Source organism: Leptosomus discolor, unplaced genomic scaffold (genome assembly GCF_034619465.1).
Source record: "Leptosomus discolor isolate bLepDis1 unplaced genomic scaffold, bLepDis1.hap2 HAP2_SCAFFOLD_29, whole genome shotgun sequence".
In the NCBI taxonomy this organism is placed as follows: domain Eukaryota; kingdom Metazoa; phylum Chordata; class Aves; order Leptosomiformes; family Leptosomidae; genus Leptosomus; species Leptosomus discolor.
Window position 1 is genome coordinate 220,300 of NW_028237772.1, and position 69,749 is coordinate 290,048.

At 51.8% G+C, this 69,749-nt stretch overlaps 2 protein-coding genes and 1 pseudogene across 2 annotated transcripts in view; 1 reads left to right on the top strand and 2 right to left on the bottom strand.

The window, feature by feature from the left end:
- Positions 1 to 22,958: 22,958 nt before the first annotated feature.
- On the bottom strand, positions 22,959 to 32,185 carry LOC147412835 (structure-specific endonuclease subunit EME1-like; annotated as a pseudogene).
- Positions 32,186 to 47,593: 15,408 nt separating this feature from the next.
- LOC147412836 (glutamine-rich protein 2-like) lies at positions 47,594 to 51,346 on the top strand. The gene is made up of 9 exons (XM_086480945.1): positions 47,594 to 47,653; positions 47,824 to 47,980; positions 48,236 to 48,408; positions 48,634 to 48,708; positions 49,018 to 49,182; positions 49,341 to 49,443; positions 50,032 to 50,077; positions 50,886 to 50,942; positions 51,241 to 51,346. Exons 1-9 carry the CDS (start codon positions 47,594 to 47,596, stop codon positions 51,344 to 51,346), a joined length of 942 nt encoding a protein of 313 aa, XP_086337071.1.
- Positions 51,347 to 69,238: 17,892 nt separating this feature from the next.
- LOC147412837 (structure-specific endonuclease subunit EME1-like) overlaps positions 69,239 to 69,749 on the bottom strand; it is a 4,227-nt gene continuing 3,716 nt past the window's right edge. The window contains exon 9 of the mRNA XM_086480946.1: positions 69,239 to 69,415. Within this exon, the coding sequence (XP_086337072.1) occupies positions 69,239 to 69,415 (177 nt within the window). The remainder of the gene's footprint in view (positions 69,416 to 69,749) is intronic.

Here is a 69,749-nt window from a genome sequence, read left to right on the forward strand (position 1 = left end):
CCTTCTCCTGCTCCGAAAAGCATCTGCTATAGGCCTAAAAGCAACACAAAGGAACAGTGGTGTCATCCAGTTGCATCCGTTGCTCAAAAAAATAATCCAAGCTCTGCGCCTGTCACCGCTCCACCCTTTCACAACGGACGCTCCTTTTTCACCCTGTCTCTCCCCAGCTCTCATTTGGGAGCTCACAGGCCGACGTAGAACCGATACTGCTCCCTCAGTAGCCTGTTCTGTAAGGCCAAAGCAATGGGTGCCGTGGCACCAGTTCCCTCACTGCCTTACTAAACAGCTCGCACAGAACTGTTGTGTCCAATTTAATACCAATGAAATGATTTCTTCCCCTCCTTACGTTAGCTGGCTGCCTGCACACAGTCCTCAGTATTCCTGAGGCATCCTCACCCGGTACAGAAGCTGAGGAGAAGGGTAGACGGACACGATAGCCTCAGTCGTCTCGAGGCTGACCCGGTTAAATTGTTGTATCTGTCTCTTCCAAGCTTCTAAGAGACCCTTTTGAGAAGGAGCTGCCTTCACCCCTCTGCACTGCTCCTTCTCTAAGTTGAAAGGGAGCCCCGTCTTCTCTCGCTCTTGCCTGGGGAGAACAAAGGATGGGAAAGAAAATGAGGCAATGAGGCTACGAAGAAAATCCTATCCCTGCACCTGTTGTCACACGGCCAGAGAAGGAGAGCCACCTCTCACTCGGTGCTGTTACAGACACCGCTGGCATCAAAATAAATGCTAAAAACTGGGCCCGATTTTCTTTACATCCAATTTCCTACTGAAAAAGAAACAATCCTGTACTTGGGAGCAATCCTGACACAAGGCAACACACATACAAAGGGGTAAACAAGAATTCACTTTCTCAATGTCCACCGTAATGAAACACTTCTACGTGTCACTGTTAATGGCATCTCACCTCTTCTCACGGCCGTGATGTGACATACAGCAGCTGCTGTGACAGGAATGCTACGATCGTGTGGGACAGCACAAGGGGGCTTGCTTAGCCACTGCTGTGCAACCTGCTGCTGTTCTTCCTTATCCATGGCAGCAGTTAAGCAGCTCCGCCTCAGTAATGTCTCTCTTGGCTACACACCGAAGAAAAGCTGGTGCTGTAAAAGCCCAGCTCTACTTGCATTCCCTTCCCACTCCTAAAATCAGACTGACAACAAGAGCTTTGCTCGATGTCAAGTGAGACTCCAATGTGAAAACAGAGTCTGTCCCCACCCCTCCCCGGGCAGGACCTCCGTTTCCAAGAACCAACCCTGTGCTGAATGAGCAGCTGCTCTGTGTCGCCTGGTCTTTCAAAATCGTCACACCGTGTTGCCCTGAAGTGCAGCCCCGTACCTGCTGTTCCCCCCCAGTCCCTGTGAAAGTGCAGCCTCTCCAAAGAAGACATGACCAAACCTCGTCTGCTTGCTCACTTGAATGGTGCTTCAGCTACAGCTTTTTGAACACGGTGGCGTATGCTCCGAACTCCCCCCAGGTCTCAAAAAACCTGACTTGGATTTGTTTCCTCATCTGCACATCGAGCAAGGCCTGTAAAGATCATTGGAAACAAGAGACGGAACAGTGGATCTTCTCACATCCAACTCCACTCTTGGTTGAAAGGGTCACAGCATCTTGCTCGAGGACAAGAACATCGAAGCTCTCCCCGTTTGGGGAACAGCTCATTTAAGGCACTGAAGTATTATGGGGCAGCCTGTCTCCTGCCAGTTAAGAGCAGCTGAGTGCCATTTCAGCTGCTGCAGCTCCTCAGTGGCAGGCGCTTGTTCCATGCAGGCCAGCCAGCCCAAGGCAGCGCTGACATGCTTTGCCAGCGGGCCACGAAGGGCGAGAGATGCTGAGGGAGACGGACGTCAGGATGGAGGTGAACGAGACACGTCGGTCCGTGGCAGAGCAGGGACGTCCCTGAGTAGGGGGGAGCTGAGCCCAAAGAGCTCTGTCCACAGACACACGGACTAACGGGGGCTGAATCCCCCCCGTCCAAAAAGTGTGGGACTGGGTCAAATGCTCAAGCAATGGCAGACAACAAGAGCTGGTGGCTGCGTGCCATCAGTTTGAAAAGGACTCACCTCTTCCATTCTGGTTACCACTGGGCCAGAGTCCTCAGCTTTCCTTTTTCTCCCTTTTCGCTGTCCCTCCTTTTGGTCTCCATTCACCGCTGCCTGTCCCAGTCTGGTTTTTGACGGAAATAGGAAAGACCTAAGAAGAGTAAAGCAAGGCTGGGAGCTCATGCTCTTCCCCAGGTCATTGTGGTGACAGGCTGGATGGACCTTTGCTTCTGTTTCTATACCACAAAGCGTGGAGCAGTTCTGGGTGGGAACACCTCTTACGCTCCAGTCTTTGCTAGAAGGAGTTAATGTAAGCGCTGATGGTGTTTTTCAAGGGCAGAGACAACAGAGAAACATTTGGAGGGAAAAGAGTTTAACCTGAAACAATTTTGTGCTCCAACTACGGCCAGCGCCAGAGTTTTCCCGGGCATTTTCTCCATCGCACGAGCTACGTAGCTCTGGAGGGTCTCCTGTCCTTCTGCACAGCCCTGGGCCTCCTGCAAAGATCAACAGAGAAAAGGAGTTAAACCCTTCTGAGGTGCACATGCAAGCGCAGCAACCTATGGCTCTGATTCTGCAGCTGGATCTGCAGATGAGAAAATCTGTTTGCGATGCTCCTCAGGGGCAAGCAGGCAATACTTGATGCAGCACAAAGTTACGGCAGTGGCCTCACTGCCCTTTATTTCCTGCCCTAACCCGTGACAGGCAGAAGGAAATCAAAAATAATCTCACTTCATCTGCCAATCTTACCTCCTCAAAAATCTGTGACAAGTTGTAACTGGGAACGAAAGCTTGTCAGAACTTTGCATTGTACAACCCTAGTGGTTTTGACCCATTAATGGCTTCTAAAACCAGATTTCTGGTTTACTGAAACTGTGGCTCCAACCCCCATCAAAACCTTCCTGCCGTGAAGGGGGATGACAACCACCACCTTCACAGCAAGGCGTGTCTGGGGGCACAGAACTCATCAGCACTCTCACTTGTACGCAGTTGTGAACCATGGACAAAAGCTCCTCCAAGTGAAGCACAGCCAGGACATTGGGATCTTCTGCCCATTCGTCTTCTTCTTCCATCTGTCCAGACAGGAAAACAAACAGCCAGACCAACAGTCTGCTTCTGAGTCGCTCCAACCAGCGCTGCCACTCAGAGCTCTGAGGCAGGGAGATTCGAGGGTTTTTACTTGGGTTGCTAAATACAATTGCTAACGAGTGCAAGTAACAGAGGAAGGAAAGGGCAAGAACAGGGAGATTTTGCTCACAAACCTGAGATGACACAATCTTCCTCCTCCAGGTGATGCTCAATTCTATCTCAATCATTTTTAGCAGAGAGGAGGTCATGAGAGGGTCAGCTTTCTTGATAGGAAAACCAGTGTTTTCTGTCCGTGTCTTTTGTTGCTTTGTTTAAGGAGGAATTCTGTGGCGTGAAAGGTAGTTTGTGTTCCAGAGAAAGTCAGTGTCTACAACAACTGATTATTTTTTTTTCCTTCTTGCCCTGGTTGTAACTCGAGAATTTGCACAAAATGCTTCACTGAGCGTGTTCAGGGTAGGAATTCTATGTACGCCGGTGTGTAGTCCTGGCTTGGAGTCTTCTCGTCTGTAAGAGTTCAGAGTACGACTGTGTAAGGAACCGCCCCGCGGCCGAGGAGGAAGCTGAAAGGGAGATCACAGCTTGTCTGTTCTCCAGGCCAAGTCAGGCCCATCCCAGCAACCAGCAGTGCCTGTGCCTCATGTGACGAGGCCTGGCTGGAACAGGAATTTGTGCCAGGCCTTCGGCATCGCTGCCGAGAGTTTTATTCCTCCCTGGGCAGCAGCAGCAGCAGCATCAGCACTTGAGATGGGGCCTCTTTGCAGGGGCCTTAGGTTGTGGGGGTCTTGTTGCAAATCTGCAGTGGGTAAGAAAAACTCCTCTACCCACAGTGAGATCAGTAGAGACGTCCTTTAATAACGATGCGCCCCGGGGACATGGGATCCTTCCCCAAGATGTCCGCCTGCACATTGCAATCAACAGAGATTTAGACAGTAAATTGATACATAGTTCATTTATACAATACAGATTTAATTTCATCCTCTCGATGATTGGTTCTTCTTTTCTCACTTCTGATGCAAATTAGCGCGCAGCCTCTGTCGTAGTCTTCTATTGTTCTCTTTTGAGTAGGGGGTGTAATTTGGGTAGGTGGACCGTGGGTCGGAGGTCTCGACCACTCCTCGAATGGACCGTGTTTGGTCAAGGAACATGTCCTTGGCCAGGGAACATGTCCTTGGCTCGCAGGCTCTTGGCTCGTCCCTGCTTTGGTCACGATTCAAAGATTATACACAACGAGTACCATCCTAAATCCTGTCTTGCTGACATCTTGGACTACAACACACTGTCCTTGTTTCTTACCACTAAGAGATTATTGGTTACTGAATACCTTGGGTCTGGAATTTTACAGAGGCGTGCTAGCAGCATAAGCAATACAGATTTTATTTTGTATTTAATCATTTATTCTCTTTGAGACTGATCTACCTAAAATTATCACTAGTCATCCTTATTAATATCTACTAATTAGAGTTCTTGATATTCAAACCAGAATAAGAGGGGTAAGGGGTTTTCCAACAGCATTACTGGTGCATAAGAGGTTTCAAGTTTCTCTAGTTTCTAAACCGCAACCAGCTGGTGAGTTTTCTATGCTTACAGGTTTCAAAACACGCATACAGGGCTAAAATTTTAGATCTAATGATTTTATGCAACACCCTGCCTTTCTGGACTGTGCCTTCAACAGGCCGGAACAATCAGAGAGGTTCTGGGATCCACGGAGAAGGCAGGCATCGAACTCCTCTTCAAGAAATGCAGGGGTGAGGCTTGGGAGAATTACAGGTGTCTCAGCCTACCTCAGCTTCCAGGGAGGCGATGGGGGAAGTCCTGCTGCAGCCATTTCCAGGCACTTGAAGGACAAGAAAGGGTGAGCTGAAACAGAAGGTGAGGAGAAAGAATGGCATTTTTTTTGTGGGCTTGGCCTTTTGCAAGGCCTTCGACATGTTCTGCCACAGTCTCCTTCAAGCCAGACCGGTGCTCTCTGCGCTGAAGAAGTGGACGCTATGGTGGGTGGGAAGCTGGCTGGCTGATCAGGCCCGAATGTCACCAGTGGTCCCAAGCCCTCCTAGAAGCCAGTCCCTGTTGGAATCCCTCAGCGACCAGCACTTGGGCCGACACTCTTGAACGTCTTTACTATTGCTGTGTGTGCTGGGGCTTAGCTACGGGCTGTCGTGTCCCTTCCTCTGGAGTACCTGATGGGACATGGCTTGGTTGTGTCTACCCGAGAAGCTGAAAGGCCAGCAGCAGTCACATGGTTCAGAAGATCATGCTGAGATCCCTTCTGTCTGGTCAGGTGAAAGGCTCCAAGGAGGCTGGTGGGTTGGGTCGCCTTCTTGGAAGGTGTCTTCTGAGACGGCGGAGCTTTTCTTGGTTGTGGGAAACGGCAGGAGAGAGAGGAGAATGTCCCAAAGCGCAGCTTGGAAAGCAGAGAGTGGACACAAGGAGGAAGAAAAGTCACTTGAAGGGCAGTTCTGTGTGGCCAGAGGTCACAAGGGGAGAGCTGGGGATCAGCCCATGGCTTTGTGTTCCAAGAAACAGCCGGTGAGGGAGGGAGACACAGCAGAGAAGGTGCAGAAATGTTGGGGTGAGAGCAAGGTGGGGAAAAGGGATGGGTGCCTACAGCCTGCAGGGAAACAGGGGCAGGTGTGGGACAGCCTGCAGTGGAAAGTGCCAAGGGTGCTGGCAGGAGGGCACAGAACCGGGTCCTTGTCCCCTTGGTTACGGCAGTTGTCTCGGCCACTGAGGCCTATGAGAAGAGACGTCGTCCTCAAGGCACTGGAGCCCTGTTGCCTCCTTGTAACGCCACGGGGAAGCTGGGAGTGTGATGCCGTTGTCCCACGTTGGGGATTGCACAGCCACGTTCCGTGGTCCTTCTGGAGAGCCCTGGGCCGCGTGTGTGGGAAGGGATCCCCTTCCCATCGGCTGGAGGTCAGGGCTTGGCCTTTCTGCTCCGGGAAGCAAAGCACCAGAGCCGCCTGCACCGTGGCTGGGCCTCCCTGCCATCACACCTCCCGCGGGCCGCTCTAACGAGGCCCTGGGGAGCCCCTGTCAGCAATGGCCCTCAGCAGGGCCCATTAATGCTTTGATGAACTTCGGGGTTTTGCTTCTGACTGTGATTTCTCGAGGGCTTTTGGTCTCAGCACCTGAGGTTCGTGGATTCAGCACGACGTACGGCACGGGCTCCTTACGCTGCAGAAAGCCCCAGGGAGCCATGTCTCTTCCATGGTTTTCTTCAAGTCTTAAGGACCTGTGGAGCTAATTGGAGGAAGTGGTCAACGAGCACGTTGGGGAAGTGACGGGAGACTTCTCCAGCTGACATCGATGCCGCGTCTCGCAAGGAGGTGTGGACAGGCAGGAAAAGCAGTCCCTGGAGGCCAGACACTCTGTGGCCAACCTTGCTCCTCACCTCTCCAACCCCACTATTTCTGTCGTCACACTACATGGGACGTGTGTCACTGTTCCTCACACCACACCTGTCCACTGAGCTCTGCAGATGGATGTCGCAGCTCCTCTGCACTAACTCCCGCCGCCTTTCCGTAGAGAACTGGGGGCAAACAAGCAGGCACGGAGGTTTGGTTGTTGGAAAACCCCAGTAACACATGACACAACTCAACGAACAATGAAACACACTTCTCAGCTGTACGGCTGGTTCGAGAAGGTTCCACCGACGTTCGTCTTCACCAGTGAAGAGTTGGCTGGAGGCAACAGGAGGGAGATGCTGAAAGACAGTCCAGCTTCACCTGCCTGAAGCCCAGCCAGAAAAGGAAATATGTGAGAGGGGTTTGGGTGGTCGAAGAAAAAGAGGAGAACAATGGGAAGGGCCTATGTCCAGACAGGCTTCTGAGGAGGTGACTTGAGACGCAGTGAGTTTAGTCAGGGCAGGCTGAAGCGCTGGGAAGATCAGGGAGATTAAATACAGACCGCGATAGACAGAGCGCTGGCAATGCACACACAGGGGGGGAGGTCAAGATTTCTTCTCCAAAAATAACAAACAATCTGAAAATTCACATCTGGGAGGAGAGAAATTCCACGGAGAGTGATGAAAACCTGCTGCTTTTTTTTTTTTTTAAATTTTTTTGGCCTTTTTATTTTTAGATCCTGCGAGTATTTCTCAGGTTTTCAGGCAGAGCTGCGTGGCTGGCCAGTGCCACCTCTAGTGGCCCCAGTCCATCTAAGGTACTTGATGGAACTGGCAGTTGTAAGACTGGGCCTGGGGGATACAAGAGCCCCTGGGAGCTGCAGCTGGAGCCCTGGCAGAGGGTCCCAGGGCATCGACAGCGGCACCAGGCGTCCCTGTCCTGGTAACCGCACCCCACCCCAGCACACAAAAGCCCCCTCCTGACTTGAACTGGTGAGGAGCTCGTTCAAGCTCCTCTCAGGACCTGAGGTTTCGCGGACTCGGTGCCAAACGCACCCTGGGCCAATGACGCTGTGGAGAGCCCCAGCGAGCTGCGCCACGCACAGCCGCTCTCGGAGACCTGCGCGGTTCCTTGGACAGGTTTCAGGAGTGTGGGTAAAGAGGGAGATTTCAAGGAGCACTTGATAGAAAAGCAGTTTTGCTTTTCCTGAGGGTATTTTCCATTCCTTTTCCGTTTCCAGAAGCGGTGATAGCAGCCATTCTCCAGCTGACGTCCATCCAGTTTGTGTCTTAAGGAGGTCTGGACAGCTTGGGAGAGCACTCTTCTGCGGGTCCATCCCTGTGTGGACAACCTTGCTCCACACTGCTCCCCAACCCTGCCATTGCTGTCTGCCCCGTTGGCTCTGGGAGCGGAAAATCTCTGTCCCTGTGACACAGCCGGGGTACAGACCCCTCCCAGAGCAGCTCTTAGTCCCGCAGTCTGCCCAGGAGTTGGCTTTGATCCCCTCATCTCCCCACTTACCCCAGAAACAGACAAATACACACACCCAGAGGGGTGCAGGGTGGACTGCTCTTGGCCTTGAAGACGAGATCCTTGAACATCCACCTCTTCTCTCCAGGGCCATACGCCTTGGGATTCTTCCCGGCAGATCCCGCCACAGGCCCAAGTCTGCTCTCAGGATCCTGAACTCCGTCTCCTCGCATTTGCTGCAGCCAAGGCTGCCCCCGACTTTGACGCCCCGGAGCAGCTCTCACCTTCTTTGCAAGCCTAAAGTCCCAGAGGGAGCCTCACCTCACTGGTTCCTCAGTCACTTGTGCCGGGAAATGGCCACCAACGTTCTCCAAACACCTCCTGGATGCCTTGTGCCTTGCTCGGTTGCCTCTCCAGCAGGTATCAGGTAGCTCAAGTCCCCCGTGAGGCCCAGGACCTGCAGAAGCCCAGAGGTTGGTGAGGAGTGGCCCAAAGTCCAGCTTTGGAGGCCAGCATATGCGTGGTGCGGCCCAGGGGTCAATGCCCGTCCAGTTCAGTTTAACATCTTCATTGATGCTCTGGGCTACGGCGCAGAGCGAAGCCTCAGCAAGCGTGCAGCCGCCCCAGAGCTGGGAGGAGCGGCTGACTGCAGAGAGGGAGCGTTGCTTCCCTGGCTCTCAAAGGAGGCTGCAGCTCCTGAACTGCTGGGGAGCTGGGAAATGCCTCGGCCAAGGCCGGCCTTTCCCCATCGCTCTGAGGGGTTGGAACGTCGGCTCAGGCTTGGCTAGAAAAGAGACGGAGACCTTAGGGCTCGGCCAAAGTCATGGCACAACCCCAGACGGGTCCCCCAAGAACAAGATCCCTGACACCTCCCCGCAGCCCACGTTGAAAAACCCCTCTCGCCGCTCTACTGGCTTTTCAAAACCAGTTTTAAAGGAGCAAAAATTGCTCAAAACCACTGAGAGCCAAGCAAGAAAGAGAGAAGAAAAAGAAGTGCCGCTGTATTGTCCATATTCCCAGGCTCTCTGTCAGCACCTACAAAGACAGACCCTGATTGTCCTCCGGGCACCGCCAATGGAATCAGTTTTTCCAAGGCAGGCCCCGCAAGGAGGATGTGGGGAACTACAGGCCCGTCAGCCTGACCTCGGTGCCGGGGAAGACTCTGAAAATGAGGCTTTGGAGCCTGGAAGTGAGACTTTGCAAAGGAAATCCGACCCTTTGGAGCCAAACATGAGGCCTTGGGAGCTCAAACTGAGACTTTGAGCCCTAAAAGAGGACCCTGGACCCTCCCAATGAGGGTTTGGGCACTCACGATGCGGCTTGGCCCCTAAAGATGCCTGGCAGGATCCCCAAAACGAGGCTTTGCACCTTGAAAGTGAGACTTTGAGAAGGAAACCTGAATCTTTAGACCCTAAAAATGAGGCTTTGGAGACTAAAGTAAAGCTTTAGTAGCAAAAATGAAGACACTGGAAAGTAAAACTGAGGCTGTGGTCACCATCATTTAGGCTTTGGAGTCTGGAAATGAGGTTTTGGGATGTCAAAATGAGACTTTTTGGCATCAAAATGACGCTCAAGGCCCTTCAAATGAATCTTTGCTCCTTTAGAAGTGTAAATTCTGGAAGGTAGAAATGAGGCTTTGGAGCCTAACACTGAGGGTCTGGAGACTAAAAATGGAGATGTGGGAACCAAGAAGAGGTTTTGAGTGTGAAAGACAGCCTTGGATGCTAAAGATGAGGATTTTGGCCCTAAATTCACGCTTTCCAGCCTGAAAATGGGTCTTTGGGTGCTGAGAATGAGAACTTAGACATGTAGAAATCGAGGCTTTGAGCCCTAAGTGGGGACTTGCCCCTTCAAAGGAGGGTCTGGGGCATAAAAATGAGGCTTTCAGCCCTAGAATTGGAGCTCTGGACCCTAAAAGTGAGGCTTTGGGACCACAAACTAAGGATTTGAGCTCTAAAAGAGGGCTTTGGACCCTCCAAATGAGGGTTTGGACACACAGGATGTTTCTCGGACCCGAAAATGCCTGGTAGGATTCTCAAAATGAGGCTTTGGAGCCTGAAAGTGAGACTTTGCAAAGTAAACCTGACACTTTCTGTCCTAAAAATGAGGCTTTGGAGCCTGAAAGGAGGCTTCAGATTCAAAACCTGAGATTTGGGGAGTGAGAATGAGGCTGTGGTCACCATCATTTTGGCTTTGGACTCTCGAAATGAGGCTTTGGAGCTTCCAAATGAGACTGTGGGGCTTCAAAGTGACACTCGGGGTCCATCAAATGAGTCTTTGCACCTTTAAAAGCGTTAATCTTGGAAGTCAGAAATGAGGCTTTGGAGCCTAACACTGAGGGTCTGGAGACTAAAACTGGAACTGTGGGTCCTAAAAAAAGGCTATGAGTGTGAAAGACAGCTTTAAACCTCAAAAATGAGGACTTTGGCCCTGCAGATGTGGCTTTCCAGCCTAAAAACATGTCTTTGGGTGCTGAGAGTGAGAAATTAGACATGTAGAAACTGAGCCTTTGAGCCCTAAGTGGGGACTTGCCCCTTCAAAGGAGGGTCTGGGGCATAAAAATGAAGGTTTCACCCCTAGAATCTGAGCTATGGACCCTAAAACTGAGGCTTTGAGACCGCCAACTATCAGCTTGCTACACTCATTCCACAAGTTTTCCAAACTGATTACCAGCCGTGTGCCAGAAGATTGTTTTTCACAGTTTCTTTTAGGAATTGAAAAAAGAAAAAAAAAAAAAATCTCAGAAAGGTCCAAGTCCCAAATGAGCTCTGCAAGTTTCACCCCGTGGCTGAAGACATTTTGTGCCCCGTAAAGACGGCCCACTGCGCAGCTTGGTTTCACGGGGAAACGGGGATGTGACAGCCCCAGCAGCCAGGGGCTGCCTTGACAGTTGGGAAGCGTCGCCATTTGCCTCGCTGTGCTTTGGGCACGGACCCCGGCGTTCTGGGCCTGAAAAGGAGCAAGGTCTCCACCAGCCCAGGGTAACCCCCGCTCCCTCCTTTTCCAAAGCCTCTGCTGTTTCCATGGCGCTCCGTTGGCACCGTCCAGCCCAGCCTCTGGCACCGGTTCCGCTGGGGCTGCGGCTGCCGAAACCAGCCCCGCTGCGCCCCTGGGCAAGGGGTTGTCTCCCCCAGATCAAGTCCCCCGTCCTCCCCACTGCACGGCCTCGTGGCCGCTGGCTCTGGTGCACAGAGGGGGCGGCGGGTAGGGGGGGGTGTCTCTGGGCCACATGGTGGGTTTCTGCCCCGGCCGGAGTGAAGAGCAGCAGCACTGGCTTTGTCCGTGGGAGCCGAGAGGCAGCGGAGGAATCGAGGCAACCCAGCAGCTGTGCCCAGCGCATGGCCACCAAGGGCAGGGAGAGCCCCCTGGGCCTCCTGGGCACACAGGGGCTGCCTCGGGGCCAGCCCCCCCAAAGGCCTTCCTCCGAAGGGTGCTGGGCAGAGGGGCGGTGGGCAGGGCTGCGGCAGGCGGGGCTGCGCGGGGGGGGGGCCCCCCATGTCCTCCCCCAGGTCACAGGGCCCACACCCGGCAAGGCAGCAGTCACAACGCTGCAGGGCAGGAGAAAAGGGACGTCCCCGCCGTGTCCTGCTGCCAGACTGCCCGGCTTCACCCTCGGGACAGAGCTGGCTCGGGGCAGCCCCAAGGCATCTCAGAGGAAGCCCAGGAGGAGCCCCTGGAATTGCTTGGAGGGAGGAAGCCTGGTGGCTGGAGGAGGCTCCTGGAGGTTGTTGGCTGCAGGGCCGCACCTCTGCCCCAGCAGAGGCCATCCGTCTTCGCCACGGCCTTTCCCGAGCAGGCAGAGGACGCCACCGTCAACCACATGCTGGCCTGGCTCGACACCGCCTCCGACGTCTCCGACATCCCCGGCTGGACTGCCTTCATCCAGGAGCTCCCCGACCTCTCTGAGTACACGGTGGAGAGCAGCTGCCGCAAGGACAGCCTGGCGGAGGTGATGCTGGGGGACACGGACGCCTTCTGGGGGGTGCCGGCCAGCCCCTTGCAGGACCCCAAGGGGAAGCGGGGCGGGGTGGTGGCAGACCTCCCCACCTGCCTGCCGCTGAGTCCCCTGGAGTCTTTCAAGGAGAACGCTCTGGAGAACTCTCCCAAGACTGCAGAGGACTGTCCTGTGGGGAGTCCCCAGAAGAACCTCCTGAAGTGTCCCCTGGAGAGCCCCTGGCTGAGCCCCCTGCGCTTCCCGCCGCTCAGTCCCCTGACCAGCCCCCCAGCAGCCCCCCAGCGTGATCCGCCCTGCATGGCCCAGCAGCTGGAGAAGGTGCCGCAGCGGCAGCCCCAGGAGGTTGTGAGCCACTTGCCGCTGATGCCGGCTGTCGTCTCTGGCCAGGCACTGCCCCAGAGCGGGAGAGGCGGGCGGCAAGCAGGCCAAGCGCCCTGCGCCGGCCAACTCGTCCGAGACGCAAGAGAGCTCCCCGCAGGATGATGACCCACCCGAGAAGAAGAAGAAGAAGAAGAAGACGGCGGCGTGCCAGGTGGACAACGACTCCAAAGCCCTGTGCGAGGGGCAGCCGGGCAGGGGCGGCGCGGCGCTGGGCGGCAGCAAGCAGCAGGCGGGCAGCAGCAGGCGACAAGCGGGCGGCATCAAGCGCAGGGCGTCTGAGGACACCACTGCGCCCACCTTGGGGCCCAAGTGACCCAAAAGCCCTGGGGACACCCAGGAGCCGAGCGACCCGTGCCCATCTCACCCGCCGCTGACCAAGAAGGACAAAGCGCTGGCGGGGCTGAGGACGCCCCGCGCCGACTTGAAGGCGCGCTTGCTGGAAGCCATCCGGACTTTCCACCCGCTGCGGGGGCGAGTGAATACGGTGGGGCCAGAGCGTCAACTGCGCCGTCTGGAGCACCAGGCCGGACCCCAGGTGCCCTAACGGGTCCACCAGCACCTGCCGGTGGCCCCGAGATGCCCCAGCATGCGGCCATCTGCCTCCAAGCCCCCAGCTGATGGCAAGAAGGAGACGGCACCGACGGTGGCACCGAGCGGCAAGGCGCGCACCTGGGAGGCTGCCGAACAAAAGCAGCCCAGCCGGCCGTGCCTGTCGCCCGTGGAAGGGCAAAACCCATGGAAGCCGCCACAGCTCTGCGCCCTCCTGCAGCTCCATACTGTCCCTGGGGCCCTGGGGGGACCCTCGTGGCTAAGCCCACCCCGCTGGAGGAGCAGGAGGCGTCGGTGCCCATCACACCCGAGCAGCGGCCCGAGGGGGAGCGCAGGAAGAAGCTGGCCCAGGAGGAGCGGGAGCGGGCGGCCCTGCAGATGGCACAGGGCCGGGCGCAGCTCTTTCTGCAGAGACGGCTTGACATGCAGAGAGCCGACGAGTACGGCTACTCGTGCCACACGGCTCCTGCACCAATCCGCCCCCCACCCGTGTGCAGAGACGATCTGGAGCGGGAGACCTGACCCCACCTGCCCCAGCCCCAGCCCTCTCCCAGATCCCTCGTTCTGTCCCAACCCATTAAAGAGTTGGATGTTTGCTTGGCAGCGCCCCTCTCCGCCTGCGGTCATTTGGGCAGCGGGCGGGGGAGTGGCACCCCCACAGGAATGAGGTACTGACAACATCAACCACCCTCTCTTGATAGAGGCCCTGTGCTGTTGCGGTCATTGCCTTCTGCTGCGGGGGGACAGCCTGCCTCACCGTGGTCTTCACCACGGGCTGCGGGGCAATCTCTGCTCCAGCACCTGGAGCACCTCAGCACCTCCTCCCCCTCCTGCTTCACTGACCTTGGTGGCTGCAGAAAAGTTTCTCTCACATCTTCTCACTCCTCCCTCTCGCTGCAATTGCTGCTGCCCAGTAACATTTTCCCCTCTTCCAAGCTCCCGCCAGGGCACAGGGACATGCTTCCACCCCGTTCCCAGCAACTCCCCATGGGCACGGCAGTGAGACTGAACCCGTCCCTAGACTGGACCTGACCAAACTCCAGATTCACTCTAGAGTGGCAGTACCTCAAAATTCTTGGATGGAGCACCTGCTACGTACGTTCATCCATGGGGATTATCTAAACCCAAGCCTACTGGTGAAGCCATTACTCACAGGCGTTGTTCCATGTCGTGGCCATTGCTCGTCTCGGGAACAGAGAGGAAAGCTCTGGATGACAAAAGCTGTCAGGACACACTCCAGAAACAGAAGACCAGTGCTAGAAGATCCCCATCACCTAATGTCATGGTTTGAGGCTGGGCCGGCCACTAACAAATGACAGACGCTCTCTATGAACCCCTCTCCCCTCCTAATAGGAAAAGGAGAGAGAAAAAGGGAGAGAGAGACTTTACGGCTTGGAAAAGAAAACTAAAACAGCTTTAATGAAATAATAACAATAAAAGAAAAGCTAATAATAAGGAAATAATTAAATATATACAATATGTACAAATAGATACAAAACCAACACCGAACCCAACTCCCCCCCACCCTGATGACAATACGTCCCCACCACACCGCAGGGCTGGCACTGGGGCAGTCCCAGGCTGGACTGGGCAGCAGACAGGGACGGGATGCAGGAGCTGGACTCAGGCCCTGGATTCAGGGATGCACGGATCGGGATTGATGGCAGAAGAACAGACAGAGTCCTCCTCAGATGTCGGCCACTGAAGAAGAGAGGAAGAGACGACGACAGAGCGAGACCCTCGTGATCCCTCAGCTTTACACTGAATATGATTTCAGAACACCAAAGCGTCTGATTTTCATCTTTCCCTGAACACGCGTTTTCAGGAACAAGCCGACTTTAACAAAGGACTTGTGTTTGTGGGAATAGGTCGTTTTTATTTCCAGCGGTGGTGGGTTGATGTCTGGCGTGCCCATGTGGCAGTGAGGTGGCAGGGGGCGGTGCATGCCCAGGACCCCGTCAGTCATGTCCCTGCCGGAAGCGTTCTAGACTAATCGGGCTCCTAAATCGGAATGGTTGAGATGCTATCAAACCAAGAGTGGAGTTTTGGCTTTCCTCTTAACGTGGACTGCCACGTGCCCCTAGGGAATTGTGAGCAGAGCCATGTCACGGCTGCCCAGCTGGGGCACAGCGCTGAACGCAGCTCGGATGGAGCGCTGTGTGTAGTTCCTTCCGGCTGACCCGTTCCGGGCACAGCCCAAAAGACGGGGGGCTCAGTCCCGCACCCCTGCTGTGCTCGGTGTCCACTGGTGGGCATACCGGTGGGAGCAGCAGGCTTCAAAATCCACCCTACCTCAGCACGCCCCAGCTGGGCCTCAGTGTTCTGGGTGGGCGGGGAAAGCCTGCTGGGCGGGCAGGCAAAGGCTCGGTGATGTCACAGCGCTAGGCGTGACATCGGCCTGGGGTTGTCACCTCGGCAACGCTTGCAAACTCAGACGTGTGGGGCAGCCACTTGGTTCAGGGGGTCGCTGCCCGCAGTCTGCTCAGCCAGCTCCTACGTGGCTGCTCTTTTCTGCGGGAGAGAGCAGGATCATGGCCGGCCTGGTTCCCTGCCCGACCAGGGCTCTCGCCGTGGTTTTCCTGCTCCTGGGTGGCGTTGGCCTTCCCTTCCTGCCACGCCGGGTCGGGGTCAGGACGGGTGTCCTTAAGGAAGACCTGAAGCAAGTGCCCAGTGAAGCGGAGAGCTGGACGGCCGAATGGCCCTGCAGCATGGGCCTTCAGAGCCCCCAGCACTGCGTCAGGTTCAGGATGGGTGGGAGTCCTGAAGGCCTGAAGCAGCCGCCCTCGTTGGTGCAGTCAGCTTCCACCCTGCCTTACCTTTGGGGCCAGCTCTGGGACTGCCTTGCCCACGCAGAAACCAGAAAGATCTTTTTCAACACCTGTCAAGCCGTGCAGCTGCTCTACATGATTTGGACCTGGCTTGGCGTGTGGAGAAAAGTGACCAGACCCCAGAGCCAGGTGAGCCGTGGAGACCAGTCCCACAGGAAGGGACTGGGCTTGTGAGGAGCAGGGAACACCAGCAGCCTTGATCAAGAAGGCTTGCAATGGAAAAACAAAACGCAGTGCGTGTAAGAAAGCCTCAGCAGGCCCCGAGAGGTCCTCCACCTCTTCTCCAAGGACATGCCAAGCCTCAGGGCTGAAACCCTGCAGGAGCCCCCAGCACGACACGGGGCTTGCTGCAGGTTTCCTCAGCCCAATGAAGCAGTCCTGCAAGGCTGCGGTTCTTTCAGAGGAAGCCAAGCCCAGCAGAGCAATTCTTGGTCCCCAAAGCTTCATTGTGCCCCTGCTCCTGTCATTTCCAGGAAAGCGGACAGCCGGTTTCACCTTCTGAGGAGACAGCCTGCTGCGGGAAGGGCGTCTTTGACCCTGGCGACATAGACTGCTGTCTGAGGGCAAACACCGCCTTGCTGGTCAGGTCCCTGAGGCGTTACCGCCGCCTGAAAAAGCTCCAGCACCAACAGTCTCAGAAGAAGGTAAACCAGAAATATAAGAGAGGAGAGCGTTCTCGATCTTCCCTTGCAACTGCAGCCAGAGCAGGCGTCCGACAGAGTGGCCACAGGAAAGGCAGCGGTGCAAGCCAGCGCCGCTGTCCACGCGTGGTGGGATGGGAGGCAGGAGAGAAGAGGCATCCGTAGCTGTGAGGTGCCCCATGGGTGCCCTGGTCCCAGGAAGAGGGGCCCACAGCCTGGCAGGGTGCCCGTGCTCCCTTGAAGTGCCTGGTGCATGCCCATGTCCCGGGGAGGCATGTGGTGGTCGCTCCCCGTGTCCCTGTAAGGTGGCAGTGGCCAGTGCTTGCCCACGACCCACTGGGTTCCTTAGGCCTTAGGACCTGCAAGGCTGGTGCGAGGGCAAGCCTCGCAGCAGGAGGAGGGGCTGGTGTTAGGAATGGGGTGCATAACAATTCCAGCTGCAGTAGTTTCATTCAGCTAACAGCGAATTCTCTTTAGGGTGACAGCCAGCTGGTGCATCAGGACGTGCTTCAGCCCACCGAAGCCTCCTGGGGTGAGGGCACCTCTGCTGACTGACCTCTGCTGCTGACCCGAGGCCATCATCGACTCGATCTGTGGCGTTGTTTACTGCCTAGCTGTCAGCAAAGCTTGTCAAGAAGGAGAGTTGCAGAACTCTCTTTCTGAATAAAATAAACTGTTTAATAGTTTAAAATAAAATAGTTCTAAAAGAAACTGATAGGAGACAAGACTGCGAATTTGACTGCAGACTGCGCTGTGCCCTGTGTAATCGCTTGCCCTGGCAGTGCTCTGTTGTCCTGGTGTGTCTGGGATAAAATCACAGGCCAGCCACGCTAGGCAGGCTCCAGTCAGCCAGGGCAGCTGACCTGAGTTAGATACGGCTGTAGCCCATGCCATAATGTCATGGTCATGTTCAAGGGGGTAGGTTGGCTGAGGACAGGAGAGGGGGCTCCTGCTGAGGTTCCTTCTGCGGTTCCTTCTCCTGCTGCTCCTCCGGTTTCTCCCGAGGACTGCTCTCTGGTCGATTGTGACCACTGGATATTCATCTGGCTGAGTATGTCTCTGTTGCTATTGGTAGGGTTTTCTTTCAATCTGTTGCGCTTCTACCCACGGGTCTGCTCTCCTTTTTCCCAATTCTGCTCCCTGGCCAGTGAGGGTTTGTTGGGGGGGTAGAGCAAGCGGGTACAGGCTCAACATAGATGGGTGTTCAAACAGCTTAAGCCAAATTCTGCTTTGATGGTTCCTGTAATTCCACCAATGCCCAATGGTTTGTGTTGCTCCCATTATTGCCTCATCGACTTTCCCCTGGTTGGGGATGATTCTGGTTAAGTGATCTAAGAATTGCCTTGAATTTGCTAGCCCCAGCTACGTCTCATCTCTTCAGTGTGTCAGCTTCTGAAGCGCATCTCTTTCTCTCATTGCTCTTAGTGTTTTCCTTTGCCGATCATCGCCCTGGCCTGAATGAGAAATACAAGTGTAACGGGTCTGCGTGGCAAGGTTTTGGTAGCGGGGGGGTTACAGGGGTGGCTTCTGTATGAAGCCGCAGGAAGTCTTCCCTATGTCAGATATAGCCAATGCAAGCCGGCTTTAAGACGGACCCGCCGCTGGCCAAGGCCGAGCCCATCAGCGACAGCGTTTTTTGCCTCTGTGATAACGTGTTTAAGAGAGTGAAAAAGTTGTTGCGCAGCAGTAATTGCAGCGAGTGAGAGGAGTGAGAATATGGGAGAGAAACATCCTGGAGACACCCAGGTCATTGAAGAAGGAGGGGCAGGAGATGCTGCAGGCGCCGGAGCAGCGATCCCCCTGCGGCCTGTGGTGAAGACCACGGTGAGGCAGGCTGTCCCCCTGCAGCCCGTGGGCGGTGGAGCAGATGACTGCCTACACCCCGTGGAGGGCCACCACACCGGAGTAGGTGGATACCTGAAGGAAGCTGTGACTCCGTGGGAAGCCTGCACTGGAGCAGGCTCCTGGCAGGACCTGTGGCCCGTGGGGAGAGAGAAGGCCACGCTGGAGCAGGTTTGCTGCTGGTGACCCCGTGAGGGGGGCTCACGCTGGAGCAGTCTGTTCCTGAAGGACTGCACCCCATGGAGGAAACCCACGCTGGAGCAGTTCACGGAGAACCAAACCCGTGGGAAGACTCACGTTGGAGAAGTCACGGAGGGCTTTCTCCCATGAGGGGGACCCCACATTGGAGCAGGGGAAACATGTGACGAGTCCTCCCCCTGAGGAGGAAAAGGCGGCAGAAAACAACAGGGTGATGAACTGACCCCAAACCCCATTCCCTGTTTTCCCCCTGTGCTGCTGGGGGGGAGGAGGTAGGAAAATCGGGATCAAAGTTAAGCCTGGGAAAGAAGGGAGGGGTGCAGGGAAGGTGTTTTAAGATTTGGTTTTATTTCTCGTTACTCCTCTCTGAGTTAATTGGTAATAAATCACATTTCCTTTCAGTTGAGTGTGTTTTCCCGTGATGGTAAATGCTGAGTGATCTCCCTGTCCTTATCTCAACCCCACAAGCCTGTTGTTATTTTTTTTCTCTCCTCTCTCCTGTCCAGTTAAGGAGGGGGAGTGATAGAGCGGCTTGGGTGGGCACTTGGCATTTTGGCCAGGGTCAACCCACCACAACAATAAAGCACCAACCTGTGAAGGTAAGAGTCCTGGGAAAAGATGTGACAATTTCCTGGGACTTCAGCCTGTCTGGATCTAACTTTCCCGGCTCGCCTGGGCGTGTATTTATACGGTTGAGACTGATTTCAGAACACCAAAGCGTCTGATTCTCATCTTTCCCTGAACACGCGTTTTCAGGAACAAGCCGACTTTAACAAAGGAGTTGTGTTTGAGTGGCCATGCCTGTAACCTGTTAGGCACCGTATCTGACTCTTTGTCCATGGTGTTAAAAATTGGGAATAGGTCGTTTTTATTTCCAGCGGTGGTGGGTTGATGTCTGGCGTGCCCATGTGGCAGTGAGGTGGCAGGGGGCGGTGCATGCCCAGGACCCCGTCAGTCATGTCCCTGCCGGAAGCGTTCTAGACTAATCGGGCTCCTAAATCGGAATGGTTGAGATGCTATCAAACCAAGAGTGGAGTTTTGGCTTTCCTCTTAACGTGGACTGCCACATGCCCCTAGGGAATTGTGAGCAGAGCCATGTCACGGCTGCCCAGCTGGGGCACAGCGCTGAACGCAGCTCGGATGGAGCGCTGTGTGTAGTTCCTTCCGGCTGACCCGTTCCGGGCACAGCCCAAAAGACGGGGGGCTCAGTCCTGCACCCCTGCTGTGCTCGGTGTCCACTGGTGGGCACACCGGTGGGAGCAGCACGCTTCAAAATCCACCCTACCTCGGCCCTCCCCTGCTGGGCCTCAGTGTTCTGGGTGGGCGGGGAAAGCCTGCTGGGCGGGCAGGCAAAGGCTCGGTGATGTCACAGCGCTAGGCGTGACATCGGCCGGGGGTTGTCACCTCGGCAAGCCTTGCAAACTCAGACGTGTGGGGCAGCCACTCGGTTCAGGGGGTCGCTGCCCGCACTCTGCTCAGCCAGCTCCTACGTGGCTGCTCTTTTCTGCGGGAGAGAGCAGGATCATGGCCGGCCCGGTTCCCTGCCCGACCAGGGCTCTCGCCGTGGTTTTTCTACTCCTGGGTGGCGTTGGCCTTCCCTTCCTGCCAGGCCGGGTCGGGGTCAGGACGGGTGTCCTTAAGGAAGACCTGAAGCAAGTGCCCAGTGAAGCAGAGAGCTGGACGGCCGAATGGCCCAGCAGCATGGGCCTTCGGAGCCCCCAGCACTGCGTCAGGTTCAGGATGGGTGGGAGTCCTGAAGGCCTGAAGCAGCCGCCCTCGTTGGTGCAGTCAGCTTCCACCCTGCCTTACCTTTGGGGCCAGCTCTGGGACTGCCTTGCCCACGCAGAAACCAGCAGGATCTTTTGGAAGACCTGGCAAGCCGTGCAGCTGCTCTACATGATTTGGACCTGGCTTGGCGTGTGGAGAAAATTGACCGGACCCCAGAGCCAGGTGAGCCGTGGAGATCAGTCCCACAGGAAGGGACTGGGCTTGTGAGGAGCAGGGAACACCAGCAGCCTTGATCAAGAAGGCTTGCAATGGAAAAACAAAACGCAGTGCGTGTAAGAAAGCCTCAGCAGGCCCCGAGAGGTCCTCCACCTCTTCTCCAAGGACATGCCAAGCCTCAGGGCTGAAACCCTGCAGGAGCCCCCAGCACGACACGGGGCTTGCTGCAGGTTTCCTCAGCCCAACGAAGCAGTCCTGCAAGGCTGCGGTTCTTTCAGAGGAAGCCAAGCCCAGCAGAGCAATTCTTGGTCCCCAAAGCTTCATTGTGCCCCTGCTCCTGTCATTTCCAGGAAAGCGGACAGCCGGTTTCACCTTCTGAGGAGACAGCCTGCTGCGGGAAGGGCGTCTTTGACCCTGGCGACATAGACTGCTGTCTGAGGGCAAACACCGCCTTGCTGGTCAGGTCCCTGAGGCGTTACCGCCGCCTGAAAAAGCTCCAGCACCAACAGTCTCAGAAGAAGGTAAACCAGAAATGTAAGAGAGGAGAGCGTTCTCGATCTTCCCTTGCAACTGCAGCCAGAGCAGGCGTCCGACAGAGTGGCCACAGGAAAGGCAGCGGTGCAAGCCAGCGCCGCTGTCCATGCGTGGTGGGATGGGAGGCAGGAGAGAAGAGGCATCCGTAGCTGTGAGGTGCCCCATGGGTGCCCTGGTCCCAGGAAGAGGGGCCCACAGCCTGGCAGGGTGCCCGTGCTCCCTTGAAGTGCCTGGTGCATGCCCATGTCCCGGGGAGGCATGTGGTGGTCGCTCCCCGTGTCCCTGTAAGGTGGCAGTGGCCAGTGCTTGCCCACGACCCACTGGGTTCCTTAGGCCTTAGGACCTGCAAGGCTGGTGCGAGGGCAAGCCTCGCAGCAGGAGGAGGGGCTGGTGTTAGGAATGGGGTGCATAACAATTCCAGCTGCAGTAGTTTCATTCAGCTAACAGCGAATTCTCTTTAGGGTGACAGCCAGCTGGTGCATCAGGACGTGCTTCAGCCCACCGAAGCCTCCTGGGGTGAGGGCACCTCTGCTGACTGACCTCTGCTGCTGACCCGAGGCCATCATCGACTCGATCTGTGGCGTTGTTTACTGCCTAGCTGTCAGCAAAGCTTGTCAAGAAGGAGAGTTGCAAGATCTCTCTTTCTGAATAAAATAAACTGTTTAATAGTTTAAAATAAAATAGTTCTAAAAGAAACTGATAGGAGACAAGACTGCGAATTTGACTGCAGACTGCGCTGTGCCCTGTGTAATCGCTTGCCCTGGCAGTGCTCTGTTGTCCTGGTGTGTCTGGGATAAAATCACAGGCCAGCCACGCTAGGCAGGCTCCAGTCAGCCAGGGCAGCTGACCTGAGTTAGATACGGCTGTAGCCCATGCCATAATGTCATGGTCATGTTCAAGGGGGTAGGTTGGCTGAGGACAGGAGAGGGGGCTCCTGCTGAGGTTCCTTCTGCGGTTCCTTCTCCTGCTGCTCCTCCGGTTTCTCCCGAGGACTGCTCTCTGGTCGATTGTGACCACTGGATATTCATCTGGCTGAGTACGTCTCTGTTGCTATTGGTAGGGTTTTCTTTCAATCTGTTGCGCTTCTACCCACGGGTCTGCTCTCCTTTTTCCCAATTCTGCTCCCTGGCCAGTGAGGGTTTGTTGGGGGGGTAGAGCAAGCGGGTACAGGCTCAACATAGATGGGTGTTCAAACAGCTTAAGCCAAATTCTGCTTTGATGGTTCCTGTAATTCCACCAATGCCCAATGGTTTGTGTTGCTCCCATTATTGCCTCATCGACTTTCCCCTGGTCGGGGATGATTCTGGTTAAGTGATCTAAGAATTGCCTTGAATTTGCTAGCCCCAGCTACGTCTCATCTCTTCAGTGTGTCAGCTTCTGAAGCGCATCTCTTTCTCTCATTGCTCTTAGTGTTTTCCTTTGCCGATCATCGCCCTGGCCTGAATGAGAAATACAAGTGTAACGGGTCTGCGTGGCAAGGTTTTGGTAGCGGGGGGGTTACAGGGGTGGCTTCTGTATGAAGCCGCTAGAAGTCTTCCCTATGTCAGATATAGCCAATGCAAGCCGGCTTTAAGACGGACCCGCCGCTGGCCAAGGCCGAGCCCATCAGCGACACCGTTTTTTGCCTCTGTGATAACGTGTTTAAGAGAGTGAAAAAGTTGTTGCGCAGCAGTAATTGCAGCGAGTGAGAGGAGTGAGAATATGGGAGAGAAACATCCTGGAGACACCCAGGTCATTGAAGAAGGAGGGGCAGGAGATGCTGCAGGCGCCGGAGCAGCGATCCCCCTGCGGCCTGTGGTGAAGACCACGGTGAGGCAGGCTGTCCCCCTGCAGCCCGTGGGCGGTGGAGCAGATGACTGTCTACACTCCGGGGAGGGCCCCCACGCTGGAGTAGGTGGATCCCTGCTGTCGAGGCCAATTGCATCTTCCTCAGTCAGGCTATCCCCGACAATTCCCCTTTTTTGTTTTTGTGCAAGTAATGTGGCATGAACAGTCTTCTGCAGGGCCCTTTGCAGAAGACTGACAAGACAAGGCAACATCCAAAGCACGGTCACAATTACCAAGATGACTGCCCTCACCGTTTCAATCAGAGATATTAACTACCCAGACAGCCCCCACCCTTTAAACCTCCTTTTCAGTCAATCTAAGCCATCATCCTCTGTCAAACGCTTCATCTCTTCTTCTAGCTGCTGTATGCTCTTGAAAATAAGTTCTGAATGGTCAGATGTCTAATGGCAACCCAAGCAAACACGTGGAGAATGGATTTTCAGGGTTCGCAGTAGAAAGGCACAAAGCTTCTTGATACATCACGTTTGCTAAAGTTACCCGGACGTTCTGCTTGGGTTGTGGAACTACCCATTCTTCACCCTGATGCAGGTTCCAGCACAGGCCGAACACACCCAGCAAGAACCCAGCGAGGGCCGGCATCTGTAGAGACGCAAGCATAACCCCTGCCCCAGGTGATCAGCTCACACGGTCCACTCCACTGGCCAGTAACTAAATCTTTAATCTGCACTTTGACACCCTTTTGCAAATCCTGTTATGAAAAAGGAGAAGAAAAATGTAGAAAAAGAGGAGGTAGAGAAGTGTCCCCATAATGAAGGATGTTAAGAACATAAACTGCTTTATCTATACATGCCTGAGGCGGTTCCCCAATCATTCCCCCTTTTTGTTTTTTGAAGCTGCCGCTTCAACGTGCCATGTGCACGCTCAACGACGGCTTGTCCTGTTGGGGAATGGGGAACGCCTGTAACATGAGTAACACTCCATAAACTAAACAATGTTTGAGCTTTCCGTGAAGCATATGCTGGGCCATTGTCCCTTTTAATTTGGCGTGGCACCCCAAGCATAGAAAGAGCCCTCTGTAAATGTCGAATCACATCTTTTCCGGTTTCTCCGTTATGTGCTGTTGCTACCAAAGCACGAGAAGAAGTATCAATAGAAACATGAACATACTTCTGTCGGCCAAACTCATGAATATGAGTAACATCAGCTTGCCAAATCTGCATTGCTCTGGGATTACTACCAAAACACACTGGGGTGTGAGTGCCCTGGCAATCAGGGCAGGCAGCTACAACAGAACGAGCCTCAGTACGGGACAAACCAAACTGCCGTCGTAAAGCTCGAAAACCTTGATGAAAAAATTGATGTGATAATAGAGCTTGTTGCTTCGTGTCAGGAACAGTAGTTAGAGCCATAGCAGAAACAAGAGCATCACTCTTGAATTACCTTCTGTACAAAATCTGGGTCAAGTGGTATGAGTATGAACATGCATAACAAAAGAAGGTTCTTTTCACTGTTGAATGCTCTTCCAGAGTTCCAAAGCACCTCAAATAAGATTTGATTGTCTGACATAGTCAAGACCACTTTATCCAATGGATTAACCCCATTGGCTACATATGCTGAATCAGTGACAATATTTACAGGAGAAGTAAAAATAGAAAAACCAACAGCCATGGCACGCAGCTCTACTATTGTGGAGAACCTTTTTGATATACTACTTTGTTGCTCCAGTTGTTGTTTTCATACCATACTGCTGCTGCTTTACCTGATTTTCCTGAACCATCTGTAAAGACAGTGGGGCCTTTTACAGTTTCTGGCTGGCTGAAGTTTTTCTGACCAAATGGTATTTCTCGAGCAAATTTCAGTAGCGGATGTGATGGTAGATGGTACGATATTTGCCCTTGAAAACTCGCCATGGCCGCTTGTAGCTCATAAGTATTTGCCAGACACCATTCAAAATACCAGTTTAGAACAGGAAAAACAATAGTAGCTGGATCACGCCCTGTTAGTTCTAGACATGGCTTTCTGGCTTTTATGATCACATCAGCAGTGAGTTCAAACAATCCAGGAGCAGTTTTTCGTGGCTGGAATGATAAAAACATCCATTCTAAAATATGTAACGGGTCATCCCACTCAGGATTCCACTGCACCAAAGCACCAAATGGTACAGTTGTGTCAATTAGTGCAAAGAATTGTACCAATCGAGCCAAGTCTATTCGAGAGACAAATTTCTCATGTCTAGATTGTTCCACCTTATGAATTCCACCTAGTGCTTCCTCATTTAATATTCTGGGTTCTGCTGGATCAGTAGAATTTTTAATAATTCCAATAATGGTTGCAAGTGCGAATTTGTCAGCCCAAGATAGGGCCTGATCCAATTCAAAGATCCCATCAGTTTCTGTACATCATTAAGTGTTTTAACCTTAAGGTTGAGTTTCACAGGCTGTGGCACAACCTGTTTACTTGTAATTGTCATTCCCAAATATTTCCAGGGTTCTACCTTTTGTCTTTTTCGGGGGCAATAACTAATCCATATTGTTGTAATGAGTTTCTGGTCCAATTCTCCATGTCTCTCAACTGCTCCTTGCTGTTTGATGCTAACAGGATGTCATCCATGTTATGGTAACAATAACTAGTAGGGAATTTTTCCCTCACAGGTGACAAAGCTTGTGCTACAAACCATTGACAAATTGTTGGTGAATTTTTCGTGCCTTTGGTAAAACCTTCCATTGATACCTTTTTGAAGGTTCCACAGGATTTCAAGAAGGCACAGAAAATTCAAATTTTTCGTTGTCTTGGGAGGCCAATGGGATAGTAAAATAAAAAAAAAGGTTTTAAATCCACTACAATATTTCCCCAATTCACGGGGATCATGGCCGGTGAGGGTAGGCCCGGTTGTAGAGCTCCCATTGTAGCTATGACAGCATTAATTTGTTGTAGGTCATGTAGCAATCGCCATTTTCCTGATTTCTTTTTGATTACAAACACTGGGGTATTCCATGGGCTGTCAGAAGGATTTTGTGTCTTCGCGCTCCGTCTCGCGCTCTTCTTGCCATTTCCACGAAGCGACTGTCCCGCGTGTCCTTTTCTATTTCATCTAAAAGCGGCAAACAAGGTACGGCTAACAAAATATCATCTGTATAACGATAACAAGAACACTGCGTCTCACTCACTCACGCATTCAAACACTGATAACCAATTTTTACACTATCACACGAGGAGCTCCTTTACACCATTCACACAAAAGACCCAAAAGGACCCTTGCAACTCTGATTACTACAATAGCAACTATAGCATTGAGCAGACTAAGATCCAATATCATACCTATGTCAGACGAGTTCCAATTCAGGTAGTTAAATATCAGTGCGAGTGGTGAAAATACACGTCGACATCAATGCTGACCAGCGCACAGTGCGAGCACTGAGCAAATTACAGAAGCAGACCAGAAGGAATACCTTTTTCCGTAGATGGTCCTTGTCCACCCCTGCAGCGAGCCAGATGAGTCAGGGAGTCCCTCTGAGGAAAGGTCCCGGGGCGCGCCTAGGGAGTCGCTGTTCTCAGCGGCTCCTGCAGTCGGACAGAGATTGTCGCCTCTGGGTTGTCAACTGAATCTGAGAAAAGTCAACAACAACTCAGTGTTATTAAACAGGGATTCTTTATTGCACGTCAAGATTTTTTTTTTCCTATGTGAGGTTCGTTTTGTTTTTTCTTTTTTTTAGGGGGGGGAGGGGGAAGTGGGGGGTTTAGGGTGACCCCAGGGGTAACGCCGGGGTTCCCCTGTCCCCTCCCTACCAAAACCTTGCCACACACACACCCCCCCCGTGCGGGAGCTGCGTGAAAACACTGACACGATCAATGTGATCTAACAAGTGAACCTTTATTTCCGTGTTTCTAGTGCCATTTATAACCCTCGACCACACCCAATAAATACTGATTGGCTTCATCACAACTAACGGCCCATAGTCCAACCTGACTGGCCACATTGCGAGTCATGTTCAAGTCACGGTCACAAATGTTCACACCCATCTTCTTCAAGAAATTACAATGGCGTCATGAATGGCGGCTGTCTCTTCTCCTGCACCTGTAAGATGTTCATGCCCCCTGCACTGGAAGTTGTTTATACTTTCAGCAGTTCTGGTACGTCCCAGCTCGGATTCTCTGGAAAGGCTGGATTGTTCACATGTCCCTTATTTCGAAGATATCCTTCCACACTCCTCCTTCCTCGGCTAACAGAGAATGCAAAACCATGCGAAGGTGAAAAATGGCATTTCTCATGTGGGTACATTGGTCAGCTAACGAGTCCAAAGCATCAGCTCTCCGATTGGTTAGGATTTCTAATATTGCCTGTAAGCGGGTTATGCGGTTAAGATTATAGATCGGTTCTCTGGCTCCCGCTATCAGTTCGTTGGGGTTCCAACTAGCTGGGCCATAATGTCGTCTGATTCTCTCAGTGGGCCGCTCATCCTTTCTCCACTTTTGACCACTGTTTCGGGTCAGACTGGTATCAATACTCCTGTTCTCACGCCTCAACTCATCGTACGCCCTAATTCCTAGCTGGTTTCCCTCATCAGAGGCTAACAGGAAGAATAGGGGCCTAAAGGATCCCACATAGCATATACCAGACCAGTTTGGTGGCAATCTTCGATCTGCTGCCGTCCGCATATCCAGTAATGCCCTTGCAAAGCCCAGGTCCCATTGGCGAAGGGACCTTCCCACATTGCAGAGTCTATGGGTTGCTCAGAATACAATGTGTTTCCCGGTCCTAGTGCTCCTCCTAAAATGGTTTCGTCTCCATATCGATCACAATATTTACATTTCCACACCCCCGATTCCTTTTTCCACACACAGTTACATCCCCGCTTACTTTGATTAGTACTAGACCAAAATGTTTTAAACACTGTGCGGGTTCCATGTCGATGCTGCCACGCCCTTTGGTGCACTCCTACAGTAGGATTTTTGCTGGTGGTATTATCTCGCAGGCAGAAAGGGAGTAGGGGATCAAACTTGCTGTCTCGCCGGGCAGCTTTAGCACCCTCTCTGCAGGGACTGGTGAGGGAGCGTTTTGCCCAGTTGCACAAGTAATCACCAAACCGCCCTTTTCATTTTCAGTGAGCCTCCTTCAATATTGCCACCCTCCTCTCCCCAGCTCACTGACAGGGGGAGGAGGAGATCGTTTGCCTGCTGCTCATTTTTTCTCTCCTCGGTCTTACAGGCGCGAATCGGGAAAGAGGGTGCAGAGGGGATGTTGGGCTTTTCTTTAATCCAATTGGATAGGAATATTTTTAAGATTCTAGTGGCTTGTCTGTCCATTACTTCTCTAGGTATTCCTTTTTTCAGCCCTTCCATCCACAAATCGACCCTCTTTCTTTGTCCCTCACTGTCTGACCCTCTCTTAACAACATATTCCCCAATCTAATGAAAAGAAAAGCTTTTTTTCTGCAAACTGTTCAGATCTCGTCATTCCATGCATATAATCAGATTTCAAGACCCTCTATCAATTAAGTCGTCTGGAGACTGAACCAGGGCAGTCTAAATTGATATCTGAAAATTAGTCTTACTCATTCCCATCTGCCACAGTGGAACACTGAGTCTATTTGGTGAGGCAAAGCTCTTCCACCTCACTAGGGCAGGTGCTGGGGGGCAGCACCGCGTTGCTTTAGCATTAGGATTTTTCACAGTGGAGAGGGAAGATAACTACTTGCAGTAGAAAGTATTCCTTTTGACAGATGGCATAGCTGTCTGCATTCAAGATGGCATATTAAGAAGCAAAGATCGTTATTATTCAAAATATTTTATTTTGGATAAAATAAGTAAAAGGAACTGTCGACTCTCAACCATGTCCAACTCGTGCTCTTCTGGAAGATGTTGACCGTCTTTCTTGTGTAAACTCCACGCGTTCAGCAACTTCATCCAACCTTCTGCTACAATCAATTCTAAATCTTTTCTAAGTCTTTAAACTAGGATTGATGACTATTTGTTCTCTAAGTCCTTGTGCCCGGCAGAAAACTGAGTACTTGAACCAGGCAAACACTAAAATCCTCATTGCCTGGGGCTAGCCAGTGAAATACAAAGAGAGGCCAGGACTGGGGGCAGTCATCTGCAGATATTTTCGGCAGGAGAGCTCTGGGCCGATCCACCGGGAGGTGGCTGTCACACCGTCGCCGCGGCACACGGGGATATTCGCCAGCATGTTTTCCTTCTCCTGCTCCAAAGAGCATCTGCTATAGGCCTAAAAGCAACACAAAGGAACAGCAGTGTCATCCAGTTGCATCCGTTGCCCAAAAAAATAATCCAAGCTCTGCGCCTGTCACCGCTCTACCCTTTGACAACGGACGCTCCTTTTTCACCCCATCTCTCCCCAGCTCTCATTTCGGAGATCACAGGCTGATGCAGAACCAATACTGCTCCCTCAGTAGCCTGCTCTGTAAGGCCAAAGCAATGGGTGCCGTGGCACCAGTTCCCTCACTGCCTTACTAAACAGCTCGCACAGAACTGTTGTGTCTATTTTAATACCAGTTGAATGATATCTTCCCCTCCTTACATTAGCTGGCTGCCTGCACACAGTCCTCAGTATTCCTGAGGCATCCTCACCCGGTACAGAAGCTGAGGAGAAGGGTAGACGGACACGATAGCCTCAGTCGTCTTGAGGCTGACCCGGTTAAATTGTTGTATCTGTCTCTTCCAAGCTTCCAAGAGACCCTTTTGAGAAGGAGCCGCCTTCACCCCTGTGCACCGCTCCTTCTCTAAGCTGAAAAGGGAGCCCCGTCTTCTCTCGCTCTCGCCTGGGGAGAACAAGGGATGGGAAAGAAAATGAGGCAATGAGGCTACGAAGAAAATCCTATCCCTGCACCTGTTGTCACACGGCCAGTGAAGGAGAGCCACCTCTCACTCCGTGCTGTTACAGACACCGCTGGCATCAAAGTAAATGCTAAAAACTGGGCCCGATTTTCTTTACATCAAATTTCCTACCGAAAAAGAAACAATCCTGTACTTGGGAGCAATCCTGACACAAGCCAACACACATACAAAGTGGTAAACAAGAATTCACTTTCTGACTGTCCACCGTAATGAAACACTTCACGTGTCACTGTTAATGACATCTCACTTCTTCTCACGGCCAAGATGTGACATACAGCAGCTGCTGTGACAGGAATGCTACGATCGTGTGGGACAGCACAAGGGGGCTTGCTTAGCCACTGCTGTGCAACCTGCTGCTGTTCTTCCTTATCCATGGCAGCAGCTAAGCAGTTCTTGCTCAGTAATGTCTCTCTTGGTTACACACGAAAGAAAAGCTGGTGCTGTAAAAGCCCAGCTCTAGTTGCGATCCCTTCCCACTCCTAAAATCAGACTGACAACAAGAGCTTTGCTCGATGTCAAGTGAGACTCCAATGTGAAACCAGCGTCTGTCCCCACCCCTCCCCGGGCAGGACCTCCGTTTCCAAGAACCAACCCTGTGCTGAATGAGCAGCTGCTCTGTGTCGCCTGGTCTTTCAAAATCGTCACACCGTGTTGCCCTGAAGTGCAGCCCCGTACCTGCTGTTCCCCCGCAGTCCCTGTGAAAGTGCAGCCTCTCCAAAGAAGACATGACCAAACCTCGTCTGCTTACTCACTTGAACGGTGCTTCAGCTACAGCTTTTGTGAACACGGTGGCGTATGCTCCGATCTCCCCCCAGGTCTCAAAAAACCTGACTTGGATTTGTTTCCTCAGCTGCAGATCGAGCAAGGCCTGTAAAGATCATTGGAAACAACAGATGGAACAATGGATCTTCTCACATCCAACTCCACTCTTGGTTGAAAGGGTCACAGCATCTTGCTCGAGGACAAGAACATCGAATATCTCCCCGTTTGGGGAACAGCTTATTTAAGGCACTGAAGTATTATGGGGCAGCCTGTCTCCTGCCAGTTAAGCGCAGTTGAGTGCCATTTCAGCTGCTGCAGCTCCTCAGTGGCAGGCGCTTGTTCCACGCAGGCCAGCCAGCCCAAGGCAGCGCTGACATGCTTTGCCAGCGGGCCACGAAGGGCGAGAGATGCTGAGGGAGACGGACGTCAGGATGGAGGTGAACGAGACACGTCGGTCCGTGGCAGAGCAGGGACGTCCCTGAGTAGGGGGGAGCTGAGCCCAAAGAGCTCTGTCCACAGACACACGGACTAACGGGGGCTGAATCCCCCCGTCCAAAAAGTGTGGGATTGGGTCAAATGCTCAAGCAATGGCAGACAACGAGAGCTGGTGGCTGCGTGCCATCAGTTTGAAAAGGACTCACCTCTTCCACGTCCATTCTGGTTACCACCGGGCCAGAGTCCTCAGCTTTCCTTTTTCTCCCTTTTCGCTGTCCCTCCTCTTGGCTTCCATTCACCGCTGCCTGTCCCAGTCTGGTTTTTGACGGAAATAGGAAAGACCTAAGAAGAGTAAAGCAAGGCTGGGAGCTCACGCTCTTCCCCAGGTCATTGTGGTGACAGGCTGGATGGACCTTTGCTTCTGTTTCTATACAACAAAGCGTGGAGCAGTTCTGGGTGGGAACACCTCTTACGCTCCAGTCTTTGCTAGAAGGAGTTAATGTAAGCGCTGATGGTGTTTTTCAAGGGCAGAGACAACACAGAAACATTTGGAGGGAAAAGAGTTTAACCTGAAACAATTTTCTGCTCCAACTATGGCCAGCGCCAGAGTTTTCCCAGGCATTTTCTCCATCGCACGAGCTACGTAGCTCTGGAGGGTCTCCTGTCCTTCTGCACAGCCCTGGGCCTCCTGCAAAGATCAACAGAGAAAAGGAGTTAAACCCTTCTGAGGTGCACATGCAAGCGCAGCAACCTATGGCTCTGATTCTGCAGCTGGATCTGCAGATGAGAAAATCTGTTTGCGATGCTCCTCAGGGGCAAGCAGGCAATACTTGATGCAGCACAAAGTTACGGCAGTGGCCTCACTGCCCTTTATTTCCTGCCCTAACCCGTGACAGGCAGAAGGAAATCAAAAATAATCTCACTTCATCTGCCAATGTTACCTCCTCAAAAATCTGTGACAAGTTGTAACTGGGAACGAAAGCTTGTCAGAACTTTGCATTGTACAACCCTAGTGGTTTTGACCCGTTAATGGCTTCTAAAACCAGATTTCTGGTTTACTGAAACTGTGGCTCCAACCCCCATCAAAACCTTCCTGCCGTGAAGGGGGATGACAACCACCACCTTCACAGCAAGGCGTGTCTGGGGGCACAGAACTCATCAGCACTCTCACTTGTACGGAGTTGTGAACCATGGACAAAAGCTCCTCCAAGTGAAGCACAGCCAGGACATTGGGATCTTCTGCCCATTCGTCTTCTTCTTCCATCTGTCCAGACAGGAAAACAAACAGCCAGACCAACAGTCTGCTTCTGAGTCGCTCCAACCAGCGCTGCCACTCAGAGCTCTGAGGCAGGGAGATTCGAGGGTTTTTACTTGGGTTGCTAAATACAATTGCTAACGAGTGCAAGTAACAGAGGAAGGAAAGGGCAAGAACAGGGAGATTTTGCTCACAAACCTGAGATGACACGATCTTCCTCCTCCAGGTGATGCTCAATTCTATCTCAATCATTTTTAGCAGAGAGGAGGTCATGAGAGGGTCATCTTTCTTGATAAGAAAACCAGTGTTTTCTGTCCGTGTCTTTTGTTGCTTTGTTTAAGGAGGAATTCTGTGGCGTGAAAGGTAGTTTGTGTTCCAGAGAAAGTCAGTGTCTACAACAACTGATTGTTTTTTTTTTCCTTGACTTGCCCTGGTTGTAACTCGAGAATTTGCACAAAATGCTTCACTGAGCGTGTTCAGGGTAGGAATTCTATGTACGCCGGTGTGTAGTCCTGGCTTGGAGTCTTCTCGTCTGTAAGAGTTCAGAGTATGACTGTGTAAGGAACCGCCCCGCGGCCGAGGAGGAAGCTGAAAGGGAGATCACAGCTTGTCTGTTCTCCAGGCCATGTCAGGCCCATCCCAGCAACCAGCAGTGCCTGTGCCTCATGTGACGAGGCCTAGCTGGAACAGGAATTTGTGCCAGGCCTTCGGCATCGCTGCCGAGAGTTTTATTCCTCCCTGGGCAGCAGCGGCAGCAGCAGCACTTGAGATGGGGCCTCTTTGCAGGGGCCTTAGGCCGTGGGGGTCTTGTTGCAAATCTGCAGTGGGTAAGAAAAACTCCTCTACCCACAGTGAGATCAGTAGAGACGTCCTTTAATAACGATGCGCCCCGGGGACATGGGATCCTTCCCCAAGATGTCCGCCTGCACATTGCAATCAACAGAGATTTAGACAGTAAATTGATACATAGTTCATTTATACAATACAGATTTAATTTCATCCTCTCGATGATTGGTTCTTTTTTTCTCACTTCTGATGCAAATTAGCGCGCAGCCTCTGTCGTAGTCTTCTGTTGTTCTCTTTTGAGTAGGGGGTGTAATTTGGGTAGGTGGACCGTGGGTCGGAGGTCTCGACCACTCCTCGAATGGACCGTGTTTGGTCAAGGAACATGTTCTTGGCCAGGGAACATGTCCTTGGCTCACAGGCTCTTGGCTCGTCCCTGCTTTGGTCACGATTCAAAGATTATACACAACGAGCACCATCCTAAATCCTGTCTTGCAGACATCTTGGACTACAACACACTGTCCTTGTTTCTTACCACTAAGAGATTATTGGTTACTGAATACCTTGGGTCTGGAATTTTATAGAGGCGTGCTAGCAGCATAAGCAATACAGATTTTATTTTATATTTAATCATTTATTCTATTTGAGACTTATCTAAATAAAATTATCATTAGTCATGCTTACTAATTACTAATTAGAATTCTTGATATTCAAATCAGAATAAGGGGTTTTCAAACAGGATCACTGGTACCTAACAGGTTTCAAATTTCTCTAGTTCCTAAACTGCAGTCACCTGGTGAAGTTTCTATGGTTACAGGTTTCAAAACACACACACAGTTCTAACTTTTTAAATCTAATGATTTTAGAGAACATTTCCCCCCTTTGAAAGTATTGATAATCATACTCAATACTTTCACTCATTTATAGTGCATTGTCACTGAATCCTACGTTGTCATATGATGGTGGATCCTTTGGTTGTTCACCCTGGTGTCTTGTCACCACTTGCGTAATCATTCGGTTACACTCTGTTTTCTGTGTCAATTGTTTTTTCAAGCATTTATAGGTCAGAGCAAGTACTATAAGTACCGGGCTAAAGTGATTAAGGTCTGTATTAAGGATTTTATCCATGAACTCAGATTCCATCCTAATTCGTAAAAATTTTGTCTATCCAACTTTCTGACATATCCTCCTGATTTTATGTGTTTCTTGTTCTATTTTCCCTAACAACTCCAAATCATGTTCCACATCCTCCGTTACGTTTGGAATATGTATACAGCAGTGATCTATCTTGTCCTTTAAAAATCCACACACACCATGTTCCTTTAATAACAACAAGTCCAATGCCATCCTATTCTGTAGGGCCATTTTTGATGTAGCCTGCAGTTGCATGTTTATCTTTTTCAATCCTCTACGTGATACATTTGCTAATCGTTCAACTTGTCCAGTCAGTCTATACCACCACTCCCTATTCCTATAGGATGCTATAGGGTTTAGGGGAGATTCCAGCGCCCATCCTATTTTCACTCCTGTCCCCGGGTCATTCCAAATCTCGTTATCTTCTGCTTCTGATCTTTTAGTTAGTCTGGATATAGGTAAATTTTCCTGGCTTCCTTTAAAGGGAGTTTTCTTCCATATCGGGCGTAATGTCAGTAATCCTAAAGTAATTTGTCTAACTTTCCCATCTATGGGTGGATGAGTGGTCCAGGTGCCATCGCTCATTACCCATACCAAATGTCCGGGGCTTGGAATTGTATATCTTGAGTAACTACTTTTCCGGAGAGTTGTCATATTCCTATTATTTTGCAATCCCTGACATAAACACCCATAGTTCAGAGCTGCTGCTAAAGGGGTAACAAGTTGTATTGCTTGGTTCTCTGTACTGCAATCATATACCTGTTCACAGCGCCACCAAGGAACGATCTTTTCCGTTTCCCTTATCGATGTGGTTTTATCTATTACCATTGGACTTACTGTGTGCTTTAATCCATCCCGTTTAAAACACCATGGGCCCTTTGCCATATATTGAAATTATAGACGTACACCTGTAGACCAATTAGAATTCCACTGCTCCTCTTGTTTCACACTTTGGTTAGTTTTTTCACATTCCCGTTTCACAGTCATTTGACTCACATTTTTCTTTCTTTGCTCATCATAGGAGCACCAACCTACAGTCTTAAATCTCTCTATTTTGGTAAAGACATAATTCAATAATTTCTCTCAATCCGCCTTATTCCCGGGGCTCTTCCATTGCTTTCTGATATTTTTTACCTTTTTCTGCCATTCAAATTCTGGTTTCTGTTTACAATGGGTAGTTTCATTCTTTTTTCTACAATAGTCAGATTCATTGTCAGTATTTCCCATGGGACTGATTCCCCGGCTGCTCACGGTAGGCGCAAACAAGAGTGATTTGTGATACATTTTGCAAGTGTGCAAATTCTTTAATCAAACCTATCATTACATTTTCTTCTTGTGTTTTACCCGGTACTGATATTACCTGTTCTGTGTCTGGTTCCCCTTCTTCATCACGTTTTTTCCTCATTGATCTCTCATTTTTCACCTGTACCTGTTTGTTTATATTCCTCCGCCCATTACTCGAATCACAGGTTTGCATCTGAGTGTCATTAGTTACCCAGATCAAACCTGGCAGCGACCTTTTCTCTGTCCAGGTTCCCACCATCATAGGCTGTAACAGGAAAATAAAGTTCAGGTAATTAATCATGTTTCAGTGTCAATTTCAGAGTCTCTGGATTTCCAATTACTCTCCAGTTTGAAGATGGTACTTTCTTTACTCTAGTAGAATGGATCCAAGCATCTGATTCAGCAATCTTGATTGCAGTAAACGTGGTTAGCAGTACTTGATATGGTCCCTTCCAGTTCTCCTGTAGAGGCTCTGTTGTCCAGGTCTTTCTGTAGACGTAGTCTCCAGGCTGGAAGTTATGGACTGGATTCTCCAAAGTCAAGGGTCAATTCCACACTATTGCACTCCGCAGTTTAACTGAAGTTTTTTCCAAGAGAAAGCAAATAATTATACACATCTTGTTTTCCTGTTCTATGTATGCTTGGATTGGGTTCAGGTGACTCGTGTGGTTTTTCATACATTAATTCCTTGGGGCTAACAGACATCCCGCTTTTTGGCTGTACTCTAATTCTCAATAATGCCAGTGAGAGTGCTTGAGGCCATTTCAAATTAGCCTCCTGACATATTTTACTGATTTGCCTTTTTATGGTCTGGTTCATTCTTTCTACTTTTCCACTAGATTGTGGCCTCCAAGAGGCATGCAAATCCCAGGTTATTCCTGGAGCTTTACTGATATCTTGCACCACAGGTGCTACAAAATGTGGGCCCCTATCTGATGACATTCCAAGGGGTACTGCAATCCTTGGGATTATTTCCTGTAAAAGCCATTTGACTGTTTCTTTAGCTTGATTTGTACGACAGGGAAAGGCCTCTGGCCATCCAGAAAAGGTATCAACCCTGACCAGAATATATCGATACCCTCATCTGCCAGTAATCACCAGGTTGCATTCCGGTTTTTAATTGACCCATTTAAACCTTTTTCTGTATGACCGGATTATTACTTTTTTTTTAGACAGAGTTGACATTTGACTGCAACTAATTTAGCCATCTCTATCATCTTTACTGATATTACATGCTGCTTCAGAAATGTCACTAGGGCTTCCACACCCCAGTGGCATTCCCGATGTTTTATCTGCAATGTTTCTTTCCTAATCAATGGAGGCACAATAACCTGACCTTCAGAGGCAGTTCACCATCCTTCTGAGTTTTTCTTTGCATTTAATAATTGAGCTAATTCCTCATCTTCTTTTGAGTATCTAGGAGATATTTAGGGAGCATTACAGTTCTGGTGGGAATTAGTGCCATCTGTAATGCTTGTTGTTGGGCTACCTTCCTGGCAACTTGATCTGCCAGTCTGTTCCCTTCGGCTCTCTTTGTATTTCCTGTTTGATGTGCTTTACAGTGCGTGATTGCCACTTGGGCCGGTTTTTGAACTGCCAGTAACAATTGTAATATCTCCTTCTGATGCTTTATATTTGCCCCCGGGAGGACAATAGTCCTCTTTCTTCCCCTAATGCCTATGGACATGGACCACTCCAAAAGCATATTTTGAGTCTGTTCAGATGTTTACTTTCTTTACTTTACTTAGTTCCAATGTCCGTGTTAAGGCAATCAATTCTGCCTTCTGAGCTGATGTCGTGTTAGGTAATGCCTTTGCTTCTATGACAGAATTTTCAGTTGTTACCGCATATCCAGCCTATCCAGTTCCGTTCTGTACAAAGCTGTTGCCATCTGAACAGTTCCCACTCAGGGTTTTCTAAAGGGACATCTTTTAGACCTTCTCGACTGGAATATGTGTGTCCAATCATCGCTATGCAGTCGTGCTCAGGTCTCTTCCTCCTGTGAAGCACTTAAGAAAACGGCCAGGTTCACAAGATTAGTTGTTTTCAAAATCACATCATCTTGTTCTGTAAGGATTACTTGGCATTTCATCATTCTACTAGGGGAAAGCTAATGCCCCCCTTTTGTTCCAGCACAGCAATAACCGTATGTGGGACATAAACCGTAACGACTCTTCCCACAGTGAGTTTTCGCGTTTCTGCTACTGCTCGCAAGCATGCAGGCCATCCCTTACTCACTGTGTCCAGTTGCTTGGCAAAACATCCCACCAGTCTCTTCCAGCTTCCTATCCTTCGGGTCAGGACTCCCAAAGCAAGGTGTTGTCTTTCATGCACAAACAATTCAAAGTCTTTAGTTCTATCAGGCAGTCCCAAAGCTGGTGCTGACATTAGTGCTCGCTTAAGGTTTCGGAAGGCCTATTGTAGCGAGGGACCCCACACAAGAGAGGCAGACTTCTGGGCCTCGTAGAGTGGTTTGGCTGTCAGTCCACAATTCATCATCCAGAGACGACACCGGCTGCCCATTCCCCAAAACGCTCTTAACTCGTGCATAGTCTGAGGTTCAGGAATGGCACAAATTGCTTCCTTACGAGCAGTTCCCAGCTTTCTCTGTCCCTTTGGAATCTCAAACCCCAAGTAGATGACTGCCTGGCTTTCAATCGGGGCTTTCTTCTTAGACGCCTTATACCCATTAAGTCCCAGGAAATTCAAAAGTTCAACGGTTACCTGGATACAAGCCGACTTTTCTTCAGTAGCTATCAGAATGTGTCCACATACTGTAGGAGCAGGTGTTCTGGTCGCGAAGTTACCATTTTCTCCATTGTCCAGATTCCAGTTCCTTTGCCAGCTGGCTACCGAAGATCATTGGGCTGTTTTTAAAACCTCGGGGTAGTCGTGTCCACGTTAGCTGTACTTTGTGTCCTGTCTGTGGGTTTTTCCACTCAAAGGCAAACAATTTACGACTCTCCTGTTCCAGAGGTATGCAAAAGAAAGCATCTTTCAAATCAAGCACTGTAAACCACTGGTATGTCTCTTTAAGGGCAGTCAGCAATGTGTATGGGTTTGCCACCACTGGGTGGAGGCCTTTGACAGTTTGGTTTACAGCTCGCAAATCTTGCACTAACCTACAGTTGCCCGAAGGCTTCCGTACTGGTAAAACAGGAGTATTATACTCTGACTCCCACTTCTCTAAAATTTTGGACTCCAGAAATTTATCAATTAAATTTTAATTCCCTCCTTTGTTCCAGGTTTGATTGGATATTGTTTAATCCTTACCAGTCTCGCACCTTCCTCTAATTCAATTTTTACAGGTTGTGCCAATTTAGCTTTTCCTGGGCTATCAGTTTCTCATACCATGGGGATTACGGCATAATTCATTTCAGGGGGGAATTTCCTATAGCTTTGGTTTTTCTATATCATTAAAGTTTCTCCTATCTTCGATTCAGGTACTTTTAACAACAGTGCTCCATTTTCAAAACTGATTTATGCATTTAATTTAGATAACAGATTTCTTCCCACTAAGGGTATTGGACGTTCTGGAACATACAAAGATTCATGTGTTACATGGTTGTTTTCAAATTTCAGATCCAGGGGTTGTAGGAATGGCCAGTTATCCTCTTTCCCTGTGGCTTCAGTAATATTTGCTGGTTTTTGCTCTTATCATTCCTTTTTGTGTATTCAAAACTGAGAACGTTGCTCTAGCACCTACTAAAAATGTAACCTCTCTTTTTTTTTTTCTTTTTTTCCTCCCAGCCCTCAGTCTTAAGGGGGTTATTAAATGAGTACGATATCGAGTTTTCCTGGACACTGGTGAAGAGGGTTCTATTTCAGATTCTTTGTCCTCTATTCCACTACTGCCTGGAGAGGCTGGACCCCTTCTGCACCAGTGTCCCGGGTCAGTTGCCCAGATCTAGGCTGAGGTTTGTGTTCAGGAGGAGGTACTGGGACAGGGGGGTGTATGAGGTCAGCAGGAGCTGCCGGGGCGGTAGGAGCAACATCTAGTTCAGGACCTGTATCTACCTGTCCCCCCTTTTTAAGTACTAAATGCCTAAGACAAGTTTTCAACTTAGTCCATGCAGAGCAGCGCTCCTGATCCTTTTTATCCTTTATCATAAGAGGCATTACTTGATCAGTCAACCCACATTCTTCCTGCCACTCAGGTTTTTCTCTTAGATAAAAGAATAGATCCACATACAGAGCTTTGTCCTGTTTTCCTTCCCTTTTACAAAATAACATCAATTGTAAAATAGTGTTATAGTTTAGGGTCCCATTCAAGGGCCATACTTCTCCACTTTCTAGCTTATACATTGGCCATACATGATGATAATATTCAGTAGGTTGCTTCTTACGTAGCTCTTCATGCATCTCTTTCCAGTGAGCCAAAAGACAACCTAAAGGAGAAGTCCTTGGTATGGGACTCTCATTTCCTTCCTTCTACGATATTGGAAGGAATATTATATTTTAAATTACCACAATATAATATGATACTTTCAACTCTCACACCGTTCTTTTGCTTCACTTCTCTCCGGCTGCACCCCTCGCGGGATAACAGAAACGTGAATTAAAGCTCCACACTCGCTTTGTAGCTGAGCTACGTCTCATTCAAACCACAATTAACAAGGGCCCATTATTACTCCCACACAATAAATCATCAACAACAATAATACTATCAAAATAACAATTAAAACAGCAGCTTTATAATAATATTTTTATATTAAGGTACCTTTACCGGATTACCACACGGGGACTCACAGCCCTTTACCGATGCCAACCCTGCGGAGCTTTCGCTCCGTCTGACAGGCAGGCTATAATACAATCAGTTGAACGATGCTTCTGTTGCTGGTGAAACTCCTCTTGGGCCTTGAGGGGCAGGTGGGGTTTGGCAATGAAGTTTGGGACTTCATCTTGCTTGTCCCCCTTGTTGGAAGGGCATGAATAAATCTCCAGGTAACAAAACAGGAATTGGTGTGGTTACTCTTGGCCTTTTCCTTCCCCTCCTACTTTGAAGAGGATGCTGTCCTCCACAGTATCACAAGCTGATACTTGTCTGCTCCCGGGACATTGATGCAACTGTATATTGAATTCCAACCATGTCACTTCAAGGCAGCTCAGCTGTGGGAGCTTGTGCTGCTGGAGAGCCCTGTAAGTGGTAGCTCATACAGAAATGGGCCCTTGTCCAGTTTAGTTACGATTCCAGTGGAAAACTGGTTTCAGTCCTCACCTATCCAAACGCAAAGTAATTTGCTGTGTATCACCACTTTCTTACCTTATCTCCTGCAAAAACCACTTGATTAGTGACCTTACCCTCCTGCATGCCTTAGGCACAAATGTAAAACAATCAAGCTGTGGCTTGGTAGCTGTCTTTTGGCAAGATGTGGGGTAGATTATGGGGTGAACTTGTCCAGAACTCTCAGCAGAAAGTTGCTCTTCTCTCCAGTTTTCTAATCTGATGGATACCTGCTTTTGAGTGAGATAGATAAAGTCTGTTAATGGAGGTGTAAAATACGGAGGTAATATCTGCCGAAAAGCAGCCTGTAAGCTCTTAGTGCATCCTGGTTGTGTCGCAGCATCTGCTGTGGAGCTGTGCTGTGCCAGGCAGAGGTGAAAATGCAGCTAGGGTTAGGGCATGCTGTGAGTGTCTGTACTTGCCCTCTCTGCTACATGTTCTTTCTGGTCCAGTTGAGTGATTTGAAAAGTCTCTTCCCACCTCAAGTGGCCCGTCAAACAAAGCCCTTGATCAGCTCTTCCTGCTCTGTTTACCATCACCAGCGATTCTGGTGGTGTGAAGCCTGATGGCAGAGTGAAGCAGGGTTCAGCTTTGTCCCTGTGTTGTTGGTTGTGAAAGGTAGGACGTGTGCTACTCGCTCAGAGCTGTATGCTTCCCTCCGCCAAAACTGGCCAGAAAAAACTCCGGTTGTTGAAACACAACCAGTCTGCAGGTCTGCCTGGCTCAGCTCCCCCAAAGCCGGGTCTGGGCAGTTAGGAGGTGGGGGTACTCCTGTGGCTGAGACTCACCGTGGAGCAGCCTGCTCTGGGCTACAGTGAGATCGGTGTGGAGCATCCTGTCCTCCCTCTCCAGGCTCTGCACTTCAGGATCCCTGGCAGTGGAGTTACAGCCAGAAGGGAGGCGAAAGCCATGGCTGGGAGCAGCCCCAGAGCCCTACAGCGGTGACTTGTACTTTGTGCCGTTCTTTGTGGGCTTCGTAGTGAGTTGGCTGGGCTCCTGCGTCCTGGCTCGCGCCTTTTCTCCCTGTTCTAGTAGAAATCACGTGCCTTGTTAATTAACGAGTGTTACGCAGTGTAAAGGCTGATTTATTGTCCTGGGAGTGTAGCCTGGTGTGATACCCAGATTTGGTATCCTATGGAGCCATAAGGGAAAAATGCCAAAGGTGCTTAAAATTGCACTTTCTAAAGGGCTGCGCTAAAGCGGCAGCAAGAGGTCAAGTCACTCAAAACGCAGAATTCGGAGCCTTTGAGACAGGATGTCACTACGAGGTTATGCTCTCTGATTGTGTGCTCTTTGTGTCTCAGAGCTTGCAGCTGGCTTGGGGCTGTGCTTTCACCAATGCGTGTGGACTCTTTGGATGTTTCCTCATCCTCAAGAAAAGGAGTGGAGCACCATCTGTTAAATCATTTCAGTGGCTTTGAAATTCAGTACTTTGTACAGAGAGCTGATGGTCTGCTTCAAACCCAGAGCCCAGCAAACTGCCATGAAGGAGGAGAGTGCGGGTGAAAAACTGGAGTGAGCGTAGGGCTGTGCCTACTCCCCACCCCCGTCTCTTTCCTAGGTTTAGACTGGGCACAGGGATGTTATCTGTCCTTCCAGCTCTATCTCTTCACAAAACACTTTGTTCTTCCATTTTGCTCATAGACTCTGTTGTAAATGCAGCACTATTTTTCTTGGTGACTATCACTTGAATGCACACTGTTAGCTCCAGAGCTTGTTTTAGCATTTCTTAACCCATTTGTCAGCACTTTACGAAAGCAACAGGTTTATGCACCTGGGAATGCTGTTTCTTCATGCCGGTGATAATCTTGCCTTGAACGTGTGGTGCTTTATTACTCCCATCAGAATGAAAGCGCAAGTTAGAGTGTGCAGGTTATTTCCCCACCACCCCTCAGTGTTCTTTGGTATTCTTGTTTTATAGAAATGGTGGTTGGTTTGGGTTTTTTCTCTTCTCTCTTTTTTTTTTTTTTTTCTTTGTCTTTTTCGGCCCAGAAGCTAAGATACCACAAGCATCTTTTCTGACTCTCCAGAAAAAAAACCCAGCAACTCTTTTAACCCGACTTGTAATCCAAGGGGTTATGCCAGGCAGAAGTGCAGCTGTGGCTTGCTTCTGTTGCCCTCTTTTGTCTACGTACAAATGGAGGTGTTGTGTCGGGGAGAAAAATGTTCTTTATTATTTGAATCATTTTTCAAGCCACCTTCTCATGACAGTTCTGACTTGCACGTCTTGATATGTCCAAAGATTTGGAAGGAAAAGAAATGGACCGTGGTAACCTGTGCATAAGTTCTCGCTGCATCGGAGCAGTTCTCTTGAGATTTGATGTGGTTGTAGGTAGATCTTTGGCTTGCAATATTTTTCTTTTCTTTGCAGAGAAAATTGAAGAAGAAAAAGGGAGAACTTCTCTTTAGGATCCGGGTAGGTCTACCTGTTGCCTACCATACTCTAAAAGTAAAGCAAAATTGCATTTAACACCAGCCATTTGAAAACAGCATTTAAAACCAGAGTGATGTGAAGCACTGCTGTTGTTGCTAGCTGCTGTGTTAGCCTTTAAGCATAGCAAGGAATGTGTCTGCTTTCTTTGTGGAACAGAAGGATACTGATTTGCTGAAACTTCATGTATTCGTGAGCAAAATAGTGCTGAATTTGAGCTCTGTAGGCCAGTGCACCATTTGTTTAAAAAAGCCTTTTCCCTAGCCTGGCTGTTGTAAACAGAAATGGTGCTCATCTGTGGATGCACACGAAGGGTGGGATGGCAGCCAGAGGGAATCCTTTTGGTATTTCACAGCTCCTGCCAGGAGTTTTGTTACTGTCCAGACTAGATAATAAATTAATAACTAATCTAAGCAGGTAGGTAGTGCCTGTAATTGAAATTGATGGTCTGCTTCTCTCTTGTGATGCTTAATCTTAGTTTATTACAAATATTCTTCCTTCTCATAAGAATATTTTCCCTTCAGGATTTAGACGTGACTTTGCATTTGGAAGAGGCCTCAGAAATAGCAGTGCAGGGGAGGCTGGGGAATCTGTGTGCAAACAGCAATTAACTCTTAAGTCCAAGGTAGCTGTGACTTTAACCGCAAAACCTGGCAAGGAGTAATGTCACTTTGGCCAAAACAGAGCCATTGGACACCTTTTATACAGTTCTGGGAGGTTTGCAGCAAACCAGCCCGTGGAGTAGGGCGTGCGTGTGAAGGACAGCTCTGCAGATGGATCTCTGGAGCTGTGGTCCTTCTAAAGGACCTTCTTCCGTCATATCCCTCAGTCTGACTTGCTCACCCAGCTGGGCTTGCACTCTGGGCATTGCCAGGCACTGAGGAGTTGTGGGAATAGTACTGGATCAGCCTGCTGTGCCGGATGAGGAGTTTCGTGTAGGACTTTTTTGACCCAGGAGGGCTGGAATCAATATTCAGATGGGCTTTTTGATGGGCAGTGGCTTGTGTTCTCATGCTGCTCAAGTATTAGATTGAAGGAGGTTATGTTCAAGGAGAAAAATCTTGCTATCTAGGGTGTCCAAAACGCCTGGGCTCTTGAGAAGCCTCTGTGGCCAGAATCCTGGCAAGACCTGAGCTGACGAAGAGGAGGGGTACCAAGTGCCTCGGTAGGACGCTTGGCTGCGCTCCCTGTAGAGAGTATCAATCCGGGGGGTGCAGGTGGGCCAGGGAAGTGTTACAAAATGCTGGATGTTCCTCTTTGCTTCAGTGGTTAGATCAGCCCAGGTTATCACCTGGTGACACGTGCATGCCCACCACCATGTCCTTTCTGTGCTGGGAAGGTTTGTGCTGAGTTCACTACGTCAACCAGCACCCTCTGGCAAGTGAGAGGTTTGGCTTATGGACAGCAAGTCCCTGGCCAGTATCAGAGGCTGATTGCTGTTTGGTGTGAGTCTGAAGACTCTGTTACGTCTGGACGCTCTCCGTGCATCCTAGTTCATATCTCTGTTATTTTTTTCTACTGCTGCTGGAAGTTTTTCTGGATAAAGGTTAAAGCCAGTTACACCTGTAGTTTTTGCATGAACCATGTGAGTGCCAAAGTAGCGTCAGGAAGGAGTGGAGCCTTATTTCCCAGTGCATCTCTTCACCATGTGTCAGGTAGCACAGCTCATCAGTGTACCTTTTTCCTTCCAATTGCTGGTTGCTCTGAGCTTGCAGAACTGTGTTGGAACTGGTTTTGTCCTGCTCTTTCCATTAATCCAGTTTAAAAAAAAAAAAGAAACAAATTTGTTTCTGCAAACTTCCTTAGGCTTTCTTTGCCTGAGCAGGTATTATTAAGGTCCTTACGCCCTCTGAAAGAGCCTTGTGTGTTTGGTGATAGGAGAGAAAGGTAGCGAGCCACAGTGCGAGTCTCCGATCCTTCAGATGAACTAGTGAGTCCAGCAGGTGAAAAACAGCCCGTTGTAATAAAACATGTGCCCTTTCCAATGAGGAAAGGGCAGGGGCGGGCTCAGGGTGCAGAGGGGGGCCGCTGGGTGCGGGGCCACGGGGAGCCGGGATGGGGGTGCGAGATGGGGGGTTTTAGCTGGGAGAGGGGGGCTGGAGGGTTGAGATGGCGGGGCTGGGGGCCGGGGCGGGGAGAGCTGGTAGGGGGGCTGGAGGTGGCCGGGGTGACGGGGAGGGGGACTCTTCATCCCCCAGAAAGCGCTGCCCTCGGTGGGGGGCACCCTGACAGCGGTTGGATGGGGTTTGGTTGCTTTCTGTGGGGGGGAGGAGGCTGGCGGCTGCCCATCCCTCCTGTCCTCCCAGGACTCCAGGCAAAAAAGCTCCTGGGCTCCCCCCTGTCCTCCCAGGTCTCCAGGCAAAAAGGCTCCCGGCCTCCCCAGGTCGGGCTGTGAGTTTTCGGGCAGGGCAGCAATGATGGCCCTGCTCAGCCTGTCCCAGCTGCTGGACATCGCCATCGGGACGCCCGAGATCGGGACGCCCGAGATCGGGCCGTCAACTTGACGGTGCTGTACAGCCTGCTGCAGGCCGTGCTCTGGCACCTGGGCCTGCAGGACCTGCCCGCACAGGAGCAGGGGCACCTCCTGGAGGGGGACCAGCCCGCCAAGGCACGCCCCAAAGAAGGGGGACAGGGCGGAGGTCCTTTCCCTGGGAAGGACCCGCTGCAGGGGACGGCAAGCAGCCCTGACGTCGCCTCCATGGCTGCCGACATGGAGCAGATGAAGAAGAAGATCCAAGTGAACGCGAGCGGCATCTCCAAGGTAGAGGCTCTTGCCAGTCCCCTGGGTGCTCCCTGACGAGACGCCCCCTCCTCTGGGGTTTGCACGGCTGTTGTGCTTCCCTTAGACCAAGGTCTGGTTTAAGCCCAAGCTCATGGCAGCACGTGGGGCTTCACTATGGGGAAGGGACGGAGTTTTGGGGTGGAAGAGCCGAGGCTGAAATGCTGCCCCTCACGTTGCCATCAGCAAGTTGTGGTGGGTCCAATACAGCCCCCGGAGCCCTTAGCTCTGCTGTCCAGAGAGGCTCAGCACCCCTGGAGGTCCATCCTCACCACCCTCTCCATCCCTCCCTTCCCTACTCCTGCCCTACGGCTAAGTACGGCGTCAGCTCCCCAGGCAGCTGAGAGGCTCCATCAGCACCTCACGGGTCTCATCTCTCACCGCAAATCCCCTTGGCTCACCCAAGGGCTAAACCCAGCACCGGTGGGGACAGGAGAGGGGCCTCATCCTGCACAGCACTGAGCTGCTCGTGGCCATGCTTCGCTTGGGCATCCCCGATGGGAAGAAATAAGCTCAGGTTCAAGGAAAGAGCCACTCTCAGTGCTGCAGGGCCGGATCCTGCTGGGGCTGGGACAGGGAGAAGGCAGCAGGGAGGGTTTCCCTGGATGGCTGAGCAGAGAGCGCTCATCCTGCTCAGGCAGGCCCCTGCTTGATGGCTCCCCGCTTCGTTAGCAGCGGTTGCTGCTGCCCTCCTCGGCCAGGCTGTGGTAGAGAGGGTGGCAGCGACTCTTTGCTCTTTGGATTGGCTTAGTCAATTTTGGATTGGTCCCCTGGCACCCAGACCACCACCCCAGGGATGCAGCCAGGATCCCCTGGCACCCAGACCACCACCCCAGGGATGGAGCCAGGGACCCCCAGCATGCAGACGACCATCCCAGGGATGCAGCCAGGGACCCCCAGCATCCAGACCACCATCCCAGGGACACAGCCAGTACCTCCAGGGACCCAAGGAGGAGGAACAGGGGTTCGATCAAGCCCCCCCCCCCGCCTGGAGCCCAGCCGTCCTGGTACTGAGACTGTCCCTGCTGAAGCCACCCACGGTGCTCTGGAGATACAGATGGATGCCACAAGCCCCAAGGAGGGAGGCAAGGCTTTGCCCAGCGCACAGCTTGCCCTGACAGACCACCCAGCAGCGGGCACCTTCTCACTGACAGCCCAGGAGATCCCCCTGGATGCCGATCCCAGGGTCACATCCCCTTCGCAAGAGCTGGTGGTGCCCTGGGGGTCCTCGGGCTCCAGCAGCGCCTCCGAGCGCTACGCAGAGATGGTGGAGGCTCTCCGCCAGATCGGGCACCTCGGCCACCTCTGCACTGCCCTGAAGGAGCAGGTGGCCCAGCTGGAAGACAGCAAGGCAGACCACGCCGAGCTTGAGAAGCTGCGTCTGCTCTTCCTGGAGGGAGGTGAGAGCCCTGACAGGGCTGGTAGGGGGATGTTTTTCATGGGGACACCCAAGGTCAGGGGCTCCTCACACCTAGAGCCTGGCCCCGAGGGTGAGACCCCCTCGCTGACCCTTGGACCATGTCTTTCTAGACAAGGAGAGCATCACCAGTGTCCTGGCCAACCTCTGGGGCTCGGTGTCCTCCTTGCAGGGCCTGGCCAGCGATCTGCAGGGCCAGAAGGGGAAGGTGAGCCAGTGGCAGACCCTGAGGGGGCTGCAGGGATGACAGGGGGGCTTTGGTCAGGGATGGGGCAGGTGAAGGGCTCCCATGCTGGGACGACAGGAGGGAGCCATGCCCTAACTCTGCCACTTCTGTGGTTCCCAGATCAGGCAGCTGGAGGATGCCCTTGGGAAGCTGGGGGTAGTTGGAGCCGACCAGCAAGCGGATGGCATTGGCCAGATCATCCAGCAACTGGGGTAAAAGAATGGGAGAGGGTTTCCTACCCCATGGGGCTGCAAGGGAGAACCCCCCATCCCAGTTTGGGGGGGATGGGAGCCCCCCAAGCAGCCTCGTGGAGGCTAAGCCTGCCTGTGTCCCTGCCTCATTGGCCAGGTCCATGCTGCAGGAGATAAAGCAGGAGCTGAAGGATATGGGAGAGCAGCAGGAGATGTCCAAGGCCACGCTGGAGCAGCTGGTGACCAAGACAGCTGACCAGCTGCAGGAGCAGGTGAGGTCCAGGGGGAGCGCTCCCACCACCCGCCGGCTCAGTGGGGTGGTCCTGGCAAAGGTCCTGGTCACATCCCCTGGCTGGATGGGGCCATCGAGCCTCAGCGTCACCAAGGCTGGTTGGCTGCATCCGTCCCATCTCAGAGCCGATTCCTTCTTCCCTTTCTGCAGCTGGACAAGCTGAGGGTGATGGTGGAGAGTGCGGGGCAGGAGCAGGCAGCGTGCCCCACCTGCAGCACGGACATCAGCACGCAGGTGGGGCAGCTCCTCCAGAGCTACGAGAAGCTCCAGGAGGTGGTGGACTCCTTCATGTCGCGGCAGCCGGTGGGCAAGGTGGTGAGGCAGGTGCCGGGGAGGAGCCAGGTAGGGAGATGCCAGCATGGGGGGCTCGGGAGGGGGTTGCCAGGACCTCCCCTGGCTTGTCGTCCTTCCCTGTAATGGGGGGAAGCCCCTCGCTGCCCCCCACGTTGGCTTGTATGAGTCAGCAGCATGGAAGGAAATTTAAACCTTGATGCAAATGTCCTGCTGGCACTGAGAGCCTGGGGCCACTGGCCCAGTAGCCTGGGTCTGTCCCACTGGGCAGCCAGCCCCTCCTTGCATGGCACTGCCTTGTCGTTTTCCTCCCTGAAGCAGGATGAGTCGCTGCTGCAGCACATCGAGGCCGCCCTCGTGAAGGTGAAAGGGGACTACGAGAAGCTCAGGTCTGTCACAGGGAACCTCCTGGATGACCATCACCAGAAGCAGACAGATGTCGAGGCAGGTGGCTGAAACCCCCATAGGGTCAGAGCTTCCTCCGGGCAGACCCCAGGCTGGGGACCACAAGGGAGTTGTCCCCCTGCCAACCTGCTCGCAGCCCTGTGGAGGTTCAAAGTACCTTTCCTGGAGGTTTTTTGGGCGGTGGGTGGCAGAGCAGGGAGTGCTCAGCTGCCTGGGAGGCTCCGACCCTGCTGTGGTGCCATGGGATGCTTTCTGTGTTGGAAGGCTCTATTCCAGTCCCTGGGGAGGCTGAAGAAGGAGAAAGTGGGCAAGGAGGACCTGCTGCTGGGAATTGATATGGTATGGCCCCGAGGGGCTCCGGCACCAGCCAAGGGGGTCCCAGGCAGGGTGACAAACACCCCTTGTCCCCTGGGGGCTCGGTGGCAGAACTGGCCAGGGGGAGGGAGGATTTCCAGACCAGATGCAGGTCCCTTGTCAGGTCCCTCCATCTCCCTCCAGGTCTCTTCAGCTGGTGGGAGCAGCCTCACAGCGGTGATGGGGTGAGCGGGCCACGTAGCCGCTTCTCCGTCTCAGCCCCAACACGAGCTGGCCCTGCCCTTCGTACCTCCAGCCTTTCCTTACCCCTCTCCCGCCTTGCCCTGTTGCTAGAAAGCAGACAAATCCGCCCTGGCCAGCAAAGTCAGTCGCACCCAGTTTGATGCAAGCGTGGAGCGGCTGAATGAGATGAGCCAGGAGATGCTGAGCCGGATGACGTGCCAGGAGCAGGGTTGGCAGCAGGCCCAGAGGCAGCTGAGTGAGGAGATGGACTCGAAGGTGAGGGGTGGCTCGTCCCAGCTGTGTGAAGTTGGCACTTTGGGGGCTTGGCAGCCCAAGGCAGCATCCCTCTGAGGATCCCCCCCTCCTGGCTTTTCCCTGGGGACCATGATGTCCCAGCCCGGGGCAGCCAGCTGAGGGGGTGCGTCCGTCCGCAGCTGGACCGCCTGGAGCTGGGGCCTTTCCGGCAGCAGCTGGAGGAGCACTGGAAGGGGATCCTGGAGCAGCTCAAGAAGAAGCTGAAACTGCCGGAGGCCGACGGTGCGGCTGGGATTAAGAAGGGAGTGCGATGGGGATGGGGACGGCTTTGAGGACAGCACTCGCCCCGTTCCCTCTGGTTATCGCAGCCAGTGCCTGCGTGGTAGCCCAGTATCGGCCCAGTGTAGCCAGCGAACCGTGGGGATGCTGGCGAAGCAGCTGTGCCTTCTCCTCCCACCAGTAGCAGGTTCCTGCCTAGGAGGGGGCACCTGCAAGACGGAGCCCTCCTGAATCGAAACCGGGGTGTGGGTGCAAAGGCTTCCTGGAGTAAGGGCAGGGAACAGCGGCTTGTCCTCCCCGGGCAGCGGTGCGATGCGCAGCGCTGCGGAGCGGGGTTGTGACCTGCCCTCCTGGCAAGGCGCAGGGGGGTAATTAGCGCTGACGAAGCAATGAAAGCGAGGTGAGGGCTGGTTCGGATGGCAGGCCTGGGCGCCTGCGCCCTTCATCTCGCTTCCTTGCCCGCCCTGAGCAGCCACAGGCCCTTGCCAGGTCTTGGAGGTGCCAGAGGGGCCAAGGCGAGCGTGTCCCAGTCCTTGGGGCAGTTGTGACGAAGCTCGTCCTAAAAAACCGTGGGATTCCTGCATCCCTCAGGCCTGGCAGTTGCTCCCAGGCTGGGAGCACCCCACCCCAGCAAGAGGTACGGGATACCCCCCATTTTGTCTTTCCCAGCACCCCCAGTTCCCATGGAACTGGGATGCTGCGGGTGTCCTTGGGAGTACTTCCCATGACAGTGATGGTTTTTGGGCGCTCCCCTCTGCAGATTCTCCGGTGCCTAATACGAGGTGGAGGTTTCTCCTAGGTGGGAGCCCATGAACAACCACTCTCCTGTGGAAGGATATTTACCAAGTAAGGGACATGTGAACAATCCAGCCTTTCCAGAGAATCCGAGCTGGGACGTACCGGAACTGCTGAAAGTACAAACAGCTTCCGGTGCAGGGGGCATGAACATCTTAGAGGTGCAGGAGAAGAGACAGCCGCCATTCATGACGCCGTTGTAATTTCTTGAAGAAGATGAGTGTGAACATTTGTGACCGTGACTTGAACATGACTCGCAATGTGGCCAATCAGGTTGGACTACGGGCCGTTAGTTGCGATGAAGCCAATCAGTATTTATTGGGTGTGGTCGAGGGTTATAAATGGCACTGGAAACACGGAAATAAAGGTTCACTTGTTAGATCACGTTGATCGTGTCAGTGTCCTCACTCAGCTCCCACACTCTCCCCCATCGTACCCCCTTTATTTTGTAACCAGCTAGCAGGCTGGGACCTTACTGGGATGGTGGGGGATAAACGAGGCTCAAAACCCCACGGTTCCCCCCAGCAAACGCTGTAACTCGCTACAGCGAAGTGACCAGCACCTTGCTGCTGCCTGCAAGCCACCTGCCTGCTTGTGGGCCAGTCTGTGTCCCCCCCAGGAGCTCACCCTGCCCTTTTCTCCTCCCCCAGGGCTCATTTCTGCTGCTTGTCCTGCGACGGGTCCCTCAGCATGCTGGTGCCTGGCCAGTGAGTAGCACCAAGCACGGGTGCACTGCGGGGGGCTGCATGGGTGGGATGGGGAGGAGATGGGTGCTGGCGGTGCCCTGCTGTGCCAGGCATGGGGGGGTGGCTGCCTGGGGGGGTCTGACCCTGCCCAGCCCTTCTGAAGCACTGCCCATCAGCAGGGGGATGGGGACACCTCCTCGGGGGGCAGCAGGCAGGGGGAATGCTGGGGGGTACAAGCCCGTGGGTTTTGGGGCATTGCCCCGAGCTGGGGTGGGTCATTTGTCCCCTGTCACCCACCTGCGGCTCCTGCCCTCCCCAGGCGTGTCATGGCCCTCCCGTACATGCGGCCGTTGCCCCCCTGCCATGCCGGGCGCCCCCACACTGTCCTTGAGCGGGAGCAAACACAGCAGCACAGGTACAGGTAGGGGACGCAGGGACCCATTCCTGGCCCCTGGGGTGCAGGGGCCCCCTGCCCCGGGGAGGGAGAGCTCTTCCTTGGGTGGGGATGGAGGGGTTCATGGAGGCCTGGCCAGGGGAGCAGAGATGTCCTGCGGAGCTGTGCTTGCCCCAGGTCTGTGGGGGTTTACAGCCCGCTCTGCGCTGCCCCCTCTAGCCCAGGTCTCTGTCTCAATGGTGCTGAAGCCGCATGTCACGAGTTGTGTCTGGTCTCAGCCTGACATCAGGCTCAAGGGAGAGTCAGGTGCCTCCTGTGAAACAGGTCACTGAAATTAGGAGCTGCAGCTGGGACCACCCAACTCCTGCCTCCTGGTGTCCTGGGCGTGGGGTGCAGGGACCTGCCCTGGCCATGACCTGCTCACCGGGGCTGTGGGGAAAGAGCAGCTCCAGCCCGGTTGTGGGGGGAGCCGGGAGGGACCTCACTGGGGAGCAGCCCCCTGGCCCCCTCCTCGGTGTAGCAGGGTGAAGCACAGGGTGCCACAGTGCTGGGTGCTGAGCATCCCCGTTCCCTGAGGGGAACCGCAGAGCAGACCCGTGCTGGCAGCGGGACAGGTGAGTTCCCATCAGCCTGCGGAGCTGCTGCACCCCAAAAATGCAATCCCAGCCAGGCTGGCATTGAAGGGGTTCGTGGTGAGCCAGGGATGTTCCTGCCTCGCTGCACACAGGCTTTAGGAGAACTCATTTCTGAGCTCACCTCGGAGTAGTGGTCAGTCAGATTTTGGGTTGGTTTGTTTTTTTTTTAAAAAATTGACTGTTTAAATTTGGCAGTACCTAAACAGATATTTGTTGCAAAAAAAAAGAAACCAAAAAACTTCAAGTGGCTGTGTTTTGAAAAAAACAAGCAGCACCACAGCCACACGATTGAGGCTGGACACGAAGCTGGAGGGGGGAAACAGCTCTGAGCTTCTGGGGTGGTGTTAGCCAGATTAATTTAGAAACCCCAGAACCAAACAACAAGAATTGCCATGTAATTATTGCCTTGAATAAGGAGTGCCGTGCCCATCCTTGATATGTCCGTGTAATACGTGGATATTGATAAGTAGTAAAGTTGGTACGTGGAAAGTAGAGTTGTGTGGAGAAGGAAAAAGATAAGGAAGGGTTCAGGTTTGAAAACCAAAAGATGGGGGGAGGAAAGAGTAAACCTTATGAAAAATCCCCTTTAGGATGTGTTCTGACGCATTGGAAAGATAGAGCAGGACAAGGGGGCACAGAAAATAAGAGAAAGTTAATGAAGTATTGCAATCAATGGTGGCCGCTTTATAAGCTGGAAGATGGGGCAAAAGGGCCTAAGGAAGGCGGCACGTTAGACTACAACACGCTCTTACAGTTACTGTTGTTTCTGAGGAGAGAAGGGAAATGGGATGAAGTAACATATGCTGATATGTTCTTTGTTCTCCAGGACAATCCTGAGTGGCAAAGGGACTGCGGATTAGTACCCCCACGAGACCCCAAGATCCTCGCATTCAAACAGAAAACAAAAAGAAGAACAAAAAGAAACTAAAAAGATGCTGCTTGGCTTGTCGCATTGGCCAAAGGTGTACAGAGAAAAGTCAAACTAACCCCGGGTCAGAACAAGATCTGAGTGAACTCTTTAGGCCCCCTCAGCAGCCACAAGGGCGAGATGAGGACTTAGAAAGGGTCCGTACCCCTCCACATCCTCCCTCCTCCCCACCAGATAGCCCGATACCTTCCCGAACCCGGGGAAGGCAGACAACCGAAAGTTTTCCAAGCTCCTCTCTGGGACGCAGTTGGACCGGATGGAGAAACAGGAAGAGTCAAAATACCATTCTCTTGTAACGATCTGAAGCAATGGAAAGATGCTGCCTGAAAATATCGCAGTGACCCAGTAGGCGTTACTCAAAATCTCAAGTTTATAGTAAAACAGTACAGCCCTGATTGGAATGACATGTAACTGTCCAAATGCCTAATTCAGGGCCCAAATCTGCTCTTTTGTGGCCCAAACCATCCTTTTTAGGGCCCAAAGCCTCCTTTTTAGGGTGCAAATGCTCAGTTCAGGGCCCAAGCCCTCCTTTTTAGGGGCCAAGTAGTCCTTTTCTTAGGTCCAAATCCCCAAGTCCTGCTCCAAACCCTTCTTTCTAGGGTCCAAACGCTCCTTTTTAGGGTCCAAATCCCCTTTTCAGTGCCCAAACCCTACTTTTTTTAGGGTCCAAATCCCCATTTCAGTGCCCAAAACCTATTTTTTAGAAACCAAACCTTCTTTTTAGGGTCCAAATCCACACTTCAGGGTCCAAATCCACACTTCAGGGTCCAAACCCTCATTTTAGATCCCAAACCCTCTTTTTTTAGCGTGCAAATCCCAATTTCAGTGCCCACACTCTCCTTTTCAGGGCCCAAACCCTCCTTTAAACCTGACATGATGGACCTTAAAACGGAGGGTTTGGGACCGCAAACTCAGGCTTTGAGCCCTGAAAGAGGGCTTTGGACCCTCCCAGGGAGGATTAGCACGCTCACGATGCAGCTTGGACCCTCAAATGCCTGTCTGGAATCTAAAAGGGAGGCTTTGGAGCCTGAAAGTGACAGATTGCAAAGCCAAACACTCCCCTTGGGCCCTAGAAATGAGGCTTTTGAGCCTGAAATGTGGCTTCAGATTAACAAACTCAAACTGGAAAGTAAGAATGAGGCTGTGGTCACCATCGTGTGCTTTGGGCTCTAGATAGGAGGCTTTGGAGCTTCCAAAGGAGACTTTGGGGCTTCAAAATGACGCTGAGGGCCCTGCAAATGAGTCATTGCACCTCGAAAGCGTTAACCTCCAAAGTTAGAAATGAGGCTTTGGAGCCTGACACTGAGGCTTTGGAGCCTGACACTGAGGCTTTGGAGCCTGAAAATGCAGCTGTGGCTACCAAGCAAAGGCTGTGAGTGTGAAAGAAAGGCTGGGAGCCTAAAAACGAGGATTTGGGCCCTACAAATGGGGCTTTTCAACCTAAAACGGGACCTTTGGTGCTGAAAAGGAGAATTTGGACAAGGAGGAACTGAGGCTTTGAGTCCTAAGTGGGGAGTTTGCAAATTGAAAGGAGGGTCTGGAGCCTAAAAATGAGGCTGTCCCCTCTAGAATCTGAGCTATGGACCCTAAAATGAAGGGTTTCTGACCACAAAGTGAGGCTTTGCACCCTACAAGACGGCTATGGTCCTTCCCGATTAGGGTTTGGACACTCACGATGCAGCTTGGACCCTCAAATGCCTGCCTGGAGCCTAAAAATGAGGCTTTTGGAGCCTGAAAGTGACAGATTGCAAAGCAAAACTCACCCTTTGTACCCTAGAAATGAGGCTTTCGAGCCTGGAATGAGGCTTCAGATTGAAAAACGAAGAAGCTGGAAAGAAAGAATGAGGCCAAAGTCACCACGGTGTGCTTTGGGCTCTAGAAATGAGGCTTTGGAACTTCCAAATGAGAATTTGGGGCGTCAAAATGATGCTCAGGGTCCTTTGAATGAGTCTTTGCAGCTTTAAAAGCATCAAATTTTGAAGCTAGAAACGAGGTTTTGAACCTAACCCTAAGGGTTGGAGACTAAAAACGCAGCTGTGGATACCAAACAGAGGCTGAGAGTGTGAAAGACAGGCCTGGAGCCTAAAAATGAGGCTTTTGGCCCTACAGCTGGAGCTTTCCAGCCTAAAACCAAGACTTTGGTGCTGAAAAAGAAGCATTTGGAGATGGAGGAAACAAGGCTTAGAGCCCTAAGTGGGGAGTTGCCCCTTCAAAGGAGGGTCTGGAGCATGAAAATGAAGCTTGCATGCCTAGAAGCTGAGCTATGGACCCTAAACCGAAGCTTTGGAGCCTGAAAGTGAGACTTGGCCAAGTAAAGCTGACCTTTGCAGCCTAAAGATCAGGCTTTGGGCCCTGTGAACGTGGGCCTTTCCAAAGATAAACCTGACAGGATGGACCTTAAAACGGAGGGTTTGGGACCGCAAACTCAGGCTTTGAGCCCTGAAAGAGGGCTTTGGACCCTCCCAGGGAGGATTAGCACGCTCACGATGCAGCTTGGACCCTCAAATGCCTGTCTGGAATCTAAAAGGGAGGCTTTGGAGCCTGAAAGTGACAGATTGCAAAGCCAAACACTCCCCTTGGGCCCTAGAAATGAGGCTTTCGAGCCTGAAATGTGGCTTGAGATTAACAAACCCAAACTGGAAAGTAAGAATGAGGCTGTGGTGACCATTGTGTGCTTTGGGCTCTAGATAGGAGGCTTTGGAGCTTCCAAAGGAGACTTTGGGGCTTCAAAATGACGCTGAGGGCCCTGCAAATGTGTCCTTGCACCTCGAAAGCGTTAACCTCCAAAGTTAGAGATGAGGCTTTGGAGCCTGACACTGAGGTTTTGGAGACTGAAAACGCAGCTGTGGATACCAAGCTGGAACGGGTCTGCGTGGCAAGGTTTTGGTAGCGGGGGGGTTACAGGGGTGGCTTCTGTATGAAGCTGCTAGAAGTCTCCCCTATGTCAGATATAGCCAACGCCAGCCGGCTTTAAGACGGACCCGCCGCTGGCCAAGGCCGAGCCCATCAGCGACAGTGTTTTTCGCCTCTGTGATAATGTGTTTAAGAGAGTGAAAAAGTGATTGCGCAGCAGTAATTGCAGCGAGGGAGAGGAGTGAGAATATGGGAGAGAAACATCCTGCAGACACCCAGGTCAGTGAAGAAGGAGGGGCAGGAGATGCTGAAGGCGCCGGAGCAGCGATCCCCCTGCGGCCTGTGGTGAAGACCACGGTGAGGCAGGCTGTCCCCCTGCAGCCCATGGGCGGTGGAGCAGATGACTGCCTACACCCCGTGGAGGGCCCTCACGCTGGAGTAGGTGGATCCCTGAAGGAAGCTGTGACTCCGTGGTAAGCCTGCACCGGAGCAGGCTCCTGGCAGGACCTGTGGCCCATGGGGAGAGAGAAGGCCACGCTGGAGCAGGTTTGCTGCTGGTGACCCCGTGAGGGGAGCTCACGCTGGAGCAGTTGGTTCCTGAAGGTCTGCACCCAATGGAAGAAACCCACGCTGGAGCAGTTCACGGAGAACCAAACTCGTGGGAAGACTCACATTGGAGAAGTCACGGAGGGCTTTCTCCCGTGAGGGGGACCCCACATTGGAGCAGGGGAAACGTGTGAGGAGCCCTCCCCCGGAGGAGGAAGAGGCAGCAGAAAACAACAGGGTGATGAACTGACCCCAACTCCCATTCCCTGTTTTCCCCCCTGTGCGGCTGGGGCGGAGGAGGGAGGAAAATCGGGATCTAAGTTAAGCGCGGGAAAGAAGGGAGGGGTGTGGGGAAGGTGTTTTAAGATTTGGTTTTATTTCTCATTACTCCTCTCTGAGTTAATTGGTAATAAATCACATTTCCTTTCAGTTGAGTCTGTTTTGCCCGTGACGGTAAATGCTGAGTGATCTCCCTGTCCTTATCTCAACCCCACAAGCCTGTTGTTATTTTTTTTTCTCTCCTCTCTCTCCTCTCTCCTGTCCATTGACAGGGCGGGGAGTGATAAGAGTGGCTTTGGTGGACACCTGGCATTTGGGCCAGGGTCATCCCACCAGAGGAGGAGTCTCACAGAGTAGTTTAAGTACAGTTTAACTCACGCCTCTTCATTACAGTTCTCAGAGCTAATTGTGCCATTCAGAACTTTCCTGGAACTCATGACTGTATGCTGATTCTGCTCCCTGGCCAGTGAGGGATTGTTGGGGGGTAGAGTAAGCGGGTACATGTCAACATAAATGTGTGTTCAAACAGCTTAAGCCAAAATCTGCTTTGATCGTTCCTGTGTTTCCACCAATGCCCAATGGTTTGTGTTGCTCCCATTATTGCCTCTTCGAGTTTTCCCTAGTCGGGGCTTATTCTGGTTAAGTGGTCTAAGAATTGCCTTCAATTTGCTAGCCCCAGCTACGTCTCATCTCTTCAGTGTCTCAGCTTCTGAAGCGCATCTCTTTCTCTCATTGCTCTTAGTATTTTCCTTTTCTGACCATCGCCCTGGCCTGAATGAGAAATACAAGAAAGCACCAACCTGTGAAGGTAAGAGTCCTGGGAAAAGATGTGACAATTTCCTGGGACTTCAGCCTGTCTGAGTCTAACTTTCCCTGCTTGCCTGGGCAACATTTATACGGTTGAGACTGATTTCAGAACACCAAAGCGTCTGATTCTCATCTTTCCCTGAACACGCGTTTTCAGGAACAAGCCGACTTTAACAAAGGACTTGTGTTTGAGTGGCCATGCCTGTAACCTGTTAGGCACCCTATCTGACTCTTTGTCCATGGTGTTAAAAATTGGGAATAGGTCATTTTTATTTCCAGCGGTAGTGGGTTGATGTCTGGCGTGCCCCTGTGGCAGTGAGGTGGCAGGGGGCGGTGCATGCCCAGGACCCCATCAGTCATGTCCCTGCTGGAAGCGTTCTAGACTAATCGCGCTCCTAAATCGGAATGGTTGAGATGCTATCAAACCAAGAATGGAGTTTTGGCTTTCCTCTTAACGTGGACTGCCACGTGCCCCCAAGGGAATTGTGAGCAGAGCCATGTCACGGCTGCCCAGCTGGGGCACAGCGCTGAACGCAGCTCGGATGGAGCGCTGTGTGTAGTTCCTTCCGGCTGACTCGTTCCGGGCACAGCCCAAAAGACGAGGGGCTCAGTCCCGCACCCCTGCTGTGCTCGGTGTCCACTGGTGGGCACACCAGTGGGAGCATCAGGCTTCAAAATCCACCCTACCTCGGGCCTCCCCAGCTGGGCCTCAGTGTTCTGGGTGGGCGGGGAAAGCCTGCTGGGCGGGCAGGCAAAGGCTCGGTGATGTCACAGCGCTAGGCGTGACACCGGCCTGGGGTTGACACCTCGGCAACCCTTGCAAAATCAGACGTGTGGGGCAGCCACTCGGTTCAGGGGGTCGCTGCCCGCACTCTGCTCAGCCAGCTCCTACGTGGCTGCTCTTTTCTGAGGGAGAGAGCAGGATCATGGCTGGCCTGGTTCCCTGCCCGACCAGGGCTCTCGCCGTGGTTTTCCTGCTCCTGGGTGGCGTTGGCCTTCCCTTCCTGCCAGGCTGGGTCAGGGTCAGGACGGGTGTGCTTAAGGAAGACCTGCAGCAAGTGCCCAGTGAAGCAGAGAGCTGGACGGCCGAATGGCCCAGCAGCATGGGCCTTCGGAGCCCCCAGCACTGGGTCAGGTTCGGGATGGGTGGGAGTCCTGAAGGCCTGAAGCAGCCGCCCTCGTTGGTGCAGTCAGCTTCCACCCTGCCTTACCTTTGGGGCCAGCTCTGGGACTGCCTTGCCCACGCAGAAACCAGCAGGATCTTTTTCAACACCTGGCAAGCCGTGCAGCTGCTCTGCATGATTTGGACCTTGCTTGGCCTGTGGAGAAAAGTGACCGGACCCCAGAGCCAGGTGAGCCGTGGAGATCAGTCCCACAGGAAGGGACTGGGCTTGTGAGGAGCAGGGAACACCAGCAGCCTTGATCAAGAAGGCTTGCAATGGAAAAACAAAACGCAGTGCGTGTAAGAAAGCCTCAGCAGGCCCCGAGAGGTCCTCTACCTCTTCTCCAAGGACATGCCAAGCCTCAGGGCTGAAACCCTGCAGGAGCCCCCAGCACGACACGGGGCTTGCTGCAGGTTTCCTCAGCCCAACGAAGCAGTCCTGCAAGGCTGCGGTTCTTTCAGAGGAAGCCAAGCCCAGCAGCGCAATTCTTGGTCCCCAAAGCTTCATTGTGCCCCTGCTCCTGTCATTTCCAGGAAAGCGGACAGCCAGTTTCACCTTCTGAGGAGACAGCCTGCTGCGGGAAGGGCGTCTTTGACCCTGGCGACATAGACTGCTGGCTGAGGGCAAACACCCCCTTGCTGGTCAGATACCTGAGGCGTTACCGCCGCCTGAAAAAGCTCCAGCACCAACAGTCTCAGAAGAAGGTAAACCAAAAATGTAAGAGAGGAGGGCGTGCTCGATCTTCCCTTGCAACTGCAGCCAGAGCAGGCGTCCGACAGAGTGGCCACAGGAAAGGCAGCGGTGCAAGCCAGCGCCGCTGTCCATGCGTGGTGGGATGGGAGGCAGGAGAGAAGAGGCATCCGTAGCTGTGAGGTGTCCCATGGGTGCCCTGGTCCCAGGAAGAGGGGCCCACAGCCTGGCAGGGTGCCCGTGCTCCCTTGAAGTGCCTGGTGCATGCTCATGTCCCGGGGAGGCATGCGGTGGTCTCTCCCCGTGTCCCTGTAAGGTGGCAGTGGCCAGTGCTTGCCCACGACCCACTGGGTTCCTTAGGCCTTAGGACCTGCAAAGCTGGTGCGAGAGCAAGCCTCGCAGCAGAAGGAGGGGCTGGTGTTAGGAATGGGGTGCATAACAATTCCAGCTGCAGTAGTTTCATTCAGCTAACAGGGAATTCTCTTTAGGGTGACAGCCAGCTGGTGCATCAGGACGTGCTTCAGCCCACCGAAGCCTCCTGGGGTGAGGGCACCTCTGCTGACTGACCTCTGCTGCTGACCCGAGGCCATCATCGACTCGATCTGTGGCGTTGTTTACTGCCTAGCTGTCAGCAAAGCTTGTCGAGGAGGAGAGTTGCAAGAACTCTCTTTCTGAATAAAATAAACTGTTTAATAGTTTAAAATAAAATAGTTCTAAAAGAAACTGATAGGAGACAAAACTGTGAATTTGACTGCAGACTGCGCTGTGCCCTGTGTAATCGCTTGCCCTGGCAGTGCTCTGTTGTCCTGGTGTGTCTGGGATAAAATCACAGGCCAGCCACGCTAGGCAGGCTCCAGTCAGCCAGGGCAGCTGACCTGAGTTAGATACGGCTGTAGCCCATGCCATAATGTCATGGTCATGTTCAAGGGGGTAGGTTGGCTGAGGACAGGCTCCTGCTGAGGTTCCTCCTGCGGTTCCTTCTCCTGCTGCTCCTCCGGTTTCTCCCGAGGACTGCTCTCTGGTCGATTGTGACCACTGGATATTCATTTGGCTGAGTACGTCTCTGTTGCTATTGGTAGGGTTTTATTTCAATCTGTTGCGCTTCTACCCACGGGTCTGCTCTCCTTTTTCCTAATTCTGCTCCCTGGCCAGTGAGGGTTTGTTGGGGGCTAGAGCAAGTGGGTACAGGCTCAACATAGATGGGTGTTCAAACAGCTTAAGCCAAATTCTGCTTTGATGGTTCCTGTAATTCCACCAATGCCCAATGGTTTGTGCTGCTCCCATTATTGCCTCATCGACTTTCCCCTGGTCGGGTATGATTCTGGTTAAGTGATCTAAGAATTGCCTTGAATTTGCTAGCCCCGGCTACGTCTCATCTCTACAGTGTCTCAGCTTCTGAAGCGCATCTCTTTCTCTCATTGCTCTTAGTGTTTTCCTTTGCCGACCATCGCCCTGGCCTGAATGAGAAATACAAGAAAGCACCAACCTGTGAAGGTAAGAGTCCTGGGAAAAGATGTGACAATTTCCTGGGACTTCAGCCTGTCCGGATCTAACTTTCCCAGCTCGCCTGGGCAGTATTTACACGGTTGAGACTGATTTCAGAACACAAAAGCATTTGATTCTCATCTTTCCCTGAACACGTGTTTTCAGGAACAAGCCGACTTTAACAAAGGACTTGTGTTTGCGTGGCCATGCCTGTAACCTGTTAGGCACCGTATCTGACTCTTTGTCCATTGTGGGGGATCTCAGCTGGACTGAGGCCCCTGAACAGGATGACTTGGACCTTGAGATGATTCTAGTCTACCCGTGAGAGAGCAGACAGGAGCAAGAAGAGCTGCAGCTGCAAGATAAGCCAGTCCTGAGGAAGTGTCAACTACAAGACAAGGCGTACATGTCCTTTTGGCAGAATGCGCGATCACGTGTCCGGAAATAAAACAGAATAGAAGACACAGCCGAACGTTCAATAAACGGCTTTTGCTTGAAACCATATTGGTTGGTAGGCAGAGTCCGTCCTTGCATGAGTGTACTGGGTGGTGCCGAACCTGCAGAAGGCTCAAGAAAAAGGGCGGCTGCCTCTCCCTGCAGGCGGGCGGTGGAGTGTTTGCAGGGGGAGGCCGTCGTGGCTTGCGCGGCTGTTGAACGGATTTGGGCTTTAAATGTGCCCAGCCTGGTACGCCTGGTTCCTTTCTACTTGCTGGTTGTATTCAGAGCTTAAATGCTATTTTTTAAAAAACACGAAAGCAACCAGCAAACAAAAAGCAGCTGGGCAATTCCACCCCGCAACGGGTTTTCTGCCCCCGGCCCTGGCCACCCTGCCGTGCGACATTCACCACCACCATCGGGGTGCAGGACCGGGCCCGGGGCAGGGCTTTCACAGGCCGCCCTTATTTTGAGGCTCCTGGCCGTGCAGTTCCTGGGCAGTGCTCAAGCAATGGCAGCAGTGCCCACAGCCGGTATTTTGGGTCTTTCTCCCTTTCTCTCAGGCTCTGGCTCCCTGGTTTCCAGCTGTTCCCTTTCTGCCCTGCAGCCTCTTGTGCTGCTTCTCTTCCTCTTCCTCACTCTGGCTCCTCGTCCCCATCTTCTTTAGCCTCCTCTCTGCCTGCCCGGGCCCCTCGTGCTCCCCCTGCTCCCCCACCCCAGAGGCCATCGCTGCTGGGTCCCTCTCTGCCGCCCTGCCCCACACTCCCCCCTCCCGCTGGCCCTCAGGCTCTGGGGGCTGTTTCCCGCCCTGCTCTGGCCTGTGCCCCGGGGAGGGGCCATGGGGCCCGCGGGGGCGGGGCGGGGCCGGGGGAAGTGTCCCTGCAGGGGCAGGCAGCAGGAAGGAGCCCCGGGGCATGCTGGGAGCTGTAGTCCTGGGGCAGGGGCTGCCGGGCAGCCCTGTTGGTGCCGGGAGGTGCAGGCTCTGCTCCAGCCGTGGCCCAGCTGAGGTGAGGAGTGGGGCTGCCCCTGAGGTGAGCCAGGCCCTTGGGCGGGCGACGGGGTGTCTCCTGCCTGCTGGCTGCCCGGGGTGATGGGTGGGAGCTCCAAGCCGGAGCCGGGCTGGCTGGGGCAGCCCCAGGGTGACCCGAGAGCTGGGCAGGGGAAGGAGAAGGAGACAGACCCCCCATCAGAGGCACTGGGCACCCCGACTCCCAGAGCCCCCCTGAGCCACCTCAGCCATTTTCACCCCCTGCAGCTTCCCCGTCCCCAGCCCCTCCCCTGAGGCCTGTCCCGCAGCCCCAGGCTGCCCCACGGCCTGTCCTGGCAGCGGCGAGTGGGGCCTCGGGCAGGCCCAGGGCTCTGTTAACCCAGAGGCCTTCAGCAGCAGTGCGGGCAAGGAGCGGGGTCTGCAGGAGCTGCTGCAGCAGGAGGGGCTCCAGCCTGGAGCTGGCTGTGATAGTCAGGGTTATTTCCCTCTGCCAGAGGCTGTGCCAGGGGCTCGGTTGTCTGTTCCTGCCCTGGGGATGTCGTCAGCTGCATCCAGCTCAGGCTGAAGCTGAAGAGATGGCCAAAAGGAAAAGCGGCTGGAGAAGGACACGAAGGGGATCCGGCTGTGAGCTGCCCCCAGCTGCAGACAAGAGACAGCCGGCCTCTCGGCGTGAGGAAGGGTCCCTGTGAGTAGTCCTCAGCAGAGCTGGTCACCAACATGCACCGCGGGGTCTGTGTGCGTAACCAAAGCATGGCACAGCCGTGTAGTGTGTGTGTATGTGCGTGCGCGCACGTGAGGTTGTGTATTGTCGTAGTAGGGACCGACACCAACAAAAATATAGGTAAAAAAAGGCAGCCTTTATTATGTTACAAAAGCCAAGATGGTCGAGATGGCGCAGCAGAAAAAACATACCCTTTTATAACCTTTCTTATCTGTCCACCCATTCATGCACTAAGGCTGCTAAAATGATTTGCTCAGTACCTCTGTCCATTCACCTCTATTCACACACTGACTGGCTGGAGCTCCTACTCTATTTCCCACTTCATTCTCTTGCCCAATTTCTGCTCTGTGGTATTCACTTGTTTAGTCTCTTCTTGCTCAGTCTCTTATCACCCCCTCAACCCTGTTTACAACATTCTTCATCCACTTCTTTCATCTTCTCACGGGTATACTGGGATGCTGTCGAGGCCAATTGCATCTTCCTCCGTCAGGCTATCCCCGACAATTCCCCTTTTTTGTTATTGTGCAAGAAATGTTGCATGAACAGTCTTGTGCAGGGCCCTTTGCAGAAGACTGACAAGACAAGGCAACATCCAAAGCACGGTCACAATTACCAAGATGACTGCCCTCACCGTTTCAATCAGAGATATTAACTACCCAGACAGCCCCCACCCTTTAAACCTCCTTTTCAGTCAATCTAAGCCATCATCCTCTGTCAAACGCTTCATCTCTTCTTCTAGCTGCTGTATGCTCTTGAAAATAAGTTCTGAATGGTCAGATGTCTAATGGCAACCCAAGCAAACACGTGGAGAATGGATTTTCAGGGTTCGCAGTAGAAAGGCACAAAGCTTCTTGATACATCACGTTTGCTAAAGTTACCCGGACGTTCTGCTTGGGTTGTGGAACTACCCATTCTTCACCCTGATGCAGGTTCCAGCACAGGCCGAACACACCCAGCAGGAACCCAGCGAGGGCCGGCATCTGTAGAGACGCAAGCATAACCCCTGCCCCAGGTGATCAGCTCACACGGTCCACTCCACTGGCCAGTAACTAAATCTTTAATCTGCACTTTGACACCCTTTTGCAAATCCTGTTTTGAAAAAGGAGAAGAAAAATGTATGAAAAGAGGAGGTAGAGAACTGTCCCCATAATGAAGGATGCTAAGAACAGAAACTGCTTTATCTAAACATGCCTGAGGCGGTTCCCCAATCATTCCCCCTTTTTGTTTTTTGAAGCTGCCGCTTCAACGTGCCATGTGCACGCTCAACGACGGCTTGTCCTGTTGGGGAATGGGGAATGCCTGTAACATGAGTAACACTCCATAAACTAAACAATGTTTGAGCTTTCCGTGAAGCATATGCTGGGCCATTGTCCCTTTTAATTTGGCGTGGCACCCCAAGCATAGAAAGAGCCCTCTGTAAATGTCGAATCACATCTTTTCCGGTTTCTCCGTTATGTGCTGTTGCTACCAAAGCGCGAGAAGAAGTATCAATAGAAACATGAACGTACTTCTGTCGGCCAAACTCATGAATATGAGTAACATCAGCTTGCCAAATCTGCAAGGACTGCATAGCTCTGGGATTACTACCAAAACACACTGGGGTGTGAGTGCCCTGGCAATCAGGGCAGGCAGCTACAACAGAACGAGCCTCAGTACGGGACAAACCAAACGGCCGTCGTAAAGCTCGAAAACCTTGATGAAAAAATTGATGTGATAATAGAGCTTGTTGCTTCGTGTTAGGAACAGTAGTTAGAGCCATAGCAGAAACAAGAGCATCACTCTTGAATTACCTTCTGTACAAAATCTGGGTCAAGTGGTATGAGTATGAACATGCATAACAAAAGAAGGTTCTTTTCACTGTTGAATGCTCTTCCAGAGTTCCAAAGCACCTCAAATAAGATTTGATTGTCTGACATAGTCAAGACCACTTTATCCAATGGATTAACCCCATTGGCTACATATGCTGAATCAGTGACAATATTTACAGGAGAAGTAAAAATAGAAAACCAACAGCCATGGCACGCAGCTCTACTATTGTGGAGAACCTTTTTGATATACTACTTTGTTGCTCCAGTTGTTGTTTTCATACCATACTGCTGCTGCTTTACCTGATTTTCCTGAACCATCTGTAAAGACAGTGGGGCCTTTTACAGGTTCTGGCTGGCTGAAGTTTTTCTGACCAAATGGTATTTCTCGAGCAAATTTCAGTAGCGGGTGTGATGGTAGATGGTACGATATTTGCCCTTGAAAACTCGCCACGGCCGCTTGTAGCTCATAAGTATTTGCCAGACACCATTCAAAATACCAATTTGGAACAGGGAAAACAATAGTAGCTGGATCTTGCCCTGTTAGTTCTAGACATGGCTTTCTGGCTTTTATGATCACATCAGCAGTGAGTTCAAACAATCCAGGAGCAGTTTTTCGTGGCTGGAATGATAAAAACATCCATTCTAAAATATGTAACGGGTCATCCCACTCAGGATTCCACTGCACCAAAGCACCAAATGGTACAGTTGTGTCAATTAGTGCAAAGAATTGTACCAATCGAGCCAAGTCTATTCGAGAGACAAATTTCTCATGTCTAGATTGTTCCACCTTATGAATTCCACCTAGTGCTTCCTCATTTAATATTCTGGGTTCTGCTGGATCAGTAGAATTTTTAATAATTCCAATAATGGTTGCAACTGCGAATTTGTCAGCCCAAGATAGGGCCTGATCCAATTCAAAGATCCCATCAGTTTCTGTACATCATTAAGTGTTTTAACCTTAAGGTTGAGTTTCACAGGCTGTGGCACAACCTGTTTACTTGTAATTGTCATTCCCAAATATTTCCAGGGTTCTACCTTTTGTCTTTTTCGGGGGCAATAACTAATCCATATTGTTGTAATGAGTTTCTGGTCCAATTCTCCATGTCTCTCAACTGATCCTTGCTATTTGATGCTAACAGGATGTCATCCATGTAATGGTAACAATAACTAGTAGGGAATTTTTCCCTCACAGGTGACAAAGTTTGTGCTACAAACCATTGACAAATTGTTGGTGAATTTTTCGTGCCTTTGGTAAAACCTTCCATTGATACCTTTTTGAAGGTTCCACAGGATTTCAAGAAGGCACAGAAAATGCAAATTTTTCGTTGTCTTGGGAGGCCAATGGGATAGTAAAATAAAAAAAAATGTTTTAAATCCACTACAATATTTCCCCAATTCACGGGGATCATGTCCGGTGAGGGTAGGCCCGGTTGTAGAGCTCCCATTGTAGCTATGACAGCATTAATTTGTTGTAGGTCATGTAGCAATCGCCATTTTCCTGATTTGTTTTTGATTACAAACACTGGGGTATTCCATGGGCTGTCAGAAGGATTTTGTGTCTTCGCGCTCCGTCTCGCTCTCTTCTTGCCATTTCCATGAAGCGACTGTCCCGCGTGTCCTTTTCTATTTCATCTAAAAGCGGCAAACAAGGTACGGCTAACAAAATATCATCCGTATAACGATAACAAGAACACTGCGTCTCACTCACTCACGCATTCAAACACTGATAACCAATTTTTACACTATCACACGAGGAGCTCCTTTACACCATTCACACAAAAGACCCAAGAGGACATTTGCAACTCTGATTACTACAATAGCAACTATAGCATTGAGCAGACTAAGATCCAATATCATACCTATGTCAGACAAGTTCCAATTCACGTAGTTAAATATCAGTGCGAGTGGTGAAAATACACGTCGACATCAATGCTGACCAGCGCACAGTGCGAGCACTGAGCAAATTACAGAAGCAGACCAGAAGGAATACCTTTTTCCATAGATGGTCCTTGTCCACCCCTGCAGCGAGCCAGATGAGTCAGGGAGTCCCTCCGAGGAAAGGTCCCGGGGCGCGCCTAGGGAGGCCCTGTCCTCAGCAGCTCCTGCAGTCGGACAGAGATTGTCGCCTCTGGGTTGTCAACTGAATCTGAGAAAACTCAACAACAACTCAGTGTTATTAAGCAGGGATTCTTTATTGCACTTCAAGATTTTTTTTTCCTATGTGAGGTTTGTTTTGTTTTTTCTTTTTTTTTAGGGGGGGGAGGGGGAAGGGGGGGTTTAGGGTGACCCCAGGGGTGACGCCGGGGTTCCCCTGTCCCCTCCCTACCAAAACCTTGCCACACACACACACCCCTGTGCGGGAGCTGCGTGAGGACACTGACACGATCAATGTGATCTAACAAGTGAACCTTTATTTCCGTGTTTCTAGTGCCATTTATAACCCTCGACCACACCCAATAAATACTGATTGGCTTCATCGCAACTAACGGCCCATAGTCCAACCTGATTGGCCACTTTGCGAGTCATGTTCAAGTCACGGTCACAAATGTTCACACCCATCTTCTTCAAGAAATTACAACGGCGTCATGAATGGCGGCTGTCTCTTCTCCTGCACCTGTAAGACGTTCATGCCCCCTGCACCGGAAGTTGTTTCTACTTTCAGCAGTTCCGGTACGTCCCAGCTCCAATTTTCTGGAAAGGCTGGATTGTTCACATGTCCCTTATTTCGAAGATATCCTTCCACACTCCTCCTTCCTCGGCTAACAGAGAATGCAAAACCATGCGAAGGTGAAAAATGGCATTTCTCATGTGGGTACATTGGTCAGCTAACGAGTCCAAAGCATCAGCTCTCCGATTGGTTAGGATTTCTAATATTGCCTGTAAGCGGGTTATGCGGTTAAGATTATAGATCGGTTCTCTGGCTCCCGCTATCAGTTCGTTGGGGTTCCAACTAGCTGGGCCATAATGTCGTCTGATTCTCTCAGTGGGCCGCTCATCCTTTCTCCACTTTTGACCACTGTTTCGGGTCAGAGTGGTATCAGTCCTCCTGTTCTCACGCCTCAACTCATCGTACACCCTAATTCCTAGCTGGTTTCCCTCGTCAGAGGCTAACAGGAAGAATAGGGGCCTAAAGGATCCCACATAGCATATACCAGACCAGTGTGGTGGCAATCTTCGATAGGCTGCCGTCCGCATATCCAGTTATTCCCTTGCAAAGCCCAGGTCCCATTGGCGAAGGGACCTTCCCACATTGCAGAGTCTATGGGTTGCTCAGAATACAATGTGTTTCCCGGTCCTAGTGCTCCTCCTAAAATGGTTGCATCTCCATATCGATCACAATATTTACATTTCCACGCCCCCGATTCCTTTTTCCACACACAGTTACATCCCCACTTACTTTGATTAGTACTAGACCAAAATGTTTTAAACAGTGTGCGGGTTCCATGTCGATGCTGCCACGCCCATTGGTGCACTCGTACAGTAGGATTTTTGCTGGTGGTATTTTCTCGCAGACAGAAAGGGAGTCAGGGATCAAACTTGCTGTCTCGCCGGGCAGCTTTAGCACCCTCTCTGCAGGGACTGGTGAGGGAGCGTTTTGCCCAATTGCACAAGTAATCTCCAAACCGCCCTTTTTATTTTCAGTGAGCCTCCTTCAATATTGCCACCCTCCTCCCCCCAGCTCACTGACAGGAGGAGGAGGAGATCGTTTGCCTGCTGCTCATTTTTTCTCTCCTCGGTCTTACAGGCACGAATTGGGAAAGAGGGTGCAGAGGGGATGTTGGGCTTTTCTTTAATCCAATTGGATAGGAATATTTTTAAGATTCTAGTGGCTTGTCTGTCCATTACTTCTCTAGGTATTCCTTTTTTCAGCCCTTCCATCCACAAATCGACCCTCTTTCTTTGTCCCTCACTGTCTGACCCTCTCTTAAAAACATATTCCTCAATCTAATGAAAAGAAAGCTTTTTTTTGTGCAAACTGTTCAGATCTCATAATTCCACGCATATAATCAGATTTCAAGACCCTCTATCAATTAAGTCGTCTGGAGACTGAACCAGGGCAGTCTAAATTGATATCTGAAAATTAGTCTTCCTCCTTCCCATCTGCCACAGTGGAACACTGAGTCTATTTGGTGAGGCAAAGCTCTTCCACCTCACTAGGGCAGGTACTGGGGGGCAGCACCGCGTTGCTTTAGCATTAGGAGTTTTCACAGTGGAGAGGGAAGATAACTACTTGCAGTAGAAAGTATTCCTTTTGACAGATGGCATAGCTGTCTGCATTCAAGATGGCATATTAAGAAGCAAAGATCGTTATTATTCAAAATATTTTATTTTGGATAAAATAAATAAAAGGAACTGTCGACTCTCAACCATGTCCAACTCGTGCTCTTCTGGAAGATGTTGACCATCTTTCTTGTGTAAACTCCACGCGTTCAGCAACTTCATCCAACCTTCTGCTACAATCAATTCTAAATCTGTTTTAAGTCTTTAAACTAGGATCGATGACTGTTTGTTCTCTAAGTCCTTGTGCCCGGCAGAAAACTGAGTACTTGAACCAGGCAAACACTAAAATCCTCATTGCCTGGGGCTAGCCAGTGAAATACAAAGAGAGGCCAGGACTGGGGGCAGTCATCTGCAGATAGATTCGGCAGGAGAGCTCTGGGCCGATCCACCGGGAGGTGGCTGTCACACCGTCGCCGCGGCACACGGGGATATTCGCCAGCATGTTTTCCTTCTCCTGCTCCGAAGAGCATCTGCTATAGGCCTAAAAGCAACACAAAGGAACAGCAGTGTCATCCAGTTGCATCCGTTGCTCAAAAAAAATAATCCGATCTCTGCGCCTGTCACCGCTCCACCCTTTCACAACGGACGCTCCTTTTTCACCCCGTCTCTCCCCAGCTCTCATTTGGGAGCTCACAGGCTGACGCAGAACCAATACTGCTCCCTCAGTAGCCTGCTCTGTAAGGCCAAAGCAATGGGTGCCGTGGCACCAGTTCCCTCACTGCCTTACTAAACAGCTCGCACAGAACTGTTGTGTCCATTTTAATATCAATGAAATGATTTCTTCCCCTCCTTACGTTAGCTGGCTGCCTTCACAC

Bases quoted from the DNA above. Each gene is read 5' to 3' on its own strand.
- LOC147412836 (XM_086480945.1), top strand. From the start codon at position 47,594: ATGTCCAAGGCCACGCTGGAGCAGCTGGTGACCAAGACAGCTGACCAG. The intron at 48,709-49,017 runs GTATGGCCCCGA...CCCTGTTGCTAG, and splicing joins TGCTGCTGGGAATTGATATG to AAAGCAGACAAATCCGCCCT. The intron at 49,444-50,031 runs GTGCGGCTGGGA...TGCATCCCTCAG, and splicing joins GAAACTGCCGGAGGCCGACG to GCCTGGCAGTTGCTCCCAGG.